The sequence below is a fragment of the Gorilla gorilla genome, chromosome 15 (assembly GCF_029281585.2).
Source record: "Gorilla gorilla gorilla isolate KB3781 chromosome 15, NHGRI_mGorGor1-v2.1_pri, whole genome shotgun sequence".
Taxonomy (NCBI): Eukaryota; Metazoa; Chordata; class Mammalia; order Primates; family Hominidae; genus Gorilla; species Gorilla gorilla.
The window spans coordinates 12,694,909-12,766,997 of NC_073239.2; the positions used below are offsets into that span (position 1 = coordinate 12,694,909).

General features: G+C 35.1%; 1 long non-coding RNA gene across 1 annotated transcript; it reads left to right on the forward strand.

Annotated features, from left to right (window-relative positions):
* The first annotated feature begins 14,039 nt into the window (after positions 1 to 14,039).
* Positions 14,040 to 47,554, forward strand: LOC134757105 (uncharacterized). Its single transcript, XR_010130716.1, has 3 exons — positions 14,040 to 14,103; positions 44,757 to 44,881; positions 47,441 to 47,554. It is a non-coding gene; the product is annotated as an uncharacterized lncRNA (long non-coding RNA).
* Positions 47,555 to 72,089: the final 24,535 nt, after the last annotated feature.

The following is a 72,089-nucleotide window of genomic DNA, read 5'->3' on the forward strand; positions in this document are numbered from 1 at the left end:
TTTCGACTTCACTAAATCTCTGATTCTTCTTACTAGTCCATAAAGTTTTAGTTCACTAATACATATTGCATGTGTTGGAGTGGTTAAATTTCATCCAAGTATAGGTTTCTAGACGATAAAGAATACCACACATCTGGCAAAGAGAGAGACATGCTTGTCACTTAGAAATTCTGTACAGAGTTAAACGCAAGTTTAACTCTGAGTGAACTTTGCCTCTCAGTGTCATGAATGACTTGAGAGTTTTGACTGGATATGCCAAAGGCTCAAATGCTCTGTCACAAGAAAAAGTCATTAAAGAAGTTAGAGCATCTCTCTCTTTGTAATTGTGGTCCTCCATGCCTGCAAAGATTCTTCTCTAAGCATAAACTCTGTCTGCTATACTCGGTGTGCTAACCCCCGCCCTGCCGCCCGCAGCAATTTAGGACTTGGAATTACTCATAGTTGAAAAAAAAATCACATCTTAAGTCAAAAGCTTAAATGCAGATAAAATATACATATTTAGTAGTATGTTTTACAAGGGATGAAGGAATTGTGAAACAATTTAACTGCTCTCTGACTATTGATGTATTGAAAAATTTTGGTCTCAATAATTTAAATATTCTAATTTTTGTCTTCTTCAGAGGTGAGAGGCTGCCCTAGTTTAGAAATCCTCAAATTTTGCCATTAAAGATGACCAAAATCTAGCAGAAAAGTTGAAATTTTAGAATCTAAAATATCTAATAGAATTAGGATTCAAAAGATATACACATAAAATTTTTATTATTGAGATATAACTTTCAAAAGTAAAAACATGATTCTTTTACAGATTTAGAATGAATTTGTGTCAAAAATACTCAATTTATTACTGAAAGGACCAAAAAACAGTAAATGCAGTCTAAATGTGAATAAGAGGAACAGGGATTATATCATCTTTCAAAAAATGCATTAAAAAACCAATAAAATAAGATTGCTAGGTCAGATACACATATGGTTAATGTCTTATCAGGCAGGGCAACTATAACTTTTATACTGAACAAAAATATATGTTAAAATGTAAATTGACAGAATTTATGGCGTTACTTAACAGGAAATATCAGAAATAAACATAAGCATATTTTCCTGTATCAGAGGGCAGCAAACTATGCCTGCTGGCCAATTGCCTACTTTCATAAATAAAGTTTGTTTTTTTTTTTTAAACACAGCCATACCCATTAGTTTAAACATTGTTGATGGTGGATCTAGAGTCGCAACAGCAGAACTGAGTAGTTGTGAGATTGTATGGCTTGCAAAGCCTAATTTATATTGTTAAAAAAAAGTTCGCATCTCCCTGATAATTAAATCATATTAAAATAACTTTTTATACAGTACATTCATTTTGATAATATATAATTTCTAAGGAGTACTCTTGATGCCAAAAAGGCCATTCTTTTCATGCCTAGGTCTGTTTATTAACGTAGATATAGCAAGAGGTGTAAATTGACTGTATATGTTTCCCTCAGCACAAAGTGTCAAGCAGCTTTGAGGCTAGAATAATTAACTTATTTCAAGACATTTCATTTAAAAATCACATTATGAACTTTAAAAAGTTCTACAGTATATTTTTCTGCCCCAAGACTGGAAAGTCAAGTGAAAGAAATTCTCTCCACCACACTTTCCAGATCTGAGCTGCTTTCTCTCTCCTCAGGTTACACTAGATTTTCTAAAGTTCCTGGCCTGTCAGGAAGTCACCTTCCTCACCACCTGAGAGACTGAAACCTGTAAACTGTGTTCCACATCTTGAAAGTATTTATGGGCATTGACTCCAAGTATAAAGTGCAATTCTTTTTCATTGATGATGACCTTATTATTATTAGATTAATGTGTTACCAAATATGACACTCCAGGGTTGGCCTTGATTATTGCATAATCATCTTTTAAATTATATCATACTACAGAGGAGGATTAATCTTTATTGTACTTATGTGAATAATAATATTATCATGAAAAATAAGGAGAATTAATAAAGTAATTGTTACCAAGTTTAATGGAGTCAGTGAAAGTTACACTAATTTTAAAAATGATCCATTTAATTCATGAAAATGTATTCTACCAACTTAAGTATTAGAGTCAGATTAAAAATGATTCCACATATGTTAATAAAAAATAGAATATTAGGACGACCTCAACACTATCACAAACAAATAACTACAAATAATTTCCTTCATCCACATAGTCAATCTTTATTTATTTCTTTTTTATTTTATTTGAAACAGAGTCTCATTCTGTTGCCTAGGTTGGAGTGCAGTGGCACAATCTTGGCTCACTGCAACCTCCGCCTCCTGGGTTCAAGCAATTTTCATGCCTCAGTCCCCACTGTCCTCCCACCCCCACAAGTAGCTGAGGTTATAGGTGCGTAGCAACATGTCTGGCTAATTTTTGTATTTTCAATAGAGACAGGGTTTGCCATGTTAGCCAGGTTGGTCTCGAAGTCCTGGCCTCAAGTGATATGCTTGTCTTGGCCTCCCAAAGTGCTGGGAGCCGCAGCACCTGGCCCACCTAGTCAATCTTTTATAGTTAACTAGAACTTGAGGAAATTATTCATCTTCTAGATCTTGTGATAGTTTAATTTCAGAATCCTGTGATATTGCCTGACAGTTGTCTAAGCAATTATAGGTTTAAGCTCTGAAACTTGTACTCATGAGTCTATTACTTAAAATGTCAACGCTCTGTTGTTGTATCCTTTATACATGGCTCTGAGAATATCCTTTATTGAAAATTCAGTTTCTGGCCTCAAGTTTAGAACAGCACCTTCAGACAAATACCAGAGGAAATGGTGGGATGAATGCTTACAAGAAGCAACAAAAGGAAGATGATCTCTTTCTTCTGTATGTGAGGATGTAGCAAGAAGGCAGTAAGAGTGTCCCCACCAGACAACAAATCTGCAGGCACCTTGATCTTGGACTTACCAGGCTCCAGACTATGAAAATAAATGTTTGTTGCTTAAGCCCCCACCCTAGCCTGTGGTATTCTGTTACAGCAGCTAAAACTGGCTAAGAAACCAAGGCATATAAAATTCTCTTTCCTCAAACATTCTACAACTACCTATATGAACTCAAGTTTCATTTTCATAGTGATCTTTTATATTCTTAAGCAACATGATACTCTTTCCTTAGAACAAAACTACTATTTTCCCTGAAAAACAAAAACATATTTCATTACTTTGCATATGTTCCTGTATTTATTTCCCATTATTATTTCTAGTGAAACTCAAAATATTTTACAGTTACTCAATAAGGAGTAAATGCTTTTCCAATTTTTACAATGTCAGCAATAGGTCAAAATAAGATTGAAAGCAGGACTATCTTACATCCATATCTCTAAAGCTATCCTGTTTTTCAATAAGCAAGAAGTGTTTTCCTAAATGATATAATGTATTATATTAAATATATAAACCAAACAAACCAAAAACAAAACAATTAAGCAAACCATTTTTTGTTGTCTTATCTGATAGAAAAGCAATTTGCATAATCTATGAAATTATCAGAATAAGAAAATGTCTTCCTTCAATGAAAAGCCCAAGACCTGGTGGCTTCATTGCTGAATTCTATCAAACATTTAAATAATTCATATCAGTCTTTCTCAAACTCTCTTAAAAAGTTAAAAAGGAGGCAATAATTCCAAACTCATCTTATGAGGCCAGCATTATCGTGATACCAAAGCCAGACAAGGAACCTCAAAGAAAAGAAAATTTAGGGGCAATATCCTTATGAATATAGCTATAGAAATTCTCAATCAAAAGACTAGCAAACTGAATTTAATAGCACATTAAGAGAATCATTCACCATGGTAAAGAAAGATTTATCCCTGGCATCCAAGGATGGTTCAACATATGTAAATCAATAAATGTGGTATACCACTGAACAGAATGAAAGACAAAAACTGTATGATCATCTCAATAGTTGCAGAAAAATCACTTGACAAAATTCAACATCCTTTAATGGTAAAAACTTGCAACAATGTAAGTATAGAAAGAATATACCCCAACACAATGAAGGTCACATTATACCTGTTACAAAGGTAACATTATACTCAAAGCTTCTCCTCTGAAAGCAAGCACAAGACAAAGAGGTCCACTCTCACCAGTTTTATTAAACATTGCACTGGAAGTCTTGGCCAGAAAGGAAATAAATAAAAAGCATTCAAATTGATAAGAAAGAAATTAAATTGTCTCTGTTACCAGACATGGTCTTATATGTGGGAAAGTCTAAAGACTCCACCAAAACCTATTACAATTAATAAACGGTCAGTGAAGTTATAGGATACAAAATCAACATACGAAATTTGTAGCGTTTTTATACACTAACAATGAACTATCTGAAAAAGAATAAAGAAATAAAGATAACCTCATTTCCAATAGCACCAGAAAGAATAAAATACTTAGAAATAAATTAAACCAAGAGGTAAAGGATCTGTACACTGAAATAGAACATTGATGAAAAATCAAAGAAGAAACACACAAAAATTGAGAAATTGTACATCCATGGATTTGAAGGATTAATATTGTTAAAACGTGTATGCTAACCAAAGTGATATACAGAGTCAATGCAATCCCTATCAGAATTCCATTGATATTTTTCACAGAAATAAAAAGTCCTATAATTTGTATAGAACCATAAAATACCCTGAATAGTCAAAGTAATATTGAGCAAAAAACCAAAACATCATTACCTGACTTCAAAACATATTACAAAGCTACAGTACTCAAAACAGCATGTTACTGGTATAAAAACAGAACATAGACCAATGGTACAGAGTAGAGACCTCAAAAATAAATACAGCCAACTGATTTTTTTTTGACAAAGGTGCCAATAACATGCAACAGGGAAATGACATTTTCTTCAATAAAAGATGCCGTGAAAACTAGTTATTCACATGTACAATAATGAAATGATACCCATCACTTACATAATCTACAAAAAAATTCAAAATGGCTTAATGTCTTAAATGTAAGACCCATAACAGTGAAACTTACTAGAAAACATAGGAAAAAACCTCCATGATATTTATCTGGGCAATGATTTTCTTGAGTATGAACCCAAAAGCACACACAACAGGAGCAAAATTAGACAAATGGGATTATGAGAAATTAAAAATCTTCACAGCAAAGAAAACAACAAAGTGAAGAGAAAACCTACAAAATGGGAGACAATATTTTCAAACTATCCATCTGAGAAACATCACAAAAACAAGTGAGACCTAATTAAACTTAAGAGCTTCTGCACAGCAAAAGAAACAATCAACAGAGTAAACAGACAACCTGTAGAATGTGAGAAAACATTATCAAACTATGCATCTGACAAAGGTCTAATATCCAGAATCTATAAGAAGCCTAAACAAATCAACAAGAAAAAAAGCAACCCCATTAAAAATGGGTAAATGACATGGACACACATCTGAAAAGAAGACATACAAGCAACCAATAACCATAAAAAAAGCTCATCATTACTAATTATCAGAGAAATGCACTTCAAGACCACAATGAGATAACATCTCACACCAGTCAGAATGGCGATTATTAAAAAGTCAAACAACAGATGCTGTCAAGGCCATGGAGAAAAGGGAACACTTATATACTGTTTGTGGCAATGTAAATTAGTTCAGCCATTGTGGAAAGCAGTTTGGAAATTTCTCAAAGAACTTAAAGCAGAGCTACTATTTGACCCAGCACTCCTATTACTGGATATATACCCAAAGGAAAATAAATCATTCTACCAAAAGGACACATGCACTTGTATGTTCATTGCAGCACTATTCACAATAGCAAAGACATGGAATAAATCTAGGTTCCTGTCAACAGTGAACTGAATAAAGAAAATTTGGTGCATACACCCTATGGAAAACTATGCAGTCACAAAAAGAACAAAATTATGTCCCCTGCAGCAACATGGATGCAGCCCTTAGAGATCATTATTCTAAGCAAATTAACATAGGAACAGAAAACCAAATACCACACGTTCTCATTTATAAGTGGGAGCTAAACACCAAGTACACATGGACAGAAAGAGGACAACAATAGACACTGGGGACTAGCAGAAGGGAGAGGGAAGGGAGGGTGTAGGCTGAAAAACTATCGATGGGATATTCTGCTCGCTACCTGGGTGATGGGATCACCCATATTCCAAACCACAGCATCACAAAATATACCTGTGTAACAGATCTGCACATGTACCCACTGAATCTAAAATAAAAGTTGAAATTATTAATAAATAAAAATGGGGCAAGGTGTGGTGGCTCACGCCTGTAATCCCAGCACTTTGGGGGGCCAAGGCGGGTGGATCACCTGAAGTTGGGAGTTCGAGACCAGCCTGACTAACATGGAGAAAGCTTGTCTCCACTAAAAATACAAAATTAGCTGGGCATGGTGGCGCATGCCTGTAATTCCAGCTACTCGAGAGGCTGAGGCAGGAGAATCGCTTGAACCTGGGAGGAGGAGGTTGCAGTGAGCCAAGATCATGCCATTGCACTCCAGCCTGGGCAACGAGAGTGAAACTCCATCTCAAAAAAGAAAAAAAAAATAGGCAGAGTATCTGAGTAGACATTTCTCAAAAGAAGATAGACAAGTGGCCAACAGGTATATGAAAGGGTGCTCAACATTATTAATCATCAAGATAATGGGAATTAAAACCACAGTGAGATATCACCTCACACCTATTAGAGTGAGTATTATTAAATAGATAACAGGTGTTGGTGAGAATAAGGAGGAAAGGGAATTCTTGTGCACTGTTATTGGGAATGTAAATTAGTACAGTCATAATGGTAAACAGTTTGAAAGTTCCTCAAGAATTTAAAAATAGAACTATCGTATGATCCAGGAATCCCACTACTAGGTAAATACCCAAACAAAATAAAATTAGTTTGTTGGATGCGTAGTTTGTGCATATTTTCTCCCATTCTGTAGGTTGTCTGTTTGCTCTATTGATAGTTTATTTTGCTGTGAAGAAATTCTTTAGTTTTATTAGGTCCCACTTATCAATTTTTGTTTTTGTTGCAATTCCTTTTGAGGACTTAGGCATAAATTCTTTTCCAAGGTCAGTGTCCAGAATGGTGTTTCCTAGGTGTTCTTCTAGGATTTTCATAGTTTGAGGTCATACATTTAAATCTTTAATCCATCTTGAGTTAATTTTTGTTCATGGTGAAAGGTAGGAGTCTAGTTTCATTCTTCTACATATGGCTAGTCAGCTGTACTAGCACAATCAATTTAACAGGGAGTACTTTTGCCACTTCTTGTTTGTATTAAGTTTGTCATAGATCGGATGGCTTTGTGTGTGGCTTTATTTCTGGGTTCTTTATTCTGTTCCACTGGTCTATGTGTCTCTTTTTGTGCCAATACCATGCGGTTTTGGTTCTGTAGCCTTATAGTGTAGTGTGAAGTCAGGTAATGTGATGCCTCTGGCTTTGTTCTTTTTGCTTAGGATTGCCTTGGTTATTCGGGCTCTTTTTTGGTTCCATATGATTTTTATAATTTTCTTTCTAATTCTGCGAAAAATGCAATTGGTAGTTTAATAAGAATCGAATCTGTAGATAACTTTGGGCAGTATGGTCATTTTAAAAACATATATTCTTCCAATCCATGAGCACAGAATGCTTTTCCATTTGCTTATGTCATCTTTGATTTCTTTCAGCAGTATTTTGTAGTTCTTCTTATGAAGATCTTTTACCTCCTTGGATTGGTGTATTTCTAGGAATTTTATTTTTTGTGGCTATTTTAATGGAGATTGCATTTTTGATTTGGGTCTCAGCTTGAACATTATTGGTAAATAGAAATGCTACTGAGTTTTGTACACTGACTTTGGTATTACTGAAGTTGCTTATCAGTTCCAGAAGCCTTTGACAGAGTCTTTGGGGCTTTCTAGGTGTAGAATCATGTCATCAGTGAAGAGAAATAGTTTGACTTCTTTTTTTCCTATTTGGACACCTTTTATTGCTTTATCTTGACTAAATGTTCTGGCTAGGACTGCCAGTACTGTCTTAAATAGCAGTTGTAAGAGTGGGCTGCTAGAGGGGGAGGGATGAGAGGCAGGAAGGGTTGAAAAACTAACTGTTGGGTACTATGCTTACTAATTGGGTGATGGGATCCTTCATATCCTCAACCTCAGCATCACTCAGTATTGCCATGTAGCAAATCTGTACATGCACCCCCTGAATCTAAAATAAAAGTTGAAATTATAAAAGCAAAAAAGGGGAAAGGGAGAGATAGAGATCTCTGGCATGTGAGGACACAGTGAGAAGGTGGCTGTATGAAGCCAGGAAGAGAGCCTTCTTCAGAACCTGATCCTGCAGGACCTTGATCTGGATTTTCTAGCATCCTGAGTGGCGAGAAAATACATTTCTATTGTTTAAACAAAAATAAATAAAATAAAAGCTTTTCTAGTGAACATTTTCCAAACTTTTGTTCTAGTGCGATAATGCATCAGATTTCACTTAGTAATTATGTTAATTCAAAACAAATTTCCTGAGTGGATTATATTTCTTTCACATTTAGAACAAAAATGACATTTCTTAGATAACTGGGTTTCTTTTAATTCATCCTTTCATTCCATCTCATGTCAAAATTATTAAGAAGATACGTGATGCTTTATTTGCATTGTCATCCTCGACTCATATCAGGTTGTGATTATTGTGTGATTAGGTTAATGAAATTGCTATATGCATCCTGCTTATTCTGCTAATTTCTTTAGACACACTCCTTCATACAGAAAAATAGATCTGCATCTCAGCGTCTTCAAAGAATTCAACATTTTTTTCTTAACATTTTTTAAAAGTAGGATTTGTCTTTTTCCACTTTTAAATACTTTAAACATAATTGAACATACAGCTATAAAAAATTGAAATGTATGATGCTTTTTACCGTGATTATGAATCAGCTGTATAACATGTACAGGAAACACTAATGATTGTATTATTGTCAAAAGGCAAAGAATATTAAATAGGTAAACACAAAAATTCACATGATGCAAAGTCATGAATAGACTGTATATTTTCTTTATTTGCAATGTCACAAACTAAGAAATTCATACTTTTTCCAATGAATTTTGGATATGCAATAGACAATCACTAGTTGAATCACAGGTCATAAATTAATAAATTATTTATTTTATATATTTGTTTAATATAATTGCTGCCTTGGCATTCATTTTTAAGCCTAAGTTGTTTGAAACCCAGTTGTACCCTGTCACTTTGGGCCTAGTTAAATGTTCTCTTTCCTGAGTGTTTTTTTTTTTGTGATATAGCCCTGAATGATCCTAATCACACTGGCTCAAAACACAACAGACTCCACAGGTGTTAAACAGGATAAAACCCGGTGGTCAACACTAGAGCCATGTAAATAAGTTCCCTCCTTTATGTGTGTTTTCTTTTTCTTTTTTTCTTTTTTTTTCCATTTTTTTAAAAAATTTTTTAATTATAGTTTAAGTTCTAGGGTACATGTGCACAACCTACAGGTTTGTTACATATGTATACATGTGCCATGTTGGTGTACTGCACCCATTAACTCGTCATTTACATTAGGTATATCTCCTAATGCTATCCCTCTCCACTCTGCCTACCCGACAACAGGCCCCAGTGTGTGATGTTCCCCTTCTGATGTCCAAGTGTTCTCATTGTTCAGTTCCCACCTATGAGTGAGAACATGTGCTGTTTGGTTTTTTGTCCTTGCGATAGTTTGCTGAGAATGATGGTTTCCAGCTTCATCCATGTCCCTACAAAGGACATGAACTCATCCTTTTTTATGACTGCATAGTATTCCATGGTGTATATGTGCCACATTTTCTTAATCCAGTCTATCATTGTTGGACGTTTGGGTTGGTTCCAAGTCTTTGCTACTGTGAATAGTGTCGCAATAAACATATGTGTGCATGTGTCTTTATAGCAGCATGATTTATAATCCTTTGGGTATATACCCAGTAATGGGATGGCTGGGTCAAATGGTATTTCTAGTTCTAGACCCATGAGGAGTTCCCACACTGTCTTCCACAATGGTTGAACTAGTTTACAGTCCCACCAACAGTGTAAAAGTGTTGCTATTTCTCCACATCCTCTCCAGCACCTGTTGTTTCCTGACTTTTTAATGATTGCCATTCTAACTGGTGTGAGATGGTATCTCACTGTAATTTTGATTTGCATTTCTCTGATGGCCAGTGATGATGAGCATTTTTTTCATGTGTCTGTTGGCTGCATAAATGTCTTCTTTTGAGAAGTGTCTGTTCATATCCTTCACCCACTTTTTGATGGGGTTGTTTGTTTTTTTCTTGTAAATTTGTTTGAGTTCATTGTAGATTCTGGATATTAGCCCTTTGTCAGATGAGTAGATTGCAAAAATTTTCTCCCATTCTGTAGGTTGCCTGTTCACTCTGATGATAGTTTCTTTTGCTGTGCAGAAGCTCTTTAGTTTAATTAGATCCCATTTGTCAATTTTGGCTTTTGTTGCCATTGCTTTTGGTGTTTTAGACATGAAGTCTTTGCCCATGCCTATGTCCTGAATGAAGTGTGTTTTCTTTAAGTTAGCCAGTCTGCAACTCCCATGGGAAAGCCTAAGAGCTAATACCCACAGAACTTAATAAAGGCATAGTTCCACAGGTTCTGTCCCCACTCCCAGTCTGCTGCTTGAGCTCCCTGTTGTCTCCAAACTTCTTATCCACACCCCTAACCTCTAGAGAACCTAGGGTAATAAATTTCTTCAGTTTCGTGCATTTTGGTTTTTACTTCCTTATTGTGTCTTACCTGGTTGACCCACTAAAACCTAACTTTCTCCTGTAAGGGCTCTCCTAGAAAGTGACTATCTTGGCGATGGCCACTGTCAAAAGACAGACCTCACCATCAAATTAGAAAGAATCTGAAACAGAAAAAAATCAAAACAACTTACAAATTCCAACTAAATAATAATACAGACACTATTTCCTGCAGTTTTTGGGGTTTTGCAAAAATTGCAATAAATTGTCTCTGAAATAAGGTTGACTTGCCCGAAATTTATTGGATGGTACTCTCAGTACCAAGACCTGTGATGGAGGGAATGAAGGAAGGAAGAAAGAACAGGCACAGCAGAGGTTGTACTGCAATTCCATGTGAAGTTCTATAGCTAGAATGCCCCTCAGAGTTGTAAATTAAATTAAAAAGTCTTGGGAGGCCGGGCATGGTGGCTCACACGTGTAATCCCAGCACTTTGGGAGGCTGAGGCAGGTGGATCACTTGAGGTCAGGAGTTCAAGACCAGCCTGGGCAACGTGGCGAAACCCTGTCTCTACTAAAAGTACAAAACTTAACTCTCATGGTGGCACACACCTGTAGTCCCAGCTACTTGGGAGGCTGAGGTGGGAGAATTGCTTGAACCTGGGAGGTGGAGGTTGCAGTGAGCTGAGATTGCACCACTGCACTCCAGCATGAGTGACAAACCAAGACTCTGTCTTATGAAACAAACACACAAACAAACAAACAAAACCACAAGACAGTCTTGATTTCATCAAATAGTAGGTGATACTCCCAGCAACTCAGGGAATAAGTGCCTTATCTAACGGGGTGAGGAATATTGGAAGCACACTCTAGCATTTACTACTGATGGATGATAACCCAATATATTTTGGTGATGTTCAGGCCTTTACTATACTTTTGTAATAATTGTAAAAATCTAACGAGCATTTATCAACTAACCAGTATTTAAAAGTGATGCCCATTTAATGATGTTTTGAACAATATTTTGGTAAAATAGAAGAAACCATTTAAATTTCCCCAAACAGGTGAATATAAAAGTAAATTACTCCATCAATCAAATATAAGGCAAGATTCATATGTTAAATACAATAGGAATATCACTTTTTCAAAAACTAATACAATTTTTAAAAACATGTAAAACTTGTTGGGTGTGGTGGGGCATGCCTGTGGTCCCAGCTACTCTGGATGCTGAGGTGGGAGGATCGTTTAGACAAGGCTGTCAAAGCTGCAGTAAGCTAACATCGCTCTACTGCACTCCAGTCCGGGCAACAGAGTAAGACCCGTGTCAAATAAATAAGTACATATGTAAGACATGTCAAAGTGTTAACAATAATAATTTTTTGATTTTAGTTTTTTTCTTTTTTTAATGAAGGCTTTTCTTAAAAATCTTTTTGGTTCTGTGATTTGGATTCAAACTGAGTGAAGGATTTTTACACTCTCTGTATATTTCAATTTTTTATGTGCATGTATTATTTTGCTCATAAAATACAATGAGCAGGTATTATTTTGATAAACAGGCAACTTTTAAAATTGATCAATAATGACTTTGGGGAAAGCTCAACAGACAAATGTAGGAATCATGACATTATTCGATGTTGGACTTCAGTGCAGTTAAGGATAGTCATGTTTTAGACTCTTCTGGATGATTTTGCAAGGCTTGTATTTCTTGGCATTGGTTTATATTGTCCCTGGGCATTCTGTTGTTATTTTTAGCATGACTGTTTTGACCCACAGGTTGCCTACTATTTCTGCTGAATCAAGACTACACTGTCCTGAACAGGATTATACTGGTATATGGATGACTTTTGTTGATAGCAGCTATTTTTCGACTGTCCAAATGTTTCACTGCATTTTTGAGGAGTTTATCCAGATATCTTTGAGTGGTTTTGTTATTTTGCTTTTTAACCTCATGTATCAATATAATCAGATAATCATAATATTATGTAAGAATCTACTCAAATCCTACTCTTGAGGTTTTTCTTGCCCAAGTACAGTAAACTGTAGAACATTTCTTATATTATATTATAACTGAGACTTATAAAATTCTGGGATGTGAGAATTATTTTTAGATGAATGGTACTGGGGAGGAGAGAAAAAGAAGAGAGTATAAGTGGAAGGAGATGAAGACAGAGAAGCAAAATAGAATGGTGAGGAAAAATAGAAACATGATTTCCAGTTAGTACTTCTGTCCTCATTCCATTAGCAACAGAAATAGCCTCTTGTCACAGCATCTTGTCTGACTGGAAGGCTAACACCATTTTCTAGAGGCATAGAGGAGAGCTGTGCTGCTTTGATTCTAGCACAAGGACATCTGTGCTCTAAACCTATGTCTTAATATGGTGAACCATCTGGTTCAGATATCTGATATCTAAAAATTGTATTTTGCATTAGCTGCACTGTTGTGTGGTAAGTTCTGTAGTCTGCAGTCCAATATTGTGGTAGGTAGATGTGTGTATATGAAAAAGTTGGTTCTGTAACTGTTCTATAATTGTGCAAATGTTGATATGTTTATCAGTCCTAACTTGTTCAGTATTTCTGAAAGCACACCAGTGTCTGTTACCTACTTTAAGCATTTCCTTATAAGTTATTTATCTACCACAATCATGAAGTTAATGCCATATTTCATTAAATGATTTAATATGACTAAACAGTATCTACTGCTATATAGTATTTATTATTTTTACCATCACAACTAGGTAACACAGGCACAAGTTTCTCTGTAATAAGAAGGATAAATGGAATTTATCCATTGTATACTTAAAAAAAAGTAGGCAAAGAGACTCACAAGAAAAAAGTTAATCTAATCTTAAAATCTTAAATCCTCATAATTTCACAAAAATCCATATATTAAAAAATTACTAGATTTCTCTTGAACACCAGTAGTATTTCTAGTGTTGTGCAAAATAGCTTGCATATTATTCTAAATGTAAATGTGTCAGGTCATTGAGAGACTTTGAAGAAAGGATGTTGTTATTGTCCTTTGTATACAAAGTTAAATATTAGAGTTTTAACATGAACGATTCAATCTCAAAGGCAATAAATTGTGAATGTTACTACTGTAGAACAATATCTGATGTCTGTAATTATCTTGAGAGGTGCGCGTGGTAGCATTTCAACAGCCTTGAGCATATGTTTTTTGATTGTGCTTTTATATACACAAGGCATCTAGATAGATTGGTCTGCTGGGCTCATACCAGGTAGGTGGAAGGTCTGTGTTAGGATGTGGTGGTGGTATTACTAGTCATTATTCAAGAAAGTGGCAGAGAAAAATAGATGAAAAAGTTAAGAAGTTTAATATTTGTTTTATAGATGGATGAGAATACATCAACAACAAAGTCACTAATCATTTTGGCCACTTTTGCCACATTGGCTTCACAGAACTGTGAGTGCTTTGACTGGAAATTTTGCTCTAGTATGAATAACTTAAATCTAACCATAAGATTAATCTGTGCAATTTGTACAGTAATGGAGCTGTCAGTTTGGCGGCTCTTTTGATTCAGGTTCAATTTAGTTGTTTTCTCTCCCTTTTTTCCCTCTCTCCTACACTTTCTATGTATCTCTACTAAGTATATGTAGATACACTTACCACATACACTTAAGTATATGTAGATACACTTACCACATACACTTAAGTATATGTAGATACACTTACCACATACACTTAAGTATATGTAGATACACTTACCACATACACTTAAGTATATGTAGATACACTTACCACATACACTTAAGTATATGTAGATATACTTACCACATTCACTTAAGTATATGTAGATATACTTGCCACATACACTTAAGTATATGTAGATATACTTGCCACATACACTTAAGTATATGTAGATATACTTGCCACATACACTTAAGTATATGTAGATATACTTGCCACATACACTTAAGTATATGTAGATATACTTGCCACATACACTTAAGTATATGTAGATATACTTGCCACATACACTTAAGTATATGTAGATATACTTGCCACATACACTTAAGTATATGTAGATATACTTGCCACATACACTTAAGTATATGTAGATATACTTGCCACATACACTTAAGTATATGTAGATATACTTACCACATATACTTAAGTATATGTAGATATACTAAGCACTGCTCATCTGAGATACATATAAGAAGTGGAGATGAACAAAGAACGGTGTTGAAGAAAATGCAAATTTATACTTTGACGCCATGAAAATATGTTATCCCACAGAATAGTATGAGCTGGCAAAAGAAACAGTATTAAGCAGTAAATGGAGGTATATCAAAGTGAAACTAGAAAGAGACAAAGGAAAAGCTTATTGCCAAAAAAGAGCAAATAAACAATATTTTGAAATAACAGCATCAAAATACCATCACAATTTTTAAAAGCGTTAAGGCCAGGGTTAAATAAACCTTAAAGAACTTAGTGATGAAATTAGTTAGTGCTTATTAAATGTGAGCTATTAATATTATCATGTCATATAATTTGTCATAAATCAAGCAGAAATTTTCATTGAACTTAATGTTTTTTATATCTAGGCATGCCTATGTGAGAACATTTTTTCCTGTTAGAATTTTAAGTAATTTTGCAGCATCACCTCATTTTATCAGTCTAATGTCAAAAGTTGAATTAACATATCCCTAAAAATGAATATTTTTAATGTGTCTAGTATTATCTTTTATGTAGGGGCTTTATCATATAAAATACAGGGCTGCAGCTCTTAAATATCTTAAGATGATAAACATAATATGCTTGTTTTGAAAAGCATTAAGTAATACATAGTCTGACATTTTAAAATGAAAACAAAACCCCTCACTTATATGGATTACTTTAGTAAAATGCAAATAAATTTCCATTTGTTAGCTATAGAGAACATGTGTAGTCAACTTTTCTATTCATGTTGGGTTATAGGCTACTATAGAAAGAACGTGAAATTCAAGTACCGAAACCACTAAGGGGCTAGCAGATTTGCAAATATTTTGGGGCTTTTAAAATTTAAAGTTTTATATACATAGTCATTTTTTTTTGAACTTTAAAGATCAGATTTATTTGGAGAAAACAAAAAACACACAACCCAAAGGATGAGCTTTTACATCTCAAGACATCTCCCAGGTAATAAGTCTACAGATGACAAATCATTTTCATAGAAGATATTTTTGTACAAATTTTACATGTATTCAGGAACGGGACATGAATCAATCCCCATTTCTGCTTTAACGGGGCAAGTTAGGGGAGAGGGAAAAACAGTTTTGGATACAACTATTTGGAAGGAAAGTAGACACGAAGAGGGCAAACCCTAGCTTTTCATTATCTACAGTCAATAGTTTTGTTTTTCTTTAAAATAAACCTTTTAATCTGCAGTATCTCTTTAAAAGCCCACTTCTTAGCTACTAGCCAATCCACACCAATTATTTAAATTCACTTGGTACACACCTTTGTCCACTCAGTAAATTATATTCATTATGCTCACAGCTGCAGCATGCATAAACCAAAACCCCTGCATAGCTGACCAGGGCCTAATCTAGGACTGATGGGAGAAGAGCTTGCAAACGGTGTCATTTCTCTGCTAATACTGTCTACCAAGCTGATCCCTACAACAATGCACATAAAAGCAGGCAAGTTTAGTTACTGTGTTGCAAGAGCTCAGACACAGGGCAGCAATCTCTGACAAGTGGTGGGGGAAAAGTAGCTCCAGGTCAACCATCTGAGGAAGGACCAGCAAGGAAAGATGAAAATAAAGCAGATGGGATCAAGGTCCCAAAAGACCAAACTGGGAACTCTAGCTGTGGTCCAGGAGATGGAGGGAATAAAGACCACTGGAAGAAGTCAGATAGGAAAGATGGCAAAAAGTATCAAGACTCCAGATCTGCACCTAACCCAAAGAAACCTGAGGAAAATCCAGCTTCCAAGTTCAGTTCTGCAAGCAAGTATGCTGCTCTCTCCATTGATGGTGAAGATAAAAATGGGGGAGAAGATTACGTTGAATAAACCTCTACATCCTGTGCTTTCTCCTAGTTTCTCTTCATCCTGGAACATTTAAGAGCAAATCAAATCTCTATCCAGACAAGACAAAATAAAACTCACCATCTCCTGGAGACCTTTCTTACCCCTTCTTTAAAAAAAAAAAAAGAAATTATTTTGTATGCTTCCACAGGCTTTACAGTATTGAAGTAACTGGAGATCGCCAATACAGCCAGAAAGAGGCTACAGCTTTTTAGTGGAAAAGCTGTGGTGCCTTATGTCACCATGAAGTTGCCAGTGTGGTTAGTGCCTAGGAGGCCTCCATTTAACAGAAATGGTAATGACATTGATATAAAGTCTGGAATCTGGTTGGGCAGTAGGGGAGCGAGGCACAAGGAAAAGTGTGAGATTTCTACCTTTCAGTTTTTATCCTATTGTGGCATATATGAATTCTCAAACATTATTTGAATAAATTTTCCACTCCTGGAAAGATGGATTTAGCCTCAAGTCGTTTTAGTCTCCAAGAGGCTGCCAGCCCCTTCTCTTATTTAATTCTGAGTTTTGGGGTCCAGGCTAAGGGGAATCCCTTCATTTTTTTTTTAACATCCAGGGGGGTAGTTGGGAGTAAGTCTGTAGGACATAAAGAATAGGACTACATTGGACCAAAATAAATGGGAAAATCGTGGTTTGAAAAGAAGCTTTTGGGAGGTGATGAGTCATTTTGTACCAGGTAATAGGGGAAAATTGTGTAACCTCCAGCAAACACATGAATGGTTATTACCTGGAGCCAGAAGCACTTGGGGGTCATGGTAATTCCCAATGTTTTGTGTGTCCTGGTTTTACCCTTTCTAAACATTGTCCTTTTTGAAAGTTCAAATATATCCACATTCTGTTAAAACCTTGAAACTTTAAAAATTTAGACTTGAAACTTTAAAAATTTAGACTCTTGTCTCATCTTAAATTCTTCATGCTACTCTTAACCTCCCCAAAAGGAGTCTCTAAGTCACATAGATGATCTCTTGGGCATTTTCCCTCTCAGCCATTGAGAGCTGTGAAAGGAAGAATCTCTGCTTTTCTCAAGCAAATCGGTTTCTTGATGCCTTTTGGTTCTCACTCCTTGTCTGCTTCTGATGCTTTGACCACTTTTATAGGTGAGTGCTCTAGAATAATGGATGGTCTTGGGTGGTGAATAAAGGTGGATAAATAGGGACAAGGATGGTTAAATTGGGAGCCTTTCTTACAGCCTTGATGGGTTACTTTTCCCCCAAGTTTCCTTCTCCAGTGAAATGCCACAACAATGCTTGCTGGATTGATGAGGTGGCTAGACCAATGTGTTGTTTTTTCTTCTTCTTTATTCTTTAAGCTTCCCTTGAGAGAATAAATAGTAATGGAGAGAACTATTTATGTAGTCATGTTTAAATAAGTGAACAGGCAACCTACAGAATGGGAGAAATTTTTTGCAATCTACCCATCTGACAAAAGGGCTAATATCCAGAATCTACAAAGAACTTAAACAAATTTACAAGAAAAAAACAACCCCATCAAAAAGTGGGAGAAGGATATGAACAGACACTTCTCAAAAGAAGACATTTATGTGGCCAAGAAACATATGAAAAATGCTTATCATCACTGGTAATTAGAGAAATGCAAATCAAAACCACAATGAGATATCATCTCAGGCCAGTTAGAATGGCAACCATTAAAAAGTCAGGAAACAACAGATGCTGGAGAAGATGTGAAGAAATAGGAACGCTTTTACACTGTTGGTGGGAGCATAAATTAGTTCAACCGTTGTGGAAGACAGTGTGGCGATTCCTCAAAGATCTAGAACAGAAATACCATTTGACCCAGCAATCCCATTACTAGGTATATACCCAAAGGATTATAAATCATGCTGCTGTAAAGACACATGCACACATAAGTTTCTTGTGGCACTGTTCACAATAGCAAAGACTTGGGACCAACCCAAATGCCCATCAATGATAGACTGGATAAAGAAAATATGGCACATATACACCATGGAATACTATGCAGCCATAATAAAGGATGCGTTCATGTCCTCTGCAGGGACATGGATGAAGCTGGAAACCATCATTCTCAGCAAACTAATACAAACACAGAAAACCAAACACCACATATTCTCACTCATAAGTGGGAGCTGAACAATGAGAACACATAGACACAGGGAGGGGAACATCACACACCAGGGCTTGTTTGGGGTTAGGGGGCTAGGGGAGGGATAGTAGGTGATGGGTTGATTGGTGCAGCAAACCACTATGGCATGTGTATAACTATATGAGGAAACTACACATTCTGCACATGTACCCCAGAACTTAATGTATAATAAAAATAAAACATAAAATATAAAAATAAATAAATAAGTTTGACTTTTCTTTCTCTTATTCGCATGTGAGTTGGGAAAAAGTGCTGTATGACCTTAGAAGAGTTAGTCATAATTGACCACAAAATCATTAATCTCTAACTCTAAAACACATTTTAAACAAATTCTTCGTTGGGTCTGTCGATTATCCACAAACATCACGAATGCAAAATTTTTATTTAGCTTGATAATTCAACTTTCTATATATATTTTTTCTAAATGAACTATGCTCAGTGATTCATTAGTATTCTCTTCCAACAAAAGTTCAATAGAATCCACCAAAATTAATAAAAACAAACTTCTAATTTTTTATGTCCCTAATTTTAATCTTACCTTATTTTAGAACATCAGTTAAAAGAGTTGTTTTTCATTTTTTAAGATTAAATAAATGCTTGGCTGATTCAATTATAAAATGCAGAATAGACATTTGTTGAACATATATGCATTCCTTTATTAAACATTTACTGAGTACTCACTAGTGTTTTTTATTGTCTAGCTTCTGGGGTATCTGGGTGAAAGTCATCATGATCCTCCAGAAATTCCAAACTTTTGGAATCAGAATATGCAGAAACAACCTTTACGAGAAATACTATGAAAGATGTTCATCAGAGAAGATATCAGGTCTCTGGCAGAGTGACAGATTTTATAAACATAGAACCCTCCAGTTTTTGAGATTTAGTTGGTGAAATGAGAAATAAACACAAGAAAGTTAAATAACAATGTGAGTCTCCATATAGTAAATGTAAGCTGAATACTTTGTCCAGTAGACTGCAGAAGTTCAGAAGATGCAATCCTTTTCATTTTTGAAAGTTACTGGTAGACATGATAAGAAAAAAATGGAACTTGACAAGGTAAAGGGTGAGGAGGTAATTCAAACTAAGACAGCACACTCTGTCACTAAGGCAGGGTGAACTGGTATCTAACTATGATCTACCCATTCAGTTTTTTCTTTGCTGCAGTAAATGTGTGTGGCAGGTTTTCCACCAAAGCTGTGTGCTAGTTGTAATGGTGGAGGAAATTTAGCAATACGGTGGGAATCAGAGAGTTTCCTATCTGGTGCACTAGCTGACATTACTATGTGTGTGGCATTTTCATAAGAAACCAAATGTAATTTCTTGATCATTGAGATTATGATAATATTGAATGTACCTATGTCACTTACAGGATTGTTATATCTCTGATATTAAATAATAGACCTGAAAATGTTTTATACTTTTAAAAGTGTAGTCATTTTTAAAATAAAATAACTTTGGGCCATATTTGTATCATTACATAATCACAAAAACATATTCTTCCCCTGCCCCACTGGACCACATCTTATATAATCTCTTTCTCTCTTTCTCTGTAATTGTGAACATGTGAGTATCATCATTATACTAAAAAAAAAGAAAAAAGGAGATTTTCTTTTATACTGTGATTTTCCAAGATGAAGGATTTCTACATTAATGAGAGCTGGGTGCAAAAAGTTCACTTAAAAATACAGCTTGTTGTAAATTCTAAGATACCCTTTAAAGTCCCTAATATTTTATGCATTTTACTGATATAGAATCAATGTTAAGATATATAGCACAAGGCTAATTATTAGCAAAATTAAAACACAACCTGAATTCTGGAATCTCATTTCAATTTTTTTCCTAAGGGTATAGAGCAATGTTTGTGTTTTAAATCTTTATAATGTTTGAAAAAGAAAAAATACTACCACTGAAAACCACTTGTACTTGCACATAACTATTTACTTTAGCTAATCAGAAACATTAGTTCCACTGTGGGGAAAATTAACATTCATAAGATTTATCAAAGATTCTGTTGGTGTATCATATCTCTAGGAAGTGGAAGCCTACTTTCTGACTCTTTTATGCATAAATTAAATAGTTAGCTACAAATTTAACTTCTATTAATTTTCATTGTGCTTGTTTATTTTCCATTGCATTACATATTTTTCCAGATACTTTCATTTCTCTTACATAATTAAAAAGAGACACCTATTTGTTGTCCACCATAAGCACCCAACTCTTTAGACTAATTTGTGATATCAAGTGCTTTACTAATTTAATTTTTCTATAACTAGCACAAAATTTTGAACAATTGTATGTGTTTAAAATTCATTAATTTGGGACTTATTGACAGTACTTAGAATAATATTAACCATGAATAAATAATTATTAAGTATTATTTTCCTGATGTTTTTACATCCAAGGTGTATAATTATGCCCAATGTGGAAATTCAATTGCAAAATTTGACATCTATGACAAAATTAGCTGCAAAGGATTTATCTACCTTGATGATTTCCAGTTGTTGCTAAGATTATAGATTTATCACTTTAGAGATATCAGCCTGATTCCACATGTTAAGCTGTATACTGAAGATTATTAAAGTAAGATATGTATAATGTACTTTTGAGGCTGATTTTCTAACCATGCATGACTGAGCTTATTGGAAGAAGAGAAGTTTAGTAAAATACATTCCAATTGAATTGAGGTGATAGATTCAAACATAAAATATTTTAAAATGTAATTTTATTAGTTCCATTTAAACTAAGCAAATAAAAATTTTTATTTACTTATTCTTTTGCACATGACCAAAAGATCAATTTTGAGGCATTTAAAAAAGTGATGGCTAATTAACATATGAATTGGATGCCTGGAGACTAGAGCAAGAGAAAGTTGGGGACTAATCCATTAAAATAAGGCCTAAACAAAGTCTTTATGTAGTTCTAGGATTTAAACTGGCTATAATGACATCAGAGCACTTTTTCTCTGATATATTTAAAATTTATTGGGTAGCTTCAGTAGAAGCAATTTATTTGGAAAATGGTGTTTACAGAACTGGTTATAGTCTAATTACAATTATCTAAAATTGTAATTTTAGATTACAAAAGAATTGTGGCATTCTTACATAAATGGTTTCATGAAGGAAAAAATCAAAGCTTCTTCAAGAATAATGGATAAAGATGATTGCAACATATTCAATAAAAATCTAAAGTACTTTAAATATATTTTATATTAATTAGTGTTCATGTATATTGGTTCATGCAAATCATGAGTAAATATAGAACTAAGAATTAAGACATCATTAGGGTTCTTTTTTAAGCTTCTTAATAATTTTTAAGGCAACATACTTTTGCTTCTACCTCTTATGTTAACTAAATTTGTAGAGTTTGCTTATTTGTATTGCATAGTTTCTTGAATTAAATGTTTTTGTAAACTTTATTACTCTCTCAGAGTTTTGTTGTAGCCTATGAGTAAAAGTTGTAAAATCAAGGGTCAAGATATGTTCTCTAGCTTAATTGTTTGCAGCATATCTTTACATGTGATTTTTATTATGAATAATAATTCTTAAAGTTAGTAAAAAAGACCTCCTACTCCATTATGAATTTATTCACACTTTAAGGAGCTATGAATACAATGAAAATCTGCTTTTAGACATTAGGATTTTTTATAAACAAAGGTGAGAATTTTTAAATAGACCAAGTATTTCCAGTAGAAACAGTCCATGTGTGCTTCATTAATTACTTATTACATATAATATATATTAGATACACATGTGTGTGTATGTGTGTGTGTATGATAATATATAACCTTTTGGAATCTAATTTTATAATCACCATGGTTTACTCTAGTCCCTGTGTGTTTTCCTGTATAAACTAAAAAAAGAAACACACAATATGAAGCAAAGTCTATCATGTTTCTCTGGCAAATGATTCCAGGTAGTTTGTAGAAGCTTTTATAGAAAGTTGTGAATAACATAGCAAACATAAAACAAAAATATTGATCTGAAAGGATAGAACCTTGAGCTCTATTCTCAATGAGAAATAAGACAAGCCAAGTAGAACTTACTGACTGTGAAAGTCATTCATCAGCTGCAAGGGAGCAACTTTAAAGAGCATAGATGTTACCAAAGAAAAGACCTCCCAGTATATAGACAAGGAACAGGGGAGGGGTAGGGAGGCAGTTCCATACGTACTCCTCGGAGAATATATTCAGTGATTCCTTCATGAAATACAATGGTATTAGGTCTTTCCCTGTGACCTTAGGCATTGTGTTCTAATAACATAGCCTCAGAAATGTAAAATTAATTTAAGTGACTCCAATAAAATGTCAACCATGTTGTTTCCTCTGTACTGATACGTAGATTTGCCTAGACATTAAGAAAATTCTGAGTCAAGATTATTATGTAAGTTATGATACATTTTACTTTGAAATCATGCCTTCTACGATATGATAAGCGTTTTTCATATTTGGAAATATATAGCACATAACCATTGGTTATATTTTATTTAACATTTAGTAAATGCTAATCTGTGATGGTACTAAGGATTAAACTCCTAGAAGCATTAAGAAGGCCAAGTGTACTCCCTTATAAAATATCAAACTAGAATGTAATGGTTGTATTCATCATGTTAGGAAAATTAGTTACATTCTGTACTAACCATCTAAAATATAATATTGTGAAAAAAAATGATCCTTGCAGTAAATGTATTGACTTTGGAGTTTGGAAGCAAATAAATTATTTGGAGGATACCCATTAACCTCAGTTTTCAAAATGCATGGTTTTAGATGCTTAATAATATGAAAAATTTAAAATCTTGTGCTGGTAGAAATTTAACTCAAGGGAGGAAAGCACATAGTTCACCCAAACAAGGTACCCCTGAAAGGATCCACCAAAGTGGTGATAATGTAGAATCCTATTACTGTATTTCAAAGTTTTATTTCCCTGAAAACTCAAGAAGTATTCATATTGAATAAAGTATCCAATTATAGTAAATTTTGATACCAAAATAAAAATAAGGCAAAACAAAAGCATGTGTTCTGCTTCAAACTAGTGAATCTTTTTAAGGACAGGAAGCAGTATGCAATCCTGAAGTTTGGTTCCATGACAGCTGGTAATCGACATAAGCTAGCAGTCCCAATTGGGCTTGCGTTAAACTTATTCCTTTGATACTGAGCTGAATTTTAAGACTCCAAGCCAGCTGCTCTTTCAGAAACATGCATTCATACAACATTTTTGCCTTGAGCTTAGCTACTTGTGCATGTTACGTGATGCGAGAACAGATTGAAAATCCTTTTTTGGAATGATGCCCTGGTGGCACACCAATAAATGGTAAACTCCTGTTGGTGCTTGGCACATGAAAATTTATTTTATAGCCAGAATATGTTTTCAACATAAGTTACAGGTTTAGAATAAAATGATCACACTGAAGTTTTTGGTCATTTATTAATTTTGTTGCCAAGAGTGGCACAAAATTAATGTATTGATATACCCACTTACCTTTTTACTCCAAATTTAACTGAAGGAAGGAAGCAAAATACTTAGTTTTATTTCAGAAGCTTCGTGGCATCAACACTTCTGATCAAAATCTAGAAATAAAACCCCTGGTTCTTGTATTAATAAGCTACATATTGTCACCTGATTGACAAATGAAAAGAATAAAAATTGCTTCCTTGAGGAGAAATGACTACTTTCAATTCTGGTTTATATTATTATTATTTTTCCTTTCTCAAAATGATGACAAGAGTTTAAGTTCTGAGATTATAGTTCCTAAACTTGGTTCTTGTCATCAAAGAGGAAATAATTTAACAAGTTGTGCCTCTTTTTGAATCTTTTTCTTTTTTAATTTATCTTCCCCTTTTGAGGTAAACATAACCACATTACATGTTTTTTAATTTTCTTGAACAAGTGAAATGGTTGTTCCCAACAATGAGTTATTAAGATTATAGGAAAAAAGCAATACTAATTTTGGAATATTTTAAAGAATTAACTTCTGATATAACTTGCAGAATATAATGAGTGACATAAAAAAGTGAAGATTATGTAATCTCTTTTGAGTTCATTTCAGTATAAACTTAACATTCACATTAAAATAGACAAGACGAAGATACTAGACTATGTTTTCATTGGCATAATGAAAGAGACACTGAGTCATCATACTTTATTGTACCATTATATTCTTATCCTTTCAGGAAATTATAGCAGAAAATTTAAGAAATACAGTTTCCCTCTATCTTTTTTTCCAGTAACTATTTAATTTGAAACCAAATATACCAGTTTAAAGCAACTTCTTATATGCGTATAACTTAGGCTAGTATTAGAAACACTAATCATCATTCTCAAGGTGACCAGTGGGTCTAATTAGAACTAGATGGGGAATATCATCACCATGAGGGAAAATGCATTCAGTGATTTCCTATTTGAAAGCAGAAGTTATATGCCATTTCTTAGCAACAAAACTCTAGATGTTAATATCAATATTAACTTCTGAGTAATAGCATAGCATAGAAGTGAAGTACAACTATAGAATCAGACATCTTTGAGTCAAATCCAGTCTTGATTAATTTTTAATTGGGCAAATTATTTAGTATCTTTGGGCTTCAGGTTTCTCATCAGCAGAATATGGGTAAAGTACCTACATCAGAGGATTGTGGTCATGATTGAATGATCTTATACACGTAACATGCTTCCTGAGAGTTAATGGCCTAGAGGGGATAATAAACTTGCAAATAGTAATTTGGGGTATGATATGTAGTAAGATAAAGATGTTCATAGAAGAATGGAGAAGAAATTCTCAAAAAACTAAAAACTTAGACTAGAAGTCTCTAGAGGAAATAATGCTTGACCCAAGACTTCCTGAAAAATCCTCATTGTCATAACTGCCCAAGAAAAATTTATGAAAAGTTGATAGCATGAGAAAGGTACTAAGGTGTGAGAGAATGAGTGTGCAAATAAATTACTATAATATAAGGCACAAAGTACAGTATAAGTATAGAAAGTGTCATGGCTTATAGAATAAATGTATATTATAGAAAATGCTATGGCTAATAGAAGAAATGTACATTATAGAAAATGCTATGGCTAATAGAAGAAATGTACATTATAGAAAATGCTATGGCTAATAGAAGAAATGTACATTATGGAAAATGCCATGGCTAATAGAAGAAATGTACATTATTTCAAAGTAAGGCATTTAAGACAGGCTCTTTGGAAGCAGCCTTATTTGGGCTGTGTATAGTAAAGAGTGAGTGATTTTAAAATGGTCATGCTTACTAGTCCTTTTATTAATTTTTTAATGAATCTTAGTGGCTGGGAATCCAAAATGCCTTACCCTTTTACATGCCACTTTCAGAAAACTTGTATTTCTTACAAATTTTGCATTTATTTTTGAATAGGTAATGTATGCAATTGCTATAAATGTTAAAAGTTAGGAAATGAAAAGTATAGTTTTCTCATTTTCGGTTTCCCAACATTGTACATTTTCTGTGTATTCTTTTGCAAGTATTATATATATTTCAGTCATATATACTCATTAATTTTTAAATTTTGTTCACAAATGCATATCATATGCATGTGTGGGTTCCCACACATATGTACTGTTCTGCATTTTTTCACTCAACAATATACCTTATAATAGTGCACTCAAGATTCCATTTTTATTGTATTAACTGCTCAGTGTTTCATTGTATGAAGGTGCTATAGTTTAGCTGCAACAACTCTACTTACGGACTTCTAATGCATTTCCATTTTTATAGACATTTAATGCATTTTCATTTTTAATTGTTATAAGTTTGCAATATAGGCTTTTATTATATGTACAACCTATGACTTGGGAATATAGTGACATATATTAAACTATTTCAAATAGTGAGCCATCCTGAGATTTCTGAAAAAAATTCTAATTTCATTTGTGATTTGGCTGCTGGATTCTATGGGCTAATATTTGGAAGGTTCTCATATTCATGTCATGAATAGTATTTTTGCTGTGATTTTTACCCATGGCTATTTTTTGGAGCAGTGCATATTAGCATTATTAATAAAAGCTTTCTTTTTTCTTCCCCAATGTTTGGAACAGTTTATATAGGATTAAAGCCATGAGTTTCTTAAAGGAGTATTTTAGAATTCCTCTGTGAATTTGTCTGTGCCTAGTAGAATTGCTTTTTAGAAAGTAGGATGTTTAACAATCTTCTCCTTGAATAAAAAATATAATAAGGTATTTGGCTCATATCTTGTTATTCACAAGCCAGGACAGTCTGTTGTTCACCTCTTGGCATGTACTCTATTTTGGGGAGAGCTGCATACTCTGAGAGCTGCAATTGAATGAAGATGGACACTCTCGATGGGATTCCACTGATTGATCAATGTTCATCGCAATTGATAGCTCTTCCTAATTTTTCTGTGTAAGCGTTACAGATATTTTTGAATTTCAGAAGAAATGAGTTCTGTGTTTCTATGTATTTTCTTCTGCCTTGCTTTTGGGTGTAGTTTTAAGAATGAAGAATTAGAGTATCTTCTCTCTGAAATATTTTTTTTCCCAGAACATATTGATTCTTTCTAACTGAAACTTTTTAGCCTTTGACCAAAATCTCCTAATTTATCCTATTCCTGTAGCAACAACCACTCTATCCTCTGCTTCTATGAATTTGCCTTTCTCAGATTCTACGTATGCAATTATGTGGTATTTGCCTTTCTGTACCTGACTTATTTCACTTAACATAATGTCCTCCAGGTTCATTCATTGTGTTACAAATGATAGGATTTCCTTGTTTTAAAAGGCTGAATAGGATTTCATTGTCTATATATACCAACTTTTCTTTATTCATCCATCCAGTGATGGACACTTAGGTTGGTTCCATATCTTGGATATTGTGAATAATACTGCAGTGAACTTGGGAGTGCAGATGTCTCTTTTACATATTGATTTAATTTCCTTTTAATATATATCCAGAAATGGGATTGCTGGACCATATGGTAGTTCTATTTTAAATATTTGAAAAACCTTCATACTGTCTTTCTTCCTCAATGTCTGCACCAATTTACATGCCCATGAACAATGTATAGGGTTTCCATTTTCTCCACATTATTTCCAAAATAAGTCTTTTCATAATAGCCATCTAAACAGGTATAAGGTAATATCTCATTGTGGTTTTGATTTGCACTCCCTTGATGATTAATGAAGTTGAAAAATTTTCACATATCTATTGACAATTTATATGACATCTTTAGAAAAATGTCTATTCGTGTTCTTTCCTCATTTTTAAATTGGGTTATTTTAGGGTTTCTTGCTATTAATTTGTGTTGTTTCTCATATATTATAGTATTAACCTATAATAGATATATGATCTGCAAATATATTCTCCCATTCCATAGGTTGGCTTTTGATTTTGCTGATACTTTCTTTTGTTGTACAGAAACATTTTAGTTTGATATAGTCCCACTTGTTTATTTTTTCCTGTGCTTTTGGTGTCATATCTGAAAAATTATTGCCAAGACCAATGTTAAGTTTTCCTCACGTTTTTATCTGAGGGTTTCGTAGCTCCAAGGCTTATGTGTAAGTGTTTACTCCATTTCATGTTGACTTTTGTGAATGATGTAAAATACAGATACAATTTTATTTTTTTGCATGTAGATATTCAATTTCTCCAACAATATTTATTGAAGAGATTATCCTTTCCTCATTGTATATTCTTGGTACCCTTGTCAAAGACCAATTTACTGTATATGCATGGGCTTATTTCTGGGCTTTCTATTCTGTTCCATTTATCTATGTGTCTGTTTTTATGGGAGTACTATGCTGCTTTAATTCCTGTAGCTTTGTAGTATACTTTGAAATCAGGAAGTATGATGTCTCCAGCTTTGTCTATTTTGGTCAAGATTACTTTAGTTAGATCTTTCTGTCGTTTGTGGGTCTATACAAAATTGAGAATTGTCTTTTCTATTTCTGTAAAATATGTCATTGGAATTTGATAGGAATTGCATGGAATCTGTGACCTCTTTGGATAGTACAGACATTTTGACAATATGAAGTCTTCTGATCCATGACTACTGAATAGCTTTCCATTTATTTGTCTTTAAAAATTTCTTTCATCAATATTTTATAGTTTTCAGTGTACAGATTTTTCATTTCATTGTTTAAATTTATTCCTAAGTAGTTTTTAAAATGTTGTTATACATGGGAGTATTTTCTCCATTAACTTTTGGATAGTTCTTTGTGTATAGAAATGATATTGATTTTTGTATGTTGATTTTTGTATCCTGCAGCTTTACTGAGTTTTTTTAATTAGTTATAACGGGGTATTTTTTGTGAAATCTTAGGGTCTCTGATCATGTCATCTCATCTGCAAACACAGACAATTTTACTTCTTTCTTTCTGATTTGGATGCCTTTAATCTCTTTCTCTTACTATGACTTCTGACACTATGTTGAAAAGATGTGGTAAGAGTGAGTTGAATCATCCTTGTACCACAGGGATAAATTCTACTTGATCATGGTGAATAATTCTTTTTATGTACTATTGAATTTGGTTTGCTAGTATTTCATTGAGGATTTTTGCATATACGTTCAGGGATACTGACCTGTAATTCTCTTTTCTTGTGATATTCTTATCCTTTTTCTCTTTTTTCTTTTTCTTTTTTTTTAAAATCAGGATCATGCTGGTCTCCTAAAATGAGTTTGGAGAGTATTCTCTCCTCTTCAATTTTTCAAAAAGTTTGAGAAGTGTTGGCATTAATTATTCCTTAAATATTTGGTAAAATTCATAGATGAAGCCATCAGGTCTTGGGCTTTAATGGGAGAATTTGTTTACAGATTCAATCGCCTTATTTGTTATTGGTCTGTTCAGATTGTCTATTTCTTCATTTTTCAGTCGTGGTAGGTTGTGTATTTCTAGGAATTTATTCCTTTCTTCTAGGTTTTTCAATTTGTTGGACTATAATTATTGAGAGTAGTGTTTTATGATCCTTTGTATTTCTGTGGTATCAGTTGTAATGTCCCCTCCCTTATTTCTAATTTTATTTATTTGAATGCTCTCTCTTGTTTTCTTAGTCTGGGTAAAAGTTTGTCAATTTTATTTATGTATTACGAAAACAGAACTCTTTGTTGCATTTATCTCATTTTTTTTCTGGTCTCTTCCGCATTTATTTCTGATCTGATCTTTGTCATTTTCTTCCTTTTTACTTAGTTTGGTTTTTTTAGTGTTTTGAAACATAAAGTTAGTTTGTGTCTTTGAGATCTTTATTCTTTCTTCACATAGGTATCATCACCATAATTTTCCTTATTATTGTGGATTATGCTGCATCCCATAAGTTATGGAATGTTTTGTTTTCATTTTCCTTTGTCACAAGATATTTTTAAATTTTGTTTTACTTTATTTATTGGTCCATTGGTTATTTAGTAGTATGCTTTTAATTTTCACAAATGTGAATTTTCCATTTCCACCTGTTATTGGTTTCCAGAAAACTGCACATTTTCTGTCCTACTAACATTGTAATCAGTAAAGAGGCTTGATATACTTTCATTTGTCCTAAATTTAAGATTTTGTGTTATCTATCTTGGATAATGTTCCATGTATAATTAAGAATAATCTGTATTCTACTGCTGTTGTATAGAATGTTCTGTATATATCTGTTAAATCCATTTGGTCTAAAGTGTAGCTCAAGTCCACTGTTTCCTTATTAATTTTCTGTCTCAATAATCTGTGCATGGCTGAAAATGAGGAATTGAAATCCTCTACTGTTATGGTATTCTTGTCTATTGCTGCCTTCTGATCAGTTAATATTTGCATCATATATTAAGATACTCTGATATCAGGTGCATATACATTTACAGTTGTTATAGCCTCATGATGAATTGACTTCTTTATCATTATATAATGATCTTCTTAGTCTCTTTTTACAATTTTAGACTTAAAGTCTCTTCTGTCTGGTATAAGTATAGGTATCCCTACTCTCTTTGGTTTTTATTTGCATAGAATGTCTTTTTCCATCCCTTCAGTATTAGTTTATGTATTTCCCTAAGGCCTAAGTATTTCTCTTGTAGGTACCATATTGTAAGTTTTTGTTTTATTTATCCATTCAGGACTCTGCAGTTCAGTTCTCCTGGTAGCCCTGCACCAATCCAGTTCTTCCCTCCCCTTTTCTTGCTTTAAGTTCTCAAAAACTGCAGAATATGCTGAGAATACAATATCCTGGGATAAGGAAGAACTGGCCAGAAGAGGTTGGGTTTTGTTCCTTTTCCTCATAGTAAAGGATGTCCTACAGCAATTTCACTCAGCATATCAAGTTTCCCTGGGGTATAAATCCTAGAGTAGGCCACTTTTCAGGTCTCTCAGTTGCAGTATAGATGGGGCATGTGCAGGTGAAATTTCATTTATCCTGGGCAGCTTTCCTAAGCAGGGGGGACTAGTTCACCATGAATCCTAGGCTTCTACAGCCCCTTTCCTTTCTATCTATTAGTAATAAATCTGCGTCATGTAATTTGTTGTGTGAGTATTTTTTTTGTTTAATTGGACTTGAACAAGTAACCGAAATTGCATCTCAAGATGCAGTAGGCTAAAGTGGCACAGCAAATAGGCTTTGCATGTTTTATATCTTTGATTGTAGAAAGTAATCTAATTACATTTAAAGTAATTGTGGACAGGCAAGGACATACTATTGCTATTTTTTAGGTGTGTTTTGGCTTTTTTGTAGATTTTTTCTTCTCTTTTTTTCTTTATAATTGGAAAATATTTTGTAGTGGTATCCTTTGTTTCCTTTCTCTTTATTTTTGTGTAACTGCTATAGGTTTTGGTAACAATGAGGCTTACATAAAACATCTTACATTTATAGCGGTCTATTTTAACCTGATAACAGCATTACTTTTATTGCATAAAAAACTACATTTTTCCCCTCCCACATTTGTTTGATGTCATAATTTACATTTTTGTACATAGCATCCCAATTAATAAATTATTACAGTTGTATTAATTTTTAACTATTTTGTTTTTTTAATCCTTACACCAAGTTATAATTGATTTACTATCACTACTACAGAATTAGAATATTCTGAATTCTCTGTTAACTTTACCAGTGAGTTTTATACTTTCATTTTTTGTCATGCTGATAGTTAGCATCCTTTTATTTCAGCTCAGAGACCTCTTTTTTTCAGCATTTTTTGGCAAAGCAGGTCTAATGGTGATGAACAGTCTCAACTTTTGTTTTTATAGAAAAGTTTTTATCTCCCCTTCATTTGTGGAGGATACCCTTGCCAAATAAAATATTCTCAGTTGGCAGTGTTTTTTCTTTCAGAAATTTGAATGTATCATCCCATTTTCTCCTGGCCTACAATGTTTCTGCTGAGAAGTCTGCTGATAGTCTTAATTACTGGTGTTTGAAGCCTCTTTTCTCATGCTACTTTCAAACTTCATTCCTTGTCTTTTATTTTGGACACTTTGATTTTAACTTGTCTTAGTGAAGTATTTTTTGGGTTTAACTTGTTTGGCAACTTTTGAGCTTCATATACCTGAAGTCCGTATTTCTCCCCAAATCTGGAAAGTTTACAGCCATTACTTATTTAAATAATCTTTCTGCCCCTTTTCTCTTTCTGTTACTCTCATAATATGAATGTACCTATTTTGACAGTGTTCTATAAATCCCACAGCCTTTGCTCATTCCTTTTAATTCCTCTTTTTAAATTTTATCCTCAACTGGATAGTTTCCAATGACCTATCTTGAAGTTCACAGATTCTCTATTCAGATTGATCAAGTTTGTTGTTTATGCTCTCTATTACATTTTTATTTCATTCATTGTATTTTTCATCTCCATAATTTATTTTTAACGTGATTTTATCTTTGTATTAAACTAGTTGTTTTGTTCATTTTTTAAAAATTTCAGTGAGTTGTCTATGTTCTCTCATAGTTCACTGAGCTTACTTAAAACAATTATTTTAAATTCTTTGTCAATTCATATATCTGCCTTTATTTAAGGTTGGTTAGTGGAATATCATTGTATTTCTTTGGTGGTATCATGTTTTCCTGATTTTTTTTTTCATTTCTTGAAGTTTTGCCTTTCTGATTTTGCATTTAAACATGCAGTCTTCTCCTCCAGTCTTTATTGCCTAGTTTCAGGAGATAAACAGCCTTATCAATTAAATTGACTAGGAATTCTGAGGTTCTCTCAGACTTTTTCTTAATGAATATCCCTTCTCCACAGCTCTTGTTTTCATTCAGGTGAGAGATTCTTAAGACTATAGGCTTTCTCTCTGTCCTGCAAAATAAGCCAGGTGCTGAGATCCTCTTGTTTGTTTTCCCTATGGTTGTGTTCTGAAAGTCTCATTTGTACACCTTCTCCCAACCCTGCAGAGTTTAGCTGGTTGTTTGCATGAGATGCTTGCACTCACTGTATCCGGGGGTAAGCTCAGAGGGCCAGCGTAGGAGCAGAATGGAGGTGAGGCATGTGGAGCATTTGTGGTTCCCATAGGCCAGTTTCAAGGGGTTCTATAGATGAGGCAAACTAAGTATGTCATAGGCAGCCTTCCTGATAGAGTTTGCAGAGCAAGCAGTAGGGCGCACAGCCTCTCATCCCTATCTCCACCCTCTCCAAATCACTCAGCTGTGCTGATCACCACAGTTTTCTGGTTGAGGCAAGAAAGAAAGGGACAGCGTCTCTCTTGCCTGCTTGTGTACCATCTGCATGGCTGAGGGAGCTGGACACTTCCTCACTATACTCTTTTTCCCTCATGGGATAAATTGATAGTCAAGTGTTTCTCTCTTTGCATTGAGCTGTACCTTGGTAAAACTGTGACATGGGTAAAGGAAAACTATTCTTATTACTCCTTCAATTCATCTGTTTTTGGATTGTTTGCTTGCATGATCTCCTAGAACTTCTCTGCTGAACTCCTAGACTACTTCATAGGTACTCTTATCCAAGGGTAGTTGTCAAAATGGATGATTTTTGTGGGGAGGAAGATGACATTAAAATGCTAGAATTCTATTATCTTACTGACCTTACCTTTCTGTCTTTGAAACTAAGTATAGATTGTTATGGATTGAATTGTGCCCCTCAAAAATTTATTTGTTGAAGCCATAACCCCCAATGTAAATGTATTTGGTGATAGAGTCTTTAGAAAGGTAACTATGGCCAAATGAGGTAATAAGGGCAGGGCTATAATTTGATAGTATTGAGATCTTTATACAAAGAGGCAGAGACACCAGAGATATCTCTTCACACACACACAGAGGAAAGAACATGTGAAGATGTTCACAGACCAAACAGTGGTCCAGCTGTTTGTTCTCTCAGTTCAATAACGAGATGCAGACAGACTGGGAAAGAAGGGAGTTTATTTCTGTAACTGGTTACAGGGAGAATTTTGTAGTAACTCACCAGACGAACTAAAAGTTACAAATTTTTTCCAGTGCTTATATATACTCAGTACACCTACAAGCTGAAAGCCAAAGTGTTTTACTCTATCTATTCTTTGACTAGGGTCCCGGGTTTAGACAGTTACTTCAGAGGCTTGGAAAAATTACTTAAAATATCATCCAAAGTGAATCCTGGTACAACATGTGCAAGAATGTCTTCATTATTTTAAGTGAATCTTAGGATCTAAGAAAGCCCAGGTGAGGTCATAATGGACTTGTTTTACTTTCCAGCCCTTTGCACTAAGGCACTAGATTCTCCAGTTCTTTGATGTTAAACTTATACATTAATCAGAATTACAGCAAGTGTTGGTAAAGACCGAGAGCTCCGGTTCCTAATGGAGACCTGGCCTGCCACAAAGACACAACAAAAAGGTGGCTGTCTCTAAGCTAGGAAGAGAGACCAGAAACTGACTCTGATAGCACCTTGATGTCAAGCTTCTATTCTCCATAACTGTTTTTTAAAAATCTGTTGTTTAATTCACCCAGTCTGTGCCATTTTGTTATAGCAGCTGTAGTAGACGTATATAAATTACATGAAACTGATTGTTGATAAATTAATAGGAAATTTTAAGTTCTTAATATTTGTCTAAATCATGATCATGTTTCCTTTTCTTCAGAAATAAAATTCAAAGCTTTAGTGTTTATCCTCAAACGGATAATAGAAAGAATGTAGATACATTGATTAGGTGTCGATGTTAATATCTGATAAAATCTAAATAATCTAATTTTTCAAGGCGTTCTTTAAGTCCTAAGATTCCTATGTACAACAGTATTCTATAGGAACTACTTTTCTAATATAGCAGCAAATAATGAGATGACATGCTAAAGTAGCCTGTGTAGAAGCCAGAGTTCTACTTATTACCATTTTCAACTACATTTAATAACTATTGAATATTTAGTACTGACATTGAAATATTTATTTAGTCACGTTCTTTAGCTGAGTACTTTGTGCAGCTGATTTCAATATGTAATTTTAGTATCCTCCAATGGCTATTTTTTTTTTGAGAAGGAGTTTCGCTCTTGTTACCCAGGCTGGAGTGCAGTGGCGTGATCTCGGCTCACAGGAACCTCCACCTCCCGGGTTCAAGCTGTTCTCCTGCCTCAGCCTCCGGAGTAGCTGGGATTACAGGCATGCGCCACCACGCCTGGCTAATTTTGTGTTTTTAGTAGAGACGGGATTTCTCCATGTTGGTCAGGCTGGTCTCGAACTCCAGACCTCTGGTGATCCACCCGCCTTGGCCTCCCAAAGTGCAGGGATTACAGGTGTGAGACATGGCGCCTGGCCTCCAAAGACTATTATATAAGGCCCAAAGTTTTGTAATTAGTAACACATAAAGAGCTGAAGGAAGATAGTGCATGTGTATATGTGTGTGAAAGGAAGAGAAGAGAGATTCTGAAATATTTTTTTCTGGATTTTTAAGACAATTTAATATTCAGTACTCTTTCAGAAAACATTTTACAGTATTTATTTTCATCTCTATACTTTAGATCTGACCATTTATCTGGTTTCAGGAAATATACAATTACCCTATGTGACTCTTTTCATGGTTCTTAATCCTTATTGATGATACTTCTTTTCTTCTTTTGACTTATTTAGATTTTTTCCATTAGTCAGGGTTCAGATATTGTTATAGGCTGAATTATGTCACATCTTCCAATTCATATTTTGAAGCCCTAATTCCGAATTTGACTATGTTTGGAGAGAGGTATTTAAAGAGGTAATTAAGATTAAGTGAGGTCATAAGGGCAAAGCCTTCATCCCATAGAATTGGTGTCGTTTTAAGAAGAGAAACAGATCCCGGGGTCTCCCGCAATTCACGTGCACACAAAGAAGGGGTCATGTGGCATGATGGTAGCTGCCTACAAGCCAAGAGAAGAGGCCTCAATGAAAGCTACCTTGCTGGCAACTTGATCTTATACTTTCAAGCCTCTAAAACTGTGAGAAATAAATTTCTGTTATTTAAACCACCCATAGTTAGGCATTTTGTTATGGCAGCTCTGGTAGACTAAGGTAGATACTAAGCCCAACATTCAAAAAACAAGACAATTTGTGCCTATTTACTGTCCTTTATGAAACTATTTTTGTCATAATTGTGTAGTTTTAATTCATACTGTCTTTGATTTTTCTCCTCAAGTAAATTTTAGACACTGAGGGCAGTTATCATCTCATGTTAGTTTTGTATGCCTATCAGAGAGGTGACTACAAAAATACAACACTTGATAGTTCTTGTAATTTGATTCCTTAGGGATTCTGAATGCTCTAAAGATGACAATTTATCTGGAAAATTTTGCAGTTTCTTTTTTATTTCTGAGTGAAACTTTAAGGTAAATGACTTGATAAATATCTCAATATGTTAAAGATAAGTATTCTTAACCAGATATTCTGGATTTAATAATAAAATAGATAAAGAATGAATATTTAAATCAAGTTTATCTTATTATGTAAGATAAGATAGGTATTTATCTTACCTATCTTAAAAATATGGAAGTAAAATGAGATGAAATAAATGCAGTTGCATTTTTTATGATGGCTATGTTGTCAATGAATAGTATAGAAATTTAAAATTAACATATAACTTATTTTTATCATTTTTTGAAGGAAGTTTGTACATAGATATTCAGTATATTAGAAAAATGATTGAGAAAAGATTGCTATTTTATTTCAAAGAAAATATTGTTTCTAATAAGTAATCCTTGGCCTTTCAGCATAACATTTATATCTTTGTCATGAGTCAGTACAAATAGAATTTTGAATGCATGAATAAACAAATATTAAATTTAGAAGAAGTTAAATTAATTACCACGGGTAATATAATGACATAACTTCCATAAGCTATTACAACATGACATCAAACCTGCTGGCTTTAACACAAAAGACCTATTCTTTAGCTGCTGAGCTGAAAATTGGTGTTGGCAGACAAAAAGAAGCCAATTTCATTTTTAAGAGCACAACTAAATGCTAATTACAAAAAACTGATTTAAAGTTACCAGAGGGAACATTTTTCACCAGTCTTATGAAAAGAACTGCTACGCAATACTGAATTAATTTAGACATCAAGATATGTCTTTTCATCTTGCATTATATTAGTTCAATATTAGTCTTAGAGGAGATAAAAGCATGAAGTTAAACTTTTCATCTGCTGTATCTTTATTTTTGCCTCTGTAGTATGGGGAATCCTTCCTTTCCATACTGACTGTTGGTATTTTGAGTATGAAATATAATAGGAAAAAATAGAAGTAGAATGTTTAATAAGTTATAGGACTAATTATTAGGAAACATTTAAATTTTCATAGACATAATGAAAATGAAACTCAAATAGGTATATACTCATATTTACTTTCTACTGTATTTCATTGAATGATGAATCATGTAGTAAAGAAAAAATATTTGTGAATAACATAAATAAATAACTAGCCAAGAAAGATAATAGTCTTCAAGTTCCTATATTTATATTTAGTTGTTTAGTATCATCATTAATCTTGCATTTAAGTTATCAAATTATTTCTCAATTCTTTTATCTGTTTTCTAACATGTTATTAAAATTGTAGACATAGAAGAAAATGTTTTAGATATTGGTCCAGTTTGTATATCATTTTATTGAGGTTTGTTGGCATTTTCCACATTTAATAAATGAAATAAACCGTGGACAAAAAACTTCTTTTGGAGATTAATTTTAAGGACTTTTTTTCTAAAACATAAATATATGGTGAAAAACACAAAAGCATTAGATTAAAGGAAACCAATACATCCACATCTGAAAAAAATTTTAACATAGATATTTCTAATTCAATCATACTCCTTGAATTTTAAACATGAATCTTTCTCAGCCTGTTGCTATATATACAGAGAACGTAGTCATGGTACTCTTTTTTCTCCGGAGGAAGTCGTTTGTAGTAAAATCTCATGCAGTTTTCAGTGATTTATTTAGGACCAAATCTATTGAAGAAACTTTAAATTAATATTATAGCCACTTAGAAAAACTTTTAGAGAAAGAAATTAGATTGAATAGCATAGTTTTACTTTATCAAGTACAGGCAAGAACAAAAGATCCCTAGGGGATTATGAATTTGAGAACATCTTACTTTTAGCTTTCAACATGAAATGTTAAAACACACATGGGAACAAGTCTGAAATAAATGCTCACAGAATACAAATTTGTGTGCTTAAGGTGAAACAGAAGAACAAAAAAGAAATACAACATATTAACATCTCAAGAATGAAAAGAAAAGAATGTGGAATCAAAATTTTAGGAGCTGACTTTATAGTTATCATTGACTAGGAAATTAAAATATTAATGGAATTTTATATGTTATTATATAAAAATATTGGCAGTATTTTGAAGGTGGGTAAGGGCAATAGATTTAGCCTTCATATAAAGGCTAGTGGAAGTGGCTGAATCAAGAGGGAATGAGTTCCCTATCTGTGTAGTTACTCACTCTTCTGCATCAAATGAGAGAGGGGACCAGGTTGAAAGTTAGAACATAGCTACCCGAGGTTTCTTTGCAAGGATCAATGAATGTGTCCTCAACCGTGTGCACTCCCAGCTACTCTGGAAGTCAAAATAGGAGTAACATGCCTAAATACACTTTCAAGTTATGGAGAGTGGTAGCGTTCACTTGTGCAGCTGACTTGCTTGAAACAGGCAACATCATTAGAAATGTGTTCATTCAACAAATAAGTACTAAGTGCCTACAATGTGCTAAGAACTTTGACAGGTATCAGAATATAGCAGTGAACAAGGAAGAATCTGTTACTGGTCACATGAAACTTATAGGTATATTTTAGGAAAATCTCTGGATTGTGAGGAAGTTAAACTACATGGTGTCTAAATCCCCTTTTAAAATTTCATTTGTCAAGGTGTGATGGGAGTAATTACTGTACAATGATATGACAGTATAAGATAGTTGTTTTGTTTGTTTGTTGCCACTGTGATATTCACAATGAAGAACACAATTCTTTTATCCAAAGCGGCCTTAATATGACTACTTCAGCTTTCCACAACCACAATCCAGCACTGTGCAGGAACTTCTCTAGAAACTCTTCATTGTTCATATCCAAATCAAAATCTGTATCTGGATTAATCAAAATCTGTATCAAGATTTTACTTGATAAAGTAAAATCTCCTGTGTCTGGAGATTTTAAATAAACTGATCCTCTGAGAAATATTACACATTCTTTCCCTTGGTTTCTAGCAATTTTATAGTAACTTCTTATTTCAATGAGACTATCTGAACAGAGTGAAAATCAGTTGAGGCTCAACAAGCACTAACTCAGTCATCATTTAATTCTATGTGCTGATTATATTTTAATTTCTGTACTCATTCACTTTTCTCTATAATAGTGCTTAAAACTTTATGACCTCATATTCTCTGGTCCACCAAGGTAATATCAAATGTATGATAGATATCGCCATCTCATTGAGAATAAAACACTTTGTTTAATAAGGCTTATATTACTTGGCTTTACATCTACTACTGGTTGTTGACACCTAATGATCTCTTGGATAAACTCATGTATTCCTTGATGTCTTTTACTTTTGCTTCACAATCTTCTTGCCCGCTCTAATTTTGTAGTTCTGAGGGACTTTGATGTTTTTGTGAATAATCTTTTCAATAGCATGGTAATTTGGTTTCTTGATCGCCCCTCCTCTAATGATTGTTTTTCCCACCTTGCCCTACTCACTTTCATATTCATACTCCAGAACTCGATTTTTCTTTCTTTATTTCTCTTCTTTATATAAATCTCATTGGAAAACTTTACACAGGAAACAGAAAGTGTTTTGTGCTCCAAACCCCATTCTGGTGAGCTAGTAAGATCTGTAGGGCATATTACCAGGTCAGAGATTGTCAATGACAATCCCAGACCTTTCATAGTGTTTCATTGAAAACATGAAGTTATGGAATAATTAACACATGATGATCTCTTATTCTTATATTGTACATGGTCAACAATTGCAACCATTTGTCCTTTAACCTCAGGAGCACTTTTAGCCCACAATCCCAACTACTCTCTCCCTATTCATGGGATCTTCTTCCCTTTAGTTTCCTCTGATTCTAGCTAACATACTATAATTTGTTTTGTATTTTTTTCTTACCATTACTATTAACATTTACCTTTCTCTCCTTTCATTTCTGCTTGGGGAAACCAAGCTAAACCAAATCAAACCAACCCAAACCAAAACAAATACCATGTGTGAGCAAACTCTCTGCCTTCTCTACACCTGCACTGAAACAACTAAACCATGCAGAAAACAATCTCCTAGGCATGCTGATGATACCGCCTGTGTAATCAAAATCATCTACAGCCTCTGAGCCCCCAAACAATCAATTTTTCTGAATACATTACTGTAGCCAACTTGTTCTCCTGTTGTCTAGTGTTGAAAGATCAGATGTAGGAAAACTTGGATAAAATTGGGAACTCTAGGTGGCAGAAGATGATACAGTAAAAAGAAACAAAGAAAAGAGATGACTAGGACTCCTGGGTTAAAGGTTATATGCATATACAATTTTGATAGCTACTTCCAGATTATCTTCCCCAGAGGTTGAAGCTATTTATATTTCTTCTAGTAACACGTGACAGCACTCGATTCCTCAACCCTTTCCTCTGTTGAATGTTAACAACTCATTTCATATTTCCCAATCCGATGGATACAGATAGTATCTCATTCTTATTTTAATTTACAGTTTTCTGAGTAATGGTGAGATGAATTGCCTATTAATATAAATTGATTGTCTTTCTACTAGGTCATTTTTCATTCTTTTGAAATTTTTAGAAGCTCTTTGTTAGAGAATCGTTGTTTTCCTTTTCATATTGTTGTAAATATTGTCTCTGACATTTATCTTTATGTAGATTTTTCTTTTTTATTAAACATAAATCAACATGTTTTATGTGGTTGCATGACTATATATTTTTCATTTGACTCCTGCATATTCTATCTTACTTAAGAAATTCTCACAATTCTGTTGAATCTTCAGTGGTACAGTTTAACAATTCATAGCAAGTGGTTCTAGTGTGGAGCATTTAATAATTCTGGTTCTGTCTCATCCACCTGAACACATAATACCTTTGCCGCTGTCAATCTGTTCATGCTGTACTGTCCCACTCTATTTGGACTTCTTATGAAACAGGCTCCAATTCTTTGAATAAAACAATGAAATCATTCTTAGTTTTATTATATTTATTCTTCCAAAAATTAACTCTTTTGCTATAAATGATCCCCCACTAGTAGCAGATGATATAATGCTCAGAAAATAATTCTAATTTATTTAAAATATTATTTTAAATTATTAACACAACAAAGAAATTAGTTTAAATTTTAGGCTATTTCAATAGATAGTATACTTCAGTCATAAAAATCATGGCCTTGGAACTAGATACACCTTACAATAAATTCTATTCACCACATAAGCAACATAAATAAGCTCCATGAACTTCAGTTTCCACAATTGTAAATGGAAGTATTGAACATTGTTGTTAAGGCAATTAAATATAATGTGTAAAGCAAACTGAAGATAGTCACTTATCTGGCACATAGTAAAATGGTAGAATAAAAAGGTAACTATTTTTTGAAAGCAATAGTTATTTCAGTTTAAATAGCTAGTGATGTGTTTAGTGATAAGAAATCCTTCCAACATTCTTGGTGGCTCTCTAGTAGGTATTACAGGGCATAGTTAATATCCTTCTCCATCCTTTAAGATTAATTATTCCCCTGATGGTGTCAACTTTTGTAAGATCTTGTCCATATCTCACTAAAATTCGTGAGAAGGGAGTCCATATCTAATACCACTATAACTGTGCCTGGTAATCTGCACACTGGAAATACTGGGACATGAGCTATGTTTGTTAAACTTGAAAAAATTTAAGTATTAAAAATATTTTCCCATCAGCAATAGCAGCAAAGATTTTATTGACCAATGATATGGATGTTGTTTGTGCTGCCTTTTCACAGTATACTCATACTATTTTTTAGCGTTTCACTTTAACATTCGTCTGTGTGCCAGAAAAAAATGGTCTAAGCAAAATCAGTCAGTCCTTTGAGTATTATTGCCAGGTCAGTGCAAAACCTTGTGAATAAATGTTTGAACTCTGTTTTTTTGTTGTTGTTGCAGAAGAAAAAGGAACCTTTTCTTAATGTGGTTCCATAGATGTGATGCCATAGATGGATCCATATGAAATAATACAGTAACACATCAAAAGAACTTCAAACATAGTGCAAAAAGCCATCACTGGAAGATAAGTTACCATTTAGAGAACTGTACATAGAAAGGTGTGGGAGGTTAGATTGATGTGCACTGATTTGAAGACACACACTGATATGACACACTCTTATGTCTTTTATCTTTTTTCCCCTAAGGGCAACAATCACAAAATAGGCCAATCCCATTTAGATTTATTCTGCCATAGATAACTTAAAAAGAAAACTTATTGACATTTAACTTTATTTTATTTTATTTTAAATATTGTCCATTTTTATTTATTTCTCTGGATGTTGAAGATAAGCAAAAAATGAAAGAAGAGTTATGCAATTTAAGAATAATTGTTACTAGAGAAAGTCAATATGAATTAAAATTAAAATTAAATTAAAGTTAAAATTAAAATTAAATATGAAACTATCTTTTGGTATGTACTAAGATTTAGGTGGGAATTTGAACTACAGTTTGTAAAAAAAGAATAAATCTAGTAGTATTTTTAAAAATTGCTCTGTGGTCATTATATGTAAAACTTTTGTGTAATACAGACTTTTGCCTTCCCATAAAACATCATTTCTGTCTGGAATGTAATACTGATAGGGTAATGAGGACACTATATTTATACATATTTTATATACATGCATTTCACCTTACGTTAATGCAACAACACATTTTTATAATGTAAACAATGACATATAATAATTAAAATTATCGTGATAACCTTCAATAAATATTCAAATGTTCTAGGCAATATTATAAGGACTTTACATATGAAGTAAAATAAATGTCATTATCATCATCATTTTGCTACTGAGAGTTATCTTATTTGATCAAGGTCTCGGAGCTAGAAAGTGGTGTCAGTGGGATTCATGTCTATTTACATGAAGTATGCATAGGTACATTTAATAAAGTAGTGAATTAAAGAATAATTTATTGTATATCACCTATGTGCCAAGCATTTCTATGCCCTGAAATAGAGCAAACAGTCAAAATCTCTTCTTCCCAGAAATTCATACGTGAGTTTTAGTTAAAAATATTAAACAACTAAATAAGTATACACTGTATTGCCAATTAGAGGTGTATGGTATGAAGAAAATTAAAGTACACCAAGTGATAGGGATTTGAAGGTTTAGAATGAGCTTTGAGAAGGTGGCCTCTGAACAGAGACCTGAATACTGTATAGGAATGACCCATGCAGATATGTGGAGGAAGAGAATTACAGGGAGAGAGAAGAGCAAGTCTGTACACTTTAGGTTGCCCCAAGCTTGGAACAGTAATGAAAAGCAAAATGACCAAAGAATGGATCATAGGAAGAGGGAGAAAGAGTAGTAGGAAAATGAGATGATTCTGAGAGTGAGCATGAGATCAGATAGTGTATACCAAGGTAAGAATTCTGTATTTTATTCTAAGGGTGAGTGGAAATAATTAGAGAGTTGAGACCCGGAGAGTGGCTGGATCAGATTTGTATTTTATAAAGGTGGCTTTGAGTTCTGTGTGGTCAATCACCATTATGGAAAGACCAGGAACAAGTCTGTGTCTGTTTTCTGCATTCGCTGTCATGAGAAATGCTGGGGGTTAGACTATTTGAGGTGGTGGTGGGAGTAATTCTGGATAGATCTGATTGATTAATGAATTGCACTGGCCTCCTTTTCCTTGCAATATTTAGAGTTACACAAATATGCCATTGTTTATTTTTTCTTTCTCTAGAACAGGTATACTGCTATACTTTGAACAGAAGAGACAACTCAATAAATGCCTATTGAGTAAATGAATGACAGAAATGTATCTCTTTCTTATTTTGCATATCTATTTTCACATGCAGTATTGAATAATGTATTATCTCAACGTACTGTGGTAAATTCATCATATTCCATAGCTTCAAGGTCATCTTTTGTCTATACTTGCCTAAGTAATCTTAAAATGTGACATGGAGCATTGGGCTTCAAAATAAATACTCTTTTCTTGAAAAGTGAATATCACCCTATCTTCTAAACATCATCAATGCTAACCCTTATTTTTGTATATTTCTCAAATACCCAGCAGATGAATTGTTACACCAATCTTCATACTCTTTATTAGATCTGGGGAAAAGTCCAAAGAATTATTAAAACATTGGATAAAAAGAAAATTTCTAATGCTTCCATTATTTTTATCATTACAGGTTTTAAATGATAAACTAATAATTTCATTTTCAGTATATAAACAACGAATGAAGAACCTGAAAAAGATATATTTTCTTAAGACTGTTAAATTGTTTTTGAACACTACGCTGAATATACAGATTTTTTTTTCCCTGGCACTTTGCCTCTTCCTTGCTTTTGTGAGACATGTTTTTTTCTCTGAATCACAGAAACCATAGATGTAAAGGTGAAGAGTGTTGGCAAATACACTTTCTGCCATGTGGAAAAAGCTGGCCTTCAGTGAAAGGGAGAAATGCAGCAGACACACATGGAGACTCTGAGGCAAGAAACAAAGGTGAGCCCTGGCAGTGTTCAAGCCCCAATAGTGCTTTCCTGGGGCTCTGTTTGGCACCATGCCTATCTTGTAAAGTCCTTGCTTAGTGTGAGCTGGATTGATAACAGAGACTTAAATAATACAAACAACTGCTTAAAAGACATGTTCAGAATACTTGGAATAAATGCATGACTCCTCATTGTGAGTATTTAACAAGCACATTTAAAATGTAAGATTCTATAATTTTGTTTAAAAGGAATTAATGTATTTTTGTATTATTAATCTATAGATGATATAATCTTTATTGAGAAACTCAGCTACCTCAAAACTGTACAAATGAGAGTCATCACTAGTGATGTCATTAAGTTCCATGACTTTAAAAAAGATTAGGTTGGTGCAAATGTAATGGCGAAAACCACAATTACATTTGCAGCAACGTAATACTATTCCTATGTGATTTCCAAATTTATGTCTGTAGGGCAGATCTTTTCACTTGAGTTCATGCTCATATAACTCATATTCTCATATACCTTACATCCCAACATAAATGTGTAATATGCTTTTGCAACTTAACATACACGTTCTCATTTAACACATGCAATCTTTCTTCACATCCCATTGGCTTGGCCCTCAGTCTGCCCATGATCTGAGCACTCCTCACTACCACCATTATTTCCCTGACACAATCATTTCTTACCAAAATAGTTTAAAACCTTCCTTTTTTCCATTTTTATCACATATTTTTTTTTCCATTTTTATCACATAATTTTTTTTATTATACTTTAAGTTTTGGGGTACATGTGCAGAACGTGCAGGTTTGTTGCATAGGTATACATGTGCCATGGTGGTTTGCTTCACCCATCAACCCGTCATCTACATTAAGTATTTTTCCTAATGCTATCCCTCCCCCAGACACCCACCCCCAATAGGTCCCGGTGTGTGATGTTCCCCTCCCTGTGTCCATGTGTTGTCATTGTTTAACTCACACGTATGAGTGAGATTGTGCGGTGTTTAGTTTTCTGTGTTTGTGTTAGTTTGCTGAGAATTATGGTTTCCAGCCTCATCCATGTCCCTGCAAAGGACTTGAACTCATCCTTTTTATAGCTGCATAGTATTCCGTGGTGCATATGTGCCACATTTTCTTTATCCAGTCTATCATTGATGGGCGTTTGTGTTGGTTCCAGGTCTTTGCTGTTGTGAACAGTGCCGCAATAAACATACGTGTGAATGTGTCTTTATACTAGAATGATTTATATTCCTTTGGGTATACACCCAGTAATGGGATTGCTGGGTCAAATAGTATTTCTGGTTCTAGATCCTTGAGTAATTGCCACACTGTCTTCCACAATGGTTGAACTAATTTACACTCCCACCAACAATGTAAAAGCGTTCCTATTTCTCTACATCCTCTCCAGCATCTGTCGTTTCCTAACTTTTTAATGATCACCATTCTATCTGGTGTGAGATGACATCTCATTGTGGTTTTGATTTGCATTTCTCTAATGACCAGTGATGATGAGCATTTTGTTCATATGTTTGTTGGCTGCATACATGCCTTCTTTTGAGAAGTGTTCATTTATATCCTTCGCCCACTTTTTAATGGGGTTGTCTTTTTCTTGTAAATTTGTTTGAGTTCTTTGTAGATTTTGGATAATAGCTGTTTGTCAGATGGATAAATTGCAAAAATTTTCTCCCATTCTCTAGGTCAACTGTTCACTCTGATGATAGTTTCTTTTGCTGTGCAGAAGCTCTTTAGTTTAATTAGATCCCATTTGTCAATTTTGGCTTTTGTTGCCATTGCTTTTGATATTTTAGTCATGAAATCTTTGCCCATGCCTATGTCCTGAATGTTATTGCCTAGGTTTTCTTCTAGAGTTTTTATGGCTTTAGGTCTTATGTTAAAATCTTTAATCCAACTTGAGTTAATTTTTGTTATAAGGTGTAAGGAAGGGGTCCAGTTTCAGTTTTCTATATATGGCTAGACAGTTGTCCCAACACTATTTATTAAACAGGGAATCCTTTCCCCATTGCTTGTTTTTGTCAGGTTTGTCAAAGATCAGATGGTTGTAGATGTGTGGTGTTATTTCTGAGGCTTCTGTTCTGTTTCTTTGCTCTATGTATCTGTTTTGGTACCAGTACAATGCTGTTTTGGTTACTGTAGCCTTGTAGTATAGTTTGAACTCAGGTAGCATGATGCCTCCAGCTTTGTTCTTTTGGATTAGGATCGTCTTGGCTATGTGGGCTCTTTTTTGGTTACAAATGAAATTTAAAGTAGCTTTTTTCTAATTCTGTGAAGAAAGTCAATGATAGCTTAATGGGGCCAGCACTGAATCTATAAATTACTTTGGGCAGTATGGCCATTTTCACAATATTGATTATTCCTATCCATGAACATGGAATGTTTTTCCATTTGTTTTTATCCTCTCTTAATTCCTTGAGCAGTGGTTTGTAGTTCTCCTTGAAGAGGTCCTTCACATCCCTTGTAAGTTGTATTCCTAGGTATTTTATTCTATTTGTAGCAATTGTGAATGGGAGTTCAATCCTGATTTGGCTCTCTGTTGATCTATTATTGATGTGTAGGAATGCTTGTGATTTTTCGAAAGCTAGCAGAAGGCAAGAAATAACTAAGATCAGAGCAGAACTGAAGGAGATAGAGATACAAAAAACCCTTCAAAAAATCAATGAATCCAGGAGCTGTTTTTTTGAAAATATCAACAAACTTCATAGACCACTAGCAAGACTAGTAAAGAAGAAAAGAGAGAAGAATCAAGTAGACACAATAAAAAATGATAAAGGAGATACCACCACTGATCCCACAGAAGTACAAACTACCATCAGAGAATACTATAAACACCTCTACATAAATAAACTAGAAAATCTAGAAGAAATGGATAAATTCCTGGACACATACACCCTTCCAAGTCTAAACCAGGAAGAAGTCAAATCCCTGAATAGAGCAATAACAAGTTTTGAAATTGAGGCAGTATTTAATAGCCTACCAACCATAAAAATTCCAGGACCCGATGGATTCACAGCTGAATCCTACCAGAGGGGCAAAGAGGAGCTGGTACCAATACTTCTGAAACTCTTCCAAACAGTAGAAAAAGAGAGAATCCTCCCTAACTCATTTTGTGAGGTCAGCATCATCCTGATACCAAAACCTGGCATAGACACAACAAAAGAAGAAAATTTGAAGCCAATATCCCTGATGAACATCGATGCGAAAATCCTCAATAAAAATACTGGGAAACTGAATCCAGCAGCACATCAAAAAGCTTATCCACCTCAATCAAGTTGGCTTCATCCCTGGGATGCAAGGCTGGTTCAACATGTGCAAATCCATAAACATAATCCATGACATAAACAGAACCAATGACAAAAACCACATGATTATCTCAATAGATGCAGAAAAGGCCTTCGACAAAATTTAACACCCCTTCATGCTAAAAACTCTCAATAAACTAGGTATCAGTGGAATGTATCTCAAAATAATAAGGCTATTTATGACAAACCCACAGCCAATATCATACTGAATGGGAAAAAACTGGAAGCATTCCCTTTGAAAACTGGCACAAGACAAGAATGGCCTCTCTCACCACTCCTATTCAACATAGTGTTGGAAATTCTGTCCAGGGCAATCAGGCAAGAGAAATAAATAAAGTGTATTCAAATAGGAAGAGAGAAAGTCAAATTGTCCTGTTTGCAGATGACATGATTGTGTACTTAGAAAACCCATCATCTCAGCCCCAAATCTCCTTAAGCTGATAAGCAACTTCAGCAAAATCTCTGGATACAAAATCAAAGTTTAATACCTTCTAAACCTGTCTTATTTCTTCTTTCATTGTCCTTTTCAGGAAGAATGGTTACAATAAAACAAAAGTTAGATCACTCACTTCTCAGTTAAGAAGTCTTCAATAATTTCCCTTCTCTTTTAGAGTAAAAGCTGAAGTCAGATTTAGCTGATTTCTCTGACCCATCTACTACCATCTCTGGACTCAATTTTTCCTTCTCGATGGCAGCCACACTGTCCTTTCACTGTGTCCTGAATACTCCAGGCAGTTTCCCCCAGAGTGTCAGACTTGATGTTTCTATGGTCCATGATGATCTTTACCTAGATGAATGTGAGTTTTGCTCTTTCACCTTCTGTACTAGTCAAGTTCCAAATATTGATTCACAATTTTTAAGTATTTAAAACAGGCATTTTAAATATTTTGAAATAGCAGATTTAACACATGGTATTTGCTATCTCCTGCTGGGAATACTAAATACACATGAATTTAAAACAGTAGGGAGCTATCTACCTCTTTCTTTCATTGCCAAAAGAAGAGACAATATTATTAGACTGTAAGATCTGGGGTCAAGAAGAAAATGTTGGAACCACAGTTACCCCATTCAGTAAAAGAGCCAGAGGCAAAGCAATGCTAGAGGCACTGCCCAAAACATAGGTGGGCAAAAGGGAACACTCTGGCTTCTTTCTTCCCCTTAGTTTTCAATGCTCTCCTTTAGCCAAACCTAGCTAGATGCTGCTGGTCTAGATCAGAATGCCTTGCATATACAGCAGAGCAAAAGAGGGCTGAGAAGTGTAACTAAGGAAAGACACACTCATTCCAGCATACCTTTATTCAGCTCTTTATTCAGATATCCTTCAGTCTGGCCTTCTCTAATCACTTCATCTAAAATTGCATATCCCAGGTCCCCCTGGAATTTCCTATACTTCCTTATTATGCAATTTTCTTTATAGTATTTGTCAGTATTAAACACAATATGTTTTATTTTTTAATAAAATATTTTCTTTGTCTCTTTCTCCCAATAGAATTTGAACTTCTAGGGGCATGGACCACTGCTCTTTTTATCCACTGCTGACTCCTCAGTCCCTGAGAATGTTTCTTTCACATAGTAATTGCCCATTAAATATTTTTGAATGAATAATTGAATGAGCACTTAAAATGAATGTGAAAATGGCTTTGCATACCTTGAACTAGAATAGTTTCATTTAAGAGAAGTTTAGACAGTCAATGCAGAGCTAGTTAATATAAATATTATATGCAATTTTAAGATACCAGGTGAAATCATGTTTCTGTGTAATAAAAAAATCCAAGACATCAGTTATACACATGACAATGAAGCATCCCAGCAAGCAGGTACACTGACAACAAAAAGCCATAGCCATTGAGCCATCTAATAATTCAAGTTAAAATAAAAAGGCATAATAGTCCAAGTCCCCCTAGAGTAAGGCCAAACAGACAGTCAATATCTCTAAATACATGACTAAGTTACTGCTGTCTACAAAAACTGATGACCCTGAGGATAAAAAATTTAAATAAACACATATTTTATTTTCCACAATTTATAGAGATGTAGAAGAGCAATCAATGTATTTGTTAAAGCTTTTCCACAAATGTTGTAAAACTCAATAACACTCCAAGCTTAAAAGTTTAGATTGTATTTCTACAAAATAATTTTATAGGAAATACCTTTGATGCTGGATAAATTAAATTGTTCCTTGTATGTGTTTTATATATATAATGTACGTATAAATATGAAGTATCTTAAAAATTGTGTGATTTTTAGTCAGAAAACAATTTCAAATTATGTACAAATTATTTGACTTTAGGCAAGTTATTAAACTGCTTTGCAATTAAGGTTTTTCATTTACAGGCCTATTGCAAGAATTAAATGAAATAACATTAATCCTTTCAATTACCACATTACCTAGCACATAGAGAATGTCGTATTAAGTCTTTTTAAATGCCATTACATATACCCAAAGAGAGCTGAGTGCATATGTAAATTAGAAAATTGCATTTGGTACAAAAAATTAGATGAGCATGGTGGTACACACCTGTGGTCCCAGTTGCTCTGGAGGCTGAGGCAGGAGAATCGCTGGAACCCTGGAGGCAGAGGCTGTAGTGAGCCGAGATCATGCCACTGTACTCCAGCCTGGGCAACAGAGCGAGACTCTCTCTCTCAAAAAAAAATTGCATTTGGCTGCATACGAGTTTCATAATCGACAGTATTTTAAGGTAGATTATTTGAAATATAATCTGCAATAAGCATCTAAAGTCTATTTATAGTAAGCACCAAAATATAAATGGAATAATTATAGCATATGGTCACCCTCTTGATATATTATTAAGCATCTTTTGAAAATTTTGATTTCAGAATATTTTCTTTATAGTTAATTTTAAAGTTGAATTACTATTTCGGTTGTAAATAATCATAACATCACGTGAGAATTCTCACTTTTTAATGTTTCTTTAGTTTTCATAAATTGATAATATAGTTCTGGCATCTTTTCTATAAATTTTAAAACATTTTTGATACAGACATGATTCAAAAAAGAAAACCATTTGCTTTTTGTATCTCATGATAACCATTTCCACATAATTGCCTGGAACAAAATCAATCAGATAATAATGTGTTACTCTTTTAAAGGTATGCAGTTTAGGAATACAGCAATTCACTGGCTCATTTATTTTCCACAAATGCAAGCATAAAGAAAATGAAGATGCAATTTTGATTGAAGACATTAAGATTATTTTTCATGAAGAGTTAACTACATTTTTCACAGTATATGATTTTATTGTTTTGGATTCTATTACATAAAGGTATGAAATGTGTTACAATTACCAATCCTTAGTCTTTTACAGAAACATAGTGGAAGTCACTCAAATGCCATTGATTTTTGGGTTGATGTAATCAGTGTATACCTAAGAAAAGAGCCTAACTCTGTTACTAAATATACTCACAAAAGTGCATCAAAATACTCATCAAGTGATAAAAATAACATGGGTGAGAAGGACTGGGGTTGATATTTTTCTGAATGTTAAATGCACGTGAAGAAATAATTTCTATCTGTAGATTATGTTATTTGATGCTAAAGAGGAATTGAATATACATTGATAACACTAACCTAGATAACATATTTAACTTTTTATTGATACAGTGGTAATTGTTTATTTTTTCAATAAAATTTTATTGAGACTCTCTATAGAATTGTGCATAGTAGGAAACTCAAAGGAACGAGAAAGCTTTTTTGCAGCTATAACTTATAAGAAAAAAGAGATAGTAAACACACCATAAAAGAAGAGTATCCTCAGTCCCTGTCTACCTTGTTTCACTGAAGTGCAAGCAATAACTCTGTGTGTGTGTGTGTGTGTGTGTGTGTGTGTGTGTGTGTGTGTGTGTGTGTTTGAAGCTCTGTCTGACTCCTCAACTAGAGACCCTGGCCTAGAAGAATGGCAAGACTTTCCATTTACTAGTGAGATGAAGAAAGAAAGAAGTTCTGCTCATAGTTTGGGATGCCCCTGGGTTCTTCATTTGCACTGCGCAATAGCCTTCTGCCTCAGTTTGTTTGTGTTGCTATAAAAGAATACCTGAGGCTGGGTAATTTATAAAGAAAATATGTTTATTTGGCTTATGATTCTGCAGTCTGTGCAAGAAGCACAGAACTAATAGTATCCATTTCTGGTGAGGGCTTCAGGCTGCTTCCACTCCTGAGAAAAGGGGAAAGGGAACCCACATGTGCAGATAGCGTGGTGGAAGAGGAAGCAAGAGAGAAAGGGAAAGTCCCAGGCACTTTTTAACAACCAGCTCTTTGGGTAACTCTCCTGGGAACTAATAGAGAAAAAAACTCACTCATTACCTTGAGTGAGCACTAAGCCATTCATGAGGGATCCACGCTCATGACCAAAACACGTCCCATTTGGCCCCACCTCCAACACTGGGATCCAATTTCAACATGAGATTTGGGGACAATCCTCCACACTATAGCACTCAAAACCTGGCCCCTCCAAGTCTCATGTTCTTCTCACATGCAAAGTACAAGTATTACATCCCAATAACCCCTAAAAGTCTTAACTTGTTTCAGAATCAGTTTAAAAATTCAAAATCTCATCTGAGACTCAAGGAAAGTTCCTCACAGATCTGAGTCAAAACCAAGTTGTTTACTTTCAAGATACAAGGGTGGAACAGGAAAAGGGTATACATTCCCATTCTAAAAGGGAGAAATAGGTCAGAAGAAAAGGGGGTAACAGGTCCTATGTAAGTCCAAAACCTAGTAGGACAGACAGTAAATCTTAAAGCTCCAAAATGACCTCCCTTGTCTCCATGTCTTGCATCTGGGGCATATGGTTCAAGGGGTGAACCCCTAAAGCCTCATGCAGCCCCACTCTGTGGATTTGTTGGGTATAGCTCACATGGCTGCTCTCACAGGTTAGAGTCAAATGCCTGCAGCTTTTTTTGGCTGAAGTTGCAACCTACTGGTGGCTCTATAATTCTAGGGTCTGGAGGGCAGTTGCCTTGCTCCTATAGATCCACTAGGCAGTGCCCAGAGTGGGGACTTTCCATGGGGGTTCCAAACCCCCATTTCATCATTGCCTTAGTAGAATCTCTGTGTGGGCTCCACCCCTATGACAGGCTTCTTCCTGTGCACCCAGGAATTCCAGTATAACCTTTGAAATCTAGGTGGAAGTTGCCAAGCCTCCACTATTCCTGCAATCTGCGTATCTGCACTCTTAATGACCATGTGGAAGCTGCCAAGTCTTATGGCTTGGACTCTCTCGAGCTAGGTCCGGAGCTGTACCTGGGACCATTTGAGCATTGGATGCTTCAGCCAGAGGGGTCTGGATGCAGGAAGCAGCATCTCAAAGTGTTTCAAGGCAGTGGCACCCTGGGCCTGACCCCAAAACCATCTGTCATCCCAGGTCTGTGATAAGAGAAGCCAATTCAAAAGATTTCTGAAATGCCTGCAGGGCCTTTTTCCCATTGTCTTGATTGTTAGCACCTAGATGCTTTTATCTGGGCTTATCTTTCTAGTAAGTGGCTGCTCCCCAGCACCCTTAGGTTTCTTGCCTGAAAATGCTCTTTCCTTCTCTGCCACATGGACAGGCTGTAAATTTTCAAATTTTTATGCTCTGTTTCCCGTTTAATTACTTCTAACTTTTGATCATCCCTTTTCTCCCATGTCTAATCTTCAGCTATTAAATGCAGCCACACCACTTCTTGAGCACTTTTCTGATTAGAAATTTCTCCTGCCAGATACCCCAGGTCATCACTCTTAAGTTTGGCCTTCCACAAAGCCCTACAGATGTACACGATGTAGCCAACTTCTTTGCTGCAGCATAACAAGGGTGACATTTGCTTCAATTTCCAGTAAGTTCCCCATTTCCATCTGAGACCTCTTCAGGATGGTCTTTACTAACATATTCCGTCAGCATTTTGTTCACAACCACTTAATCAATTTCTAAGAAGTTTCAAAATTTCTCTTGTCTTTTTGTCTTCTTCGGTGCCCTCGCTAGAATGTTTCACTCATGGCAATACAGTCCTTTTCTAGCTTGCTCCTCCACACTTTTCCAACTTCTGCCCATTATCCAGTTCCAAAGCCACTTCTACATTTTCAGCTATCTTTATAATAACACCTCTGTATTAGTCCATTCTCACACTGCTCTAAAGAAATACTTGAAACTGGGTAATTTAAAAAGGAAAGAAGTTTAATTGAGTCACATTTCCACATGACTGGGGAGGCCTCAGGAAACTTACAATCATGGCAGAAGGTGAAGGGAAGCAGGTGCCTTCACAAAGAGTGGGCACAGGAAAGTGCCACTTTTAAACCATCAGATCTCATGATAATTTCCTCACTATTATAAGAACAGCATGGGGGAAACTGCCCCTATCATCGAATCACCTTCCACCAGGTCCCTCCCTCAACACATGGGGATTACAATTCCAGATGAGATTTGGGTGGAGACACAGAGTCAAGCCATATCATTCTGCCCCTGGCCCCTCCCAAATCTCATGTCCTTCTCACATTGCAAAATCAATCATGCCTTCCCAACAGTCCCCCAAAGTCTTAATTCATTCCAGCACTAACTAAAAAGTCCAAGTCCAAAGTCTCATCAGAGACAAGGCAAGTCCCTCTGCCTATGACCCTGTAAAGTCAAAATCAAGTTAGTGACTTCCAAGATACAATGGGGGTACAGATATTGGGTAAATGTTCTCACTCAAAATTGGAGAAATTGGCCAAAACAAATGGGCCGTAGTCCCCGTTCAATTCTGAAACCCAGCAGGGCACTTGTTAAATCTTAAAGTTCCAAAATAATCTTCTTTGACTCCAAGTCTCTCATCTAGGGCACACTGAGGTGAGAGCTGGGCTCCCATGTCTCTGGGCAGCTCTGTACCTGTGGCTCTGCAGGGTACAGCCCCTGTGGTTGCTTTCATGGTCTGGTGTTGAGTGCCTGCATCTTTCCCTGGAGCACACTGCAAGCTCTTGGTGGATCACCATTTTGGGGTATAGAGGATGGTGGACCTCTTCTCACAGTTCCTCAGTGGGGACTCAGTGCGGAGGCTCCAATCCCACATTTCCCCTCTGTATTGCCCAAGTAGAAGTTTTCCATAAGGGCTCCACCCCTGGACCGGACTTCTGCCTTGACCTCTAGACATTTTCAGAGATTTCATCCTCTGAAATCTAGGTGAAGGCTGCTAAGGCTCATTATTTGGCTCATAGTTCTGCAGGCTGTACAAGCATGACACCACCAGCATCTGCTTCTGCTGAAGTTTTAATGCTGCTTCTTCTCATTGCAGAAGGTGAAGGGAAACTAGTGTGTGTAAATTACATGTTGAGACAAGAGACAGAGGGTAGGTGCTCTTTTAAACCACCAGCTCTCAGGTTAACTCTTTCAGGAAGTAATAGGGTGAGAACTCATTCATTACCATGAGCACAGCATGAAGCTGTTAATAAGTAATCCACATCCATGACCCAAACACCTCCCACTAGGCCTTGCCTCCAACATTGGGGAACAGATTTCAATATGAAGTTTGGGGGTAAACATCCAAACTATAGCTCCATCTTTACCCCAGCCTGTGTGCAATGATCTGGCTAACAGGCCCAGTGCTAAGGAATGTAGTTCTGAATTTTTGCTACCAGGGAGAGGCCAGTCCTTGTGTTAACCTGTACCCCAGGATTCTTTCCTGGCTTGACTGATTTTTGCTACTCAATGGATTTCAGCCTGCCACTTAACCAGGGCTGTGGTATTCAGTGTAGTACAAAATCCTGAGAAGGTTTTGTAATGGAAGAAATTACAGATAGGTAGATCATCTAAGAGCTCATGAAAGAACTTACCATTCAACTTGGCTTTGATGAATTTTGGTATAAAAAGCCAGAGAAAGAATTATTTCTAAACAAAGTACAGCATCAATTTTAAAAAATAAAATAAAAGCCAGCATCTAGAAAGTGTACAGAGTATTCAGTGTGTAAAAAAGTCTTATTTTATTGGAGAATAGGGCATAGGTAGAAAAATGAAGAAAAAATGCAGAAGAATAAGTGCCAGATTACAGAGTACCCTATATCAGACCCCATTCCAGCTCTTCAAAATTAATACTCAGCTATTTACTGCTAGCATAATCTCTCTGCTAAAAACAAAGAATGACATATCAAGAACCTCTTTCCTGAGGCTAGAAAGTTTTAGAAACACCATTTCCAAGTCTCAACTTGGAATCGTCAATCTCTACATCACACATTTCTTGCTGTCCACCGACCTCTGACTACTCTCTTGGAGCAGCCAGCCCACTCACCTATATGACTTAGTTTTATTGTGACTTTAAAGACAGGATTACTTTTTTCCTGTCTAGGAAACTAACCAGCAAACTATGTGAGGAAAAAAAGAAAATTCTAAGATAATTTCTTTGTTCATGGCATCCCATTTTGATGTTACTAACCTCACTTCTGGCTTCTGCCTTCTTATTTCAGATAAAATGTCTGGAATGAACCAGACTCTAGCATGTCTGCCATCACCAACTGTATTTACAAAATGATATCCAGGCTTCATTCCTATGGATGAATTTCCTCATTGTGCTTCTAATGCCTAAAATAGACTGCAATAAATATGTAAAATCTGTGCTGGAACTTTGAGCTAATCCCACCACCATGAACGGTAGGCCACCGCTGCAGATAGTGATGACCTACAGAGTGAGCTTGCTACTTTACACAGCTATACATTGCTGTTGCAACCATAGATTCAAACTCTCCTTCCATTCTTCTTTGTGACCTTTCTTCAGGAATAAAATTTCTAGCTAGTAGCATCTAATTGTCTGAGCCTGGACAATTTGCCCTTACCTTGGCTTGAAGGATGTAGAAAGAGAAAAATATCTGTCTCAGGCTGTCACAGGGGGCAGATTCTCTGCTTCCCTCAGAGACTCACATTGTGAAGAATTTCTTTTAAAATATGGGGTTTTTATGATAAGAAGTCCAAAAAAGAAAAATGTTCACAGAAAACTTGGTAGTGGGTCTTCTGTAGTTTTCTTGTGTCCTGTTGGGTAGCTGACAAATGGCTCTGCCCCACCTTGGGTCCCTCTTAGATCTTAGAATACACTATAGCAGTACCCACAAGAACTTCACCCTCTCTCTCTCTCTGTCTCTGTACTAGGAGCAAATGTTGATAATGTGCACTCTTTAGGAGGTAAGGGAAAGCTTTACTTGCATTCTGTGAGCAGGATAATAATACAATCAGGCTGTACCTTGGGAATGTTTTCTGCCAGGAAAGATGAATCAATGGGGCCAGCAAGTGGATGCTGTAGCTCTTTTTCAGAATCCTCTTGTAAAAGACAAAATGATAGGTAAGGAGGGACTTAAGTAAGAAGCTGATGGAAGTTATAAAATAATAGTGGAGTTACTCTACAGAGATTCAGTCCACAAGAGATGATGTTCAACGATACGCAAAATTTAAAGAGAAGGAAGAGTTATAATATACCCGTATATATTTTAGCATGGACGATTAGAAGAATAGCAATGCCATCAGCAGAAATAGGGAAGTCAGGAAAATAAATTTATGGAAGTAGGGGGATAAATGATAAACTTAGTTTTGACTATTTTTAGTTTGATGGGCTGGAAAAAAATGCAAGAATGGGACATTTGTAATGCAGAACTGCTATGTGCAATCCTTCACAATTTCTGTTTGTTGTTCTGATTTATTATGATAGGTGATTTCAAGCTCTCCAAGGAACATGAGATGAGATGGTGAATGACACTCAGCATATGAGTTAATGACAATAAACCAGCAATGCATTGCTTACCAGTCTGATTTATAATCTCTAAAACAGATTTCTGTAGTTTTAAAACCACTTGCTGTATAGTGAATAGAAAAAAAAACATAAAAGCCTGTGATTTATGAAACATATTAAACAACTCTAAATCCTTTTGAAAATTCTTTACCTTACTATTAAGGTGAAAAAAGTTCTGAAAAAATAAAAACCCATAAAAATGAACACTGAAATACTAAAAAAATCTAGTGTGTTATACTGTATACATTTTTATTTTTAAATAAAACCTTAAAGTTGAAATACTTTTTTGGTTTAATTAATCATATTTTTTGGAAAAGCTACTTTTAAGGAAATAATTGTAATAGAAAAATCCTACATATTTATATAAATTGGTTGCACTTTAATGGAATCTTTACAATATATTTTAAACATAGTCTTTATAAGCCTATATAACATTCCGTAAATTCATGTAAACATTGTTCTTCTTTAGACCATTTTCTTAAAACAAAATGACTAATACCACAATCCAGTTCACAGAAACAACTGTTCTACTGTTCTAACAAAAAAAGGTTCGCAATATTGAAGTATTTTCACTAGCATTTATTAGAAGTCTGGTAAATATTTCTTTTGTAGTTCAACAGTTGACTTTGGTGTGATTAGACAGAGAGTTCTGATTTATAAAATAAATCCTTGATAATACTGCAGTCCAGCCAATGGTCCTAAATGTTCTTGTAAGACAATTCCCAAATTAATACAGCTAATTAAACACAATTCTGTCTTATTTTATTACATTTTATGTAGCCTTGTCTTTCAAATCATGATTAAATTTTCTCCCTTTTTTGATGTTATGACTACTAATTTGCAAGATAAATTTTTTAAAGTCTTATTGTTTATTTATCTGTGTCTTTGATTCTACCTGATATTTTAAAAAGACTAAAGACACTGATTATAATTCTTCTTTAATGTAATTTCAACAAATACCTTCTAAGAGTTTCTGATAAAAGTTTTGTTAAATTAAATGCAACATTAGGCAAAAACTTGCAAGTTTACAGAGGTTCACCTGCAAACAGAATCTTATTTAAGATTCTCAGCCAGCTTGGAAATATTATTATTAGCCTTATTTTTATATAAGAGAACAAGTTTCAATGTGGATAGGTAACCTCTACAATGGAGAAGCAAATTAAGATTCTGTGGTAATAAATGACAAATCAGCTATTTTCACCATTAAACTATTACTTTGAGTACTACTATATTTCTTAAAAGTTTGTCCTGTTCATTTGCTGAATATGCGATGTGTTAAAGTATAGAGGCACATGATTAGGTTCAATACATTTATTTGTTCAGCAGTGAATAGTACTTAGCACATAACATATTCCGGTTTTTTTCCTAGGCAATTATGATCCGGTACTAAAAATGAAATCATTGGCATGGTAGAGCTTACATTCAATTAGAGAAATGTATAAATAACAGATATATTTTCTGCTGTTATGCAATAGGTGCCTTGAGGAAAAAAAAACAAATGATAATTCGATAGAAAATAATGTGTGTTTGGGAGAAGGGAGATTGTGTGGCACTGCTGATTTTAGGGAATGCCAGATAGTCAGGTAGAGACTCCTGACTCTCTACTTAAGAGACTTAAGAGAGAAGGGGAGACCCGTACAGTTACCTGTAGAGATAGTGTTTCCAAGAGAGGGTTCCACGAATGGAAAAATTAGAAAACCTAATGAAATTAACACAAATGCAGATAAATTAGCAAACAGATAAATTGGCAAACACTTGAACTGACACATCACAGAAGAGGAAACACATTAAACCAATAAATATAAGACATATGGTCAAACTCAACAATAGAGAAGTAGAAATTATATCTATAATGAAATGTTTTTAAGCTACAAGATTGTAAAACATTTCTGATAATACTAAATATTCAGAATGATATAATACAACAATGCAATTTACACACTACTAGAGGAGTAAAGATGAGTACAACTGCTTTTGAAACCATTTATCATTTTTTGGCAGGGGTGAACAAGTGCACATGCACCATATAGAAATTAACACGTGTTTGGAAAGAGATGGGCAAGAATGACCCTAGTGCCATTGCCTATAATAGGAAAAAGCTAGAAATAATTCCAATTTCTATTGGTAGGTGAGCAGTTAAATAATTTGTGGATTATACATAGAGTAGGATAGTATGTAGCAGTTAAAGTTTATGAATTACAGAGCTATAGGAATCACTCAGGATAAAAAAACTGAGAAAAATGTCATAGAACCCAATGTGATATAATTAAATATTTATGAAGCTTATATTTATTCAAAGGTAAGCAGTATGTTGATTATAGTTAAATTTTTGCTAAAGATATAGGTAAAAGCAAGGAAGCAATAAGCTGAAAATTCTGGAATCTCTCCTAGGGAGAAAGAGATGGGATTAGGGAGAGAACACACAGGACTTCAAGGACATTGTTAAGATTCTATATTTTTATCTATGGCATGGATACATGCAGGTTTTCTTTTACTTTTATTATATATATCATATACATCAGTTACACATTTTTTTGTTTCTAAGCAATTTGCATTTAACACAGTTTTAAAGAACAAAAATGAGAGATAATTAGTGAAAATAAATATATTCAGCACTTTCAAATAGTTTTTCTTTTTAAAGGAAGAGATATAGGTGGTAGAGGGAGGGGCTTATGTGGCCAAAAAGAGGGTTTTCTATGTTTGTTCATACTGCGGCTTTTATTTAGGCCAGCATTTTGATGGCTTGTTTACTTTGTTTGTAAACTAATGAAGGTAATCCAGTACAAAAGAAAAATCGCTGCAACACAGAGAGGTGCCAGTTACTGCAGCAAAGTCCTTGAGTCGAGGAGAGGGAAGGGGATCCAGTCCCACTACTCATTAACAGGCACTTTATACTCTAGTCATACTGAACATTGGCAGTTCTACAAAATTACTTGGTCTTTTGCAACATCATGCCTGCGAACTGTTTACTCCATCTTCAGTTCTTCTCTACCACCCTCCACCTGTGAATGATTTCTCATCCTTCAAGAGTTCAGCCCAAATGGCACCTCATTAATCAACCTTTCCATACCAACCCAGACAAAATTAGTCAATCCACTGAGATTCTAGAGCATCTGTACATATGTCTATTTAAATCACATTTACAGTTCTGCATCCTGGCTTCCTTACTAGTCTGTGAGTATCCTGAGGAACTGACGACTGTCTTACTCATTTGTGTTTATTTATAGGGCCTAATACTGAGCCTGACATATCATAATTCATCATTAAGTGTTTAAATAAATGAATGCACAAATAAAGAGCTTTCACTTCAAAATACTGATTAAGAAGGATTATGTGAAATGTTTTGAAGGCATAATTTGTTCCTCCAACTCCTTCCATCCCAAATGATATAAGGTGGAATAAAGACACTTAAATCTACTTCCCTCTAAGATGCATAATAATCTGCGAAGAATAAAATATTGAAAATGCATAGACCTTCCATATTCAGTGGAAAGAGAAATGCCATTGAGAAAAATAGGTATATACTTGACACTACTATATAATTTGTTTGAAAATTACACATGCCTCATAGTATGTAACACAAAAAATGTATTTCTCCAAAAGTAAGGCTCATGATTTGAAGACACTTTGATTAGGACCATATTTCAAAAGTTGTGGGTGGGCTATAGGATTAAAGAACAGGTTCTCTATGTAATCTTAGGTCAATAACATAGATTAGTAGGGAAGGTAGAGCTGAAGAAGAAATCATGCTGATATGCCATCTAAACTGGCTCTCGAGCCATGGGGACTTGAATTAGGAGATACACGCTAAGTTATAAGGAAATAAACAGTTTTATTAGGCAGAAATAATTTGAATTAGAAGAGACACTCTAAGTTGTAAGGAAATAAACAGTTTTATTAGGCAGAAATCATCTGTCAACTTAATAGGACAGAAAGCTACTTCAGGTTACTCTCCCTACCTCTTTTAAACCATTTTTTAATAAATATTTAGCCCCATTTAAAGATGAATAATAATCTGAAAAGAACTCCTATATGACTCCTGTACAGTAATACAGTAAAATACCAGAAACACAATTTTAAAAGCAGCAGGAATTTAAATAATTATCAAAGTTTTAAAAGTACACAGTGTTTTTTTTCTTTTAAGACAGCATAACAAAATGTAAAGTGATTTGGAAAATCTCAGGGAACTAACAGGAGTAGAAAATAAAAACATTTAAAAAATTAAAGCCATATTAGAAACATTTATAGAATGTATGTGATGGGAAAGACAGTTACTTTGGAAAAATCAAACTGAACAAAATGGAAGTAGCAAAGATAGTCACATACACACACACACACACACACACACACACACGCCCTTAAATATGTAGGATGAAATTATCCAACACACATATGCATCCATATACAATTCCTTTTGTCACACGATGCCTTTGGATGCCCTTAATATCAATGGCAATCACATGAAAAAAAATAACTACCATGTGTATATGCTTGCAGAAATTTGCGTGTCCAATTGCATAAATTTACTGAGAAGAAGATAGGTCTTCACTTGCTATGTGTGTGCCACATACATAAGGAAGATGGGCTTGGTCACTTTTTGCTGTCTTACAGAATAAATTTCTTATTTAATTAATATAATTTTATGAATAGTGGATGTGTTAGGATTAATTGTGATGGGCTCCAGCTGTGTGTGAAGCAAAGACAGGCATTGCTATTTAAATCAACAAAAGTATGCTTAAATTCATGCCAATCTACACAAAGAATAGTTGGTGGCCACAAAAAGACTTCCTGGTCTCAATCACAGTATCATGGCGAAGGGCATAGCAAAAAGATTTTTTTAAATGAATTTGATCAAATGATGGACAGTAAGTGCATTTTTTTTAGTGTGACTTTATAAGGAAGTAAGTAGTGATTAAAACATTTCTTTTATTATGTATCAGCCAGGATCCAGTCAGGAAACAGAAACCAGACCAGTAATTTGAGCAGGGAAAATCCAATGTAAAGAATTGTTAACTGGTAATTAACTGGTAAACAAGGATAAATTGCTAAGAAGCATGAATGGAACTCTGAAGAATACAGGAGTAACATATAAAGGGAGCAGCCACTAACTCTAGGGCTGTCATAGAGAACCAAAGAAGGAAAATCTCTCCCTCTCCACCGAGGCTGAGATTAAGAACCCATTGGTGTGGGTCTGGTCATAGACCACAGGATGACAAGGAAGTTTGCTGAGGTGCAGCAGGCTAATAATGGCAAGCAGGAAACTGCCTGCTGAATTCTAGCAAAATCTCACTGGGAAGCCACTCACTGGCAGCTGAGGAGCCGGTAGAAAGTACTGAAACTAAGAAGAGAATTTCCTTCAGTGTTTCCAGCACTTTCTACTGGCAAGACCTAACAGTGGTGTCAGCTGACAGAGGACAAAGGTTTTCAGAATCCAGCTCCAGGATCACAAAAGAGGGCAAAGAAGGGTATATTTGGTGCAGAGAATCAGTAAGTTTAAGGAGGATTTTCCCCTCGCTACGTTTTATGCATTTATAGTAGTACAAAAGGGAGCTATGATTAGGGTGACCATATATCCCAGGTTGTCTGGGACAGTTACAATTCATGCTTATTGTTGTATGTGTTATAAATAGTGTCCAGTGGTCCAGTGTTATAAATAGTGTCCCCTTTCACTCTCAGAAATTTTCCTGTTAAAAGAATAAATTATGTGGTCAGAGTGGTCACTGTTTTAGCTGACATTAAACTAACTCTCTCACCACTAGTAGCTAGAAATTCTATAAATGCTCCCTCCCCTAATTTTGCGGAAGGTGACAATGAGCCACCAAGGCAGTCTAGGAGCTTAAGGGGCCAAGATTTCAGGGAGAAGAGATGTGTATTCAGGTGAGTTCAGTACCCTGAGCTGCCTTTCTCCTTGCAGTGTTTGTAAGTGGAAGCAAATAAGAAGCTGTAAAGATGAGCAGAAAGCAGTAGCTCTCAAGAGAAATATATGATTAGAAATGTATATCTAAGTCCATTCAAAAAAACTATCTTAATAAGTGTAAAATAAAAATTATGTGACAAAAATTTTAAGTCACATAAAAAGATTTTTTTTCTCCCTGTGAAGTGTGGTGGCTGTGAAACAATTAATGCTTTCTATAGTTTCCAAATTGAGGAATGAGATAAAAACAATTCCTTCATGACACAGAGAATACCAGCTAAGACCAGACCCATGATTTCAAGCTGCTGACTCAAAGGACTTCAAATCTCATTGCACAACTCATGTCCTGGCCAAGCCTAACATCAACCAGGTGAGGAACTAAGCTTTACTGGAGGGAAGGGGTTGGAACAGTGAATACTGTGAACAATTACACAATCTATCATACATACCAAATACTTGTACTGTGATTTTGAATATGAGAAATGTTACATTCTCAACTACTTCAGACAACTAAACATTGCTTACTTATTTTATTAATGTAATTAAAATTCAGATACAGAAATTATGGGTATATGAGCAAATATACAATTCTCAGGTGATGACTTCTCACATTCCAGCTTCATTAAAATTACCTATTAACATATTTTTTTCTTTTCTGACAATCTATTTGAATTGGTAACTGTGATATTGTGAAATACACATTTGATCTTCTTCCCTGTCTCCTGGTATACAACTTCTAAAATCCTTGGAAAATCTAAAGTAATAAGTGTTTTTCTGTATATTAATGAGTTGACTAGTGGCTGGTCTCCCCAAGGTAGCTTCTGGATGTGGGCTGGTCACAGGAAAGACCAAAGCATTATCAAAGGTTGGAACTTTCAGCCCATCCCCAACCTTTGTGGAGGGGAGAGGGATTACAGGTTAAGTTTATTATCAATCGCCAATAGTTTCATGCCTATGTAATAAAGGCTTCATAAAAACCCAAAGGGACAGAGCTCAGAGAGCTTCCATATAGCTGAACATGTGGAGCTTCCTGGAGGGTGACATACCTTGCCCTATGTATCTCTTCATCTGTATCCTTTGTAATATCTTTCACAATAAACCAGTAAATTTAAATGTTTCTCGTAGATTCTGTGAGCAACTTTAGCAAATTAAACAAACTCAAGGAGGGTGTTATGGGAAGCCCAATTCATAGCTGGTTGGTCAGAAGAACAGGTACAATAACATGGGGATTGTGATTGGCATTGGAAGTGGGAGTAGTATTGTAGGACTGAGCCTTTAACCTGTGGGATCTGACACTGTCTCTAGATAGATAGTGCCAGAATTGAAGTGAAGGATATTCAGCTGCTATCCACTGCAGAACTGATTTCTTAGTGTATGTGGGAAAACATTCACACATTTGTTCACAAATCCCCTGGGATTTTTTTGAGATGGGGTGTCCCTCTGTCGCCCAGGCTGGAGTGCAGTGATACAATTATGGTCAGTGCAGCCTTGAACTCCTGGCTCAAGTGATCCTTTTGCCTCAGCCTCCTGAATAAGCTGGTACTACAGGCAGATGCCACCAAGACAAGTTGTGTGTGTGTGTGTGTGTGTGTGTGTGTTTGTGTGTGTAGACAGAGTCTTGCTATGTTGCCAAGGCAGGTCTCAAACTCTTAGCCTCAAGCAATCCTCCTGCCTTGACCTCCCAAAGCATTGGGATTACAGACATGAGCCACCAGACGTGGCCAATCTTCTGTGTTAATTGTGTGTCATCCAAAAGACAAACAGACTGGCCGAATAGAAAGCAGATCTTTATTGGAAATAAAGGTTTGCGAACTGGGGAGAGATGGTCTCACTGTATGGACCAGAGGGGAGGTGTTCTCTCTTCGAAGACAGGAGGGATAGGTTGGGTTTTACGCCTCACAAGGCCTATGTCATACATATTCAACATATTTAGGGGAAAAGCTATACATATTTATGAGGGAAGCTGAGCCCATACAATAATAGATAAACATATGTGTAACATACATCTCATGTTCACTTTCAGGTGGGGTTTTATAATTAAAATGAGGCAAAATTAACTATGTCAGAAGGTGGACTAAAGGACACAAAGAAGGTTTTTGTGCAGTCTCTGTAATTTGGCTAAAACTGGCTGCAATTGCTTATCAGAAGGGCATCCTTGTAAGGTAGGTCAGTTGTTCAATCAGAGTTCTAATGGTCTGGGTTGTAAATGAGAGCTGATAGCTCCTGTTGTTGGAAAGTTTAGCCACAGAAATTTGGAAATGTGCCATGCCAGCCAGGACCTGAACCTTAGACCCATAGGTAATTTTGTTTCCTTAACCTTAGGGTGTTTCTTAGTTAATAAAGGGGCATCTGTTTTGGTGTCTCACATCACAGGAGAGTGGAGGAAAACAGTTTGTGGGTTGTTTTTTCTCATTAAGAATAACTTAACTAGTTTTGGAAAAAGCTTACCTTAATCTAAAGTTTTTAAAATAAATATGTATATTATTTTAATCCGATATTTTAATAAAAGGCACAATTGAAGTAACTAGAGATATTTCAGCAAGAACTAGACTGGTGATGGGTGGATTGGAGAATATCATGACATTTTTAAAAGATTGTTATTAAATAAGACATTTAACTTACTTTGTGTGGTTCCAGGAACTATGTTTAGGAAATATAGAAGACAGATGTTAGAGACTGCATTTTGTTTTCCCAACATCTACATATTGAATTCCTAACTTCCAATGGGATTATATTAGATATAGGGCTTTTAGGGCAATCAATAAGTTTAAATAAGGTTATAAGCATGGGATTCTTAACCAGTAGGACTGTTGTCTGTATAAGAAGAGGAAGAGACACCAGAGTGCTCTTTCACTGACTATGCACTGAGGAAAGGCCACGTGAGGACAAAATGAGTAAGCAGATGTTTGAAAGCCGGGAAGAGAGCCTTCAGCAGAATCTGAATTTACCTTAACCTCAATCATGAACTTTTAGCCTCCAGATTTTCTGAGAAAATAAATGTCTGTTGGTTAAGACACCCAATATATGGTATTTTGTTATGGCAAACTAAGTGGACTAATAAAACATATTATGTTGGCAATATGGCAAATATGGCAAAAAAAACTTTATTACCATTAGAATATTTTAAAAGTAGAATGGACCAGCAATCTCTGTCATCAAGCCAGGCCAGTGTTTTGGAGCACTCTAATACTTTTTTTTTTATAATTCGATTTTTTTATTTATTTATATATTTATTTATTTATTTATAATTAATTTTTTATTGTACTTTAAGTTTTAGGGTACATGTGCACAATGTGCAGGTTTGTTACATATGTATACATGTGCCCTGTTCGTGTGCTGCACCCAGTAACTCTTAATTTAACATTAGGTATATCTCCTAATGCTATCCCTCCACCCTCCCCCCACCCCACAACAGGCCCCAGTGTGTGATTTTCCCCTTCCTGTGTCCATGTGTTCTCATTGTTCAATTCCCACTTATGAATGAGAACACGTGGTGTTTGGTTTTTTGTCCTTGCCATAGTTTTCTGAGAATGATGGTTTCCAGCTTCATCCATGTCCCTACAAAGGACATGAACTCATCATTTTTTTATGGCTGCATAGTATTTCATGGTGTATATGTGCCACATTTTCGTAATCCAGTCTATCATTGTTGGACATTTGGGTTGGTTCCAAGTCTTTGCTATTGTGAATAGTGCCACAATAAACATACTTGTGCATGTGTCTTTATAGCAGCATGATTTATAATCCTTTGGGTATATACCCAGTAATGGGATGGCTGGGTCAAGTGGTATTTCTAGCTCTAGATCTCTGAGGAATCGCCACACTGACTTCCACGATGTTTGAACTAGTTTACAGTCCCACCAACAGTGTAAAAGTGTTCCTATTTCTCCACATCCTCTCCAGCACCTGTTGTTTCCTGACTTTTTAATGATCACCATTCTCACTGGTGTGAGATGGTATCTCATTGTGGTTTTGATTTGCATTTCTCTGATGGCCAGCGATGATGAGCATTTTTTCATATGTCTGTTGGCTGCATAAATGTCTTCTTTTGAGAAGTGTCTGTTCATATCCTTCACCCACTTTTTGATGGGGTTGTTTGTTTTTTCTTGTAAATCTGTTTGAGTTCATTGTAGATTCTGGATATTAGCCCTTTGTAAGATGAGTAGATTGCAAAAATTTTCTCCCATTCTGTAGGCTGCCTGTTCACTCTGATGGTAGTTTCTTTTGCTGTGCAGAAGCTCTTTAGTTTAATTAGATCCCATTTGTCAATTTTGGCTTTTGTTGCCATTGCTTTTGGTGTTTTAGACATGAAGTCCTTGCCCATGCCTATATCCTGAATGGTATTGCCTAGGTTTTCTTCTAGGGTTTTTATGGTTTTAGGCCTAACATGTAAGTCTTTAATGCATCTTGAATTAATTTTTGTATAAGGTGTAAGGAAGGGATCCAGTTTCAGCTTTCTACATATGGCTAGCCAGTTTTCCCAGCACCATTTATTAAATAGGGAATCCTTTCCCCATTGCTTGTTTTTGTCAGGTTTGTCAAAGATCAGATGGTTGTAGATATGTGGTATGATTTCTGAGGGCTCTGTTCTGTTCCATTGGTCTATATCTCTGTTTTGGTACCAGTACCATGCTGTTTTGGTTACTGTAGCCTTGTAGTACAGTTTGAAGTCAGGTAGTGTGATGCCTGCAGCTTTGTTCTTTTGACTTAGGATTGACTTGGCAATGTGGGCTCTTTTTTGGTTCCATATGAACTTTAAAGTAGTTTTTTCCAATTCTGTGAAGAAAGTCATTGGTAGCTTGATGGGGATGGCATTGAATCTGTAAATTACCTTGGGCAGTATGGCCATTTTCACAATATTGATTCTTCCTACCCATGAGCATGGAATGTTCTTCCATTTGTTTGTATCCTCTTTTATTTCCTTGAGCAGTGGTTTGTATTTCTCCTTGAAGAGGTCCTTCACATCCCTTGTAAGTTGGATTCCTAAGTATTTTATTCTCTTTGAAGCAATTGTGAATGGGAGTTCACTCATGATTTGGCTCTCTGTTTGTCTGTTGTTGGTGTATAAGAATGCTTGTGATTTTTGCACATTGATTTTGTATCCTGAGACTTTGCTGAAGTTGCTTATCAGCTTAAGGAGATTTTGGCCTGAGACGATGGGGTTTTCTAGATATACAATCATGTCATCTGCAAACAGTAACAATTTGACTTCCTCTTTTTGTAATTGAATACCCTTTATTTCCTTCTCCTGCCTGATTCCCCTGGCCAGAACTTCCAACACTATGTTGAATAGGAGTGGTGAGAGAGGGCATCCCTATCTTGTGCCAGTTTTCAAAGGGAATGCTTCCAGTTTTTGCCCATTCAGTATGATATTGGCTGTGGGTTTGTCACAGATAGCTCTTATTATTTTGAGACACGTGCCATCAATACCTAACTGATTGAGAGTTTTTAGCATGAAGGGTTGTTGAATTTTGTCAAAGGTCTTTTCTCCATCTATTGAGATAATCATGTGGTTTTTGTCATTGGTTCTGTTTATATGGTGGATTACGTTTATTGATTTGCATATGTTGAACCAGCCTTGCATCCCAGGGATGAAGCCCACTTGATCATGGTGGATAAGCTTTTTGATGTGCTGCTGGATTCGGTTTGCCAGTATTTTATTGAGGATTTTTGCATCGATGTTCATCAGGGATATTGGTCTAAAATTCTCTTTTTTGGTTGTGTCTCTGCCAGGCATTGGTATCAGGATGATGCTGGCCTCATAAAATGAGTTAGGGAGGATTCCCTCTTTTTCTATTGATTGGAATAGTTTCAGAAGGAATGGTACCAGCTCTTCCTTGTACCTCTGGTGGAATTCGGCTGTGAATCCATCTGGTCCTGGACTTTTTTTGGTTGGTAAGCTATTAATTCTTGCCTCAATTTCAGAACCTGTTATTGGTCTATTCAGAGATTCAACTTCTTCCTGGTTTAGTCTTTGGAGGGTACTGCAAAAACATGCCAAATTGTAAAGACCATCGAGGCTAGGAAGAAACTGCATCAACTAACGAGCAAAATAACCAGCTAACATCATAATGACAGGATCAAATTCGCACATAACAATATTAACCTTAAGTGTAAATGGGCTAAATGCTCCCATTGAAAGACACAGACTGGCAAATTGGATAAAGAATCAAGACCCATCAGTGTGCAGTATTCAGGAAACCCATCTCACGTGCAGAGACACACATAGGCTCAAAATAAGGGGATGGAGGAAGATCTACCAAGCAAATGGAAAACAAAAAAAAAGTAGGGGTTGCAATCCTAGTCTCTGATAAAACAGACTTTAAACCAACAAAGATCAAAAGAGACAAAGAAGGCCATTACATAATGGTAAAGGGATCAATTCAACAAGAAGAGCTAACTACCCTAAATATATATGCACCCAATACAGAAGCATCCAGATTCATAAAGCAAGTCCTTAGGGACCTACAAAGAGACTTAGACTCCACGCAACAATAATGGGAGACTTTAACACCCCACTGTCAACATTAGACAGATCAATGAGGCAGAAAGTTAACAAGGATATCCAGGAATTGAACTCAGCTCTGCACCAAGCAAACCTAATAGACATCTACAGAACTCTCCACCCCAAACCGAAAGAATATACATTCTTCTCAGCACCACACCACACTTATTCCAAAATTAACCACATAGTTGGGAGTAAAGCACTCCTCAGCAAATGTAAAAGAACAGAAATTATAACAAACTGTTTCTCAGAACACAGTGCAATCAAACTGGAATTCAGGATTAAGAAACTCACTCAACACCACTCAACTACATGGAAACTGAACAACCTGCTCCTGAATGACTACTTGGTACCTAACGAAATGAAGGCAGATATAAAGATGTTCTTTAAAACCAACGAGAACAAAGACACAACATACCAGAATCTCTGGGACACATTCAAAATAGTGTGTAGAGGGAAATTTATAGCACTAAATGCCCACAAGAGAAAGCAGGAAAGATCTAAAATCAACACCCTAACATCACAATTAAAAGAATTAGAGAGGCAAGAGCAAACACATTCAAAAGCTAGCAGAAAGCAAGAAATAACTAAGATCAGAGCAGAACTGAAGGAAATAGAGACACAAAATCCCTTCAAAAAATCAATGAATCCAGGAGCTGGTTTTTTGAAAAGACCAACAAAATTGATAGTCCTTTTCATTCTTTTTTCTCTAATCTTTTCTCCACACTTTATTTCATTAAATTGATCTTCAATCTCTGATATTCTTTCTTCTGCTTGTTTGATTTGGCTATTGATACTTGTGTATGCTTTATGAAGTTCTCGTGCTGTGTTTTTCCGCTCCATCAGGTAATTTATGTTCTTCTCTAAACTGGTTATTCTAGTTAGCAATTTGTCTAACCTTTTTTCAAAGTTCTTAGTTTCCTTGCATTGGGTTAGAACTTGCTCCTATAGCTTGGAGGAGTTTGTTATTACCCACCTTCTGAAGCCTACTTCTGTCAGATTAACATAGATGTGAAAATCCTCAATAAAATACAGGCAATCCAATACCAGAAGCACATCACAAAGCTTCTCCAGCACAATCAAGTCAGCTTCATCCCTGATGCAAGGCTGGTTCAACATAAACAAATCAATAAATGCAATCCATCACGTAAACAGAACCAATGACAAAAGCCACATGGTTATGTCAATAGACGCAGAAAAGGCCTTCAATAAAATTCAACACCCTTCACGCTAAAAACTGTCAATAAACCAGGTATTGATGGAACATATCTCAAAATAATAAGAGCTATTCATGACAAACCCACAGCCAATATCATACCGTATGGGCAAAAGCAGGGAGCATTCCCTTTGAAAACTGGCACAATAGACAAGGATTCCTTCTCTCACCACTCCTATTCGAGATAGTATTGGAAGTTCTGGCCAGGGCAATCAGGCAAGAGAAAGAGATAAAGGGTATTCAAATAGGAAGAGAGGAAGTCAAATTGTCCCTGTTTGCAGATGACACGATTGTATATTTAGAAAACCGCATCGTCTCAGCCCCAAATCTCCTTAAGCTGATAATCAACTTCAGCAAAGTCTCAGGATACAAAATCAATGGGCAAAAATCACAAGCATTCCTATATACCAATAACAGACAAACAGAGAGCCGAATCATGAGTGAATTCCCATTCACAATTGCTACAAATAGAATAAAATACCTTGAAATAAAACTTACAAGGGATGTGAAGGACCTCTTCAAGGAGAACTAAAAGCAC